This window comes from Ipomoea nil, unplaced genomic scaffold (genome assembly GCF_001879475.1).
Source record: "Ipomoea nil cultivar Tokyo-kokei standard unplaced genomic scaffold, Asagao_1.1 scaffold3130, whole genome shotgun sequence".
In the NCBI taxonomy this organism is placed as follows: Eukaryota; Viridiplantae; Streptophyta; class Magnoliopsida; order Solanales; family Convolvulaceae; genus Ipomoea; species Ipomoea nil.
Genome location: NW_017619558.1, coordinates 817,202 through 889,290, shown reverse-complemented (window position 1 = coordinate 889,290; position 72,089 = coordinate 817,202). Strand labels below are relative to the sequence as shown.

The window sequence follows — 72,089 nt, the reverse complement described above, 5'->3', positions numbered from 1 at the left end:
GGTTTTTACTGTTTTCACCAGGCTTTGGCTTATCAAAGCCAGCATTAGATTCAACAACATTTGCTTTAATAGTACCAGTAGGAGCAACAAACCTGTGAACCAGACGGTTTTCTTCTTTAATGTTGAGGCTATTGATCAGCTGTTGCAAGGTGTAAGTGCGCCGATCGTGCTTCATCTTGTTTTTGAAGTCCACCCATGAATCGGGCAGTTTATCAACCAGCGAATCACACAGTACAACGTCATTAACTTCAACACCTTCTGCCTTCATGTCTGCAACAAGGTTTTCAAACTCGTGTACCTGTTCAATAATTGGTTTGGAGTCTGTCATCATAAAGTGCAGCCATCTCCCTACTGCATATTTCCTTCTTCCTGCATCGTCAGCTCCATACTTTTCCTTGAGTAAGTCCCAGATTACCTTTGCTGACTTATATGATGAAAACATGTCAAACAAAGGATCTGAAACACGTTGGAGTATTGCAGTGCGAGCAGTCTTGTTATCTTTCTCATACTTCGCATGAGCTGCCTGGGATACTAAGGAAGGCTGCGTGTCGTCGACTTGGGATCCTTGGACGCTGTTGACAACTTTGGATCCATAGAGTCGTCCGAAGCCTTTGCTCAAAAATCCTTTTGAGCAGATGACGCGGGTGACTGAGTGTCAGCCACAGCAAATTTGTTAGGGTCTTTGACTATGACATAATCGATATCTTTCGATTCCAGTAGCATCACCAACTTCGCAGACCACCTCCTATAGTTCAGACCACCAGTCAGTGGTTGAATCGTAGCGATATCAGACCCTGGAATTGATCCTTGAGACATTGCTGAATTTGAATAATAAATGCTTTTAATTGTTAGGTATTTCGTAGGAAAACAACAATGTTGTACACATGGTACTTTAATATAGCTGTGTGGTGTGAGTGTAGAAAGGTTTCTGTGTCGTGTTGTAACACTACCTTAAAAGCATTTACAAACAGGGTTTCGCAAGCTTTCGATAGGTAAACACAAAACAACAGAGCTCAGGCAATCTCGTATTACAGTGTTCGAAAAGTATATTCACAACAATGGGGACGAGCGGTTTATATACTGTAAGCTATAACCGCCCGTCCCCTTTCAGCCATAAAGAAAGAGCGAAAAGGGTGGAATGTGGAGAAGACCAACGCCATGTGCGCACACGTTCTTGTGATTAGAATGAAGTGCGGACAAGGTGATCTGAAGACCCACAAAAATAGGGGTAGAAATGTGTAATCAAGCGCAAAACGTTGACCACAACGTGCGTGTGAGCCGAACGGGCGGCAGCGGCGTGCGTGCAAGCCAATCGGGCAGCAGCGACGAGCGTGGTTTCCCCTTATTTCCCTCCATAACACTTCAAGCTTTCTCAAAAGAGTTAGTGAATAAAAGGGAGTAAAAGATGGGTTAGCTTATCAATGTGGGATACTTCGATAAGGACAAAAACCTCCCAAATGCCTTTGCCTTATAAATGTTTCCCAATATTCTTTGCGTTAACTCTAATGAATCGATCATATCGTCCATGTCTTCTATGAATGTCTTGTGGTATGCCAATGGGGATCCAACAATATCATGTGTGGTGAGAGCTTTGCTTCTTTTGTTGATAAAACTTTACGGATAGGAGATCCTGGACCCCTTTCATTGCAATGAACGCAACAAGATTCTATGTTTTATGGTCAGTAAGGACCGACGTGGTCTAGAAGAATAAGCCTTAATTAGCTTGGAATTTGAATGCCATATATCCATGCATGGTCTTTAGCTAGCGGATTGGAGCTCTCTGTTGGGAAAAATAATGCTACAACAAGGATTTAAAGTTGTGGTGTGAAAAAGGTTCATAGGATTTTAGAATAATTTTGATAGTATCTAAGTGCAAGGCATAAAGAATGACGTTGTTCCCCAAGATTACACAACTATTCTGTAGTAACATGCACTCGTTAACCACGGTTGGAATGCACAAAACACTACTCAAGAAATAATAAAGAGGAAGGAAGAAAGGAAATATGATTTTGTTTTTGATGATTTTAGAACTACCATGAGAGTTTTATTTATAGTATGAATAGGTGAATAGTGTTGAGCATATAATATAACATAAACATAAATGTGCAATCCAACTATCAACTTAGGCTTTTAGTTGAGATGGAGCACATGCTTCAATTTGGTATCAGAGCCAGACTAAAGGTCATGGGTTTGAATATAATCTCAGCGCCACCCGATAAAAAAAGAGATTACAGTCCACGTGTTGGTAATCGGCCCACACACGTGAGGGGGCGTGTTGAGCATATAATATAACATAAACATAAATGTGCAATCCAACTATCAGATTAGGCAGGGGGCGTGTTGAGCATATAATATAACATAAACATAAATGTGCTTCAATTATAGGACTCTAAAAACAAATCCTGGTCATGGGAATAATCAAAAAATATTACAAGTTACAAATCTTTTTTTGGCTTTGATCCAAGTTTTCCACCTTGCATTAGAACTTGAACCAACACGTAGTGACATAGGGTGTTTCTTACCTATTGAGTGAACGAATCTTGAACTCTACAGACATAAGAATATGAACCAAATGCCACACATGTCTTCCCAAATTAGTGCATTCCGCAATATCATATACATATGACCTAGAAAACCTTAGGATGCTCATGAGTGTTTTAGAAAAAAGCTTGTTATTCTTTCATAGAAGGTTGCCAACATTCTCATCCACGTAGGTGATCTCACACATTCTGTTTCTTTATAGACTTGAGATCATTAAGAACATTTATGCTTAACCTCTCATTAAATAAAGAATCTGACTTGTACATCACGACAATTGTATACTATTTTTGAATCTTTCCAAGGCTTTGTTGACCACTATAGTGGTATCCACCATGGATTCTTCACTGCACAGACTTTAAGCACATTTCCCTCGATGTATCAAGAACTACCTTCTTGGTGAGCCCTTTAGTTAGAGGTTCTGCAAGATTTTTCTCAAATATTACATATTCCGTTGTTATTACTCCATTCATGAGTAACTGTCTCACAATTCCATGTATCACTCCAATGTGCCTCCTCTTGCCATTATAGACACTATTTTTTGGTAATGTAGATGGCTGACTGTGAGTCACAATGTAAAGGAACTAGTAGAGTTGGCATTTTCCATAATAGAATATATATCGGCTAATAAATTTCTCAACCATTTAGCTTCTATTATTGCTAGATCCAAAGCAATAAACACAGATCCCATACTAGACGTGGCTACGAGACATTTTCTTAGCAGATTTCCATGATATAGCAGCCCCACACATAGTGAATATGTACCCACTTGTAGAACTCACTTCATCATTATCGATTACCCATCCAATTTACATCACAATACCCTTCTTATACAGAAGGATATCCCACAAAATGCAAACCCTAGTTCATAACACCTTTTAGGTACCTTAACAATCACTTAAGAGTATCCCAATGCTCCGTACTAGGGTTATGGGTGTATCGACTAAGTCTACTTACTGCATATGTCATGTCAAGTATGTCATATCAAGTCGAGTGTAGTTCATTAAGAAAATCACGCTAATGATTTTAGCATACTCTCCCTGGGATACAGAGCTCCCGTAATTCTTCCTTAAGTGTATGCAACAATCATAGGGAGTGTTAGCATGTTTCTCATCCAAGCTATTACACTTTCTCAGAACCTTCTCCACATAGTGCGACTGAAACAAAGAAAACATGTTAGTAATTTTGGTGACTTTTACCCCTAACATCACATTTGCTTCACTAAGATATTTCATACCAAATTGATAACAAAGAAACATTTTAGATTCATTAATGGCATCAATGTCTGTACTAAAAATCAATATATCATCAACATACAAATAAATTATTACAAAATTGCCATCAATGACTTTTGAGTACACACACAAATCTGATCCATTCACAATAAAATCAAAACTCAATATGGTTTTATGAAATTTCTCATACCACTATTTTGGGGCTTGTTTTAGGCTATACAGAGATCTTATGAGTTTGCACACTTTATTCTCTTGATCGGAAACTACGCCCCCTAGGGTTGCTGCATATATATTTCGTCATCTAGGTCAGCATTCAAAAATACAGTTTTCACATTCATTTGATATAAGCATATGCTAGAGCAAACAAGGCACGAATGGTAGCAATCTTAGTCACAGGAGATTATGTATTGAAGAAATCGTCTCTGAATTTTTGCGTAAAACCTTTGGCTACTAGTCTTGCCTGGTATCTTTTCACAGATCCATTGCTTTTAATTTTTCCTTTAAAGATCTACTTAAAACTGATGGGTTTACAGCCTTTAGGCAAATCTACTAGTTCCCAAGTATGATTAGACTTGATTGAGTCTAATTCACTATTGATGGATTCTTTCCAGAAGTTTGCATCTATTGACCTCATGGCTTCTTCAAAGGTTTTTTGTTCTTCTTCAAGCATATGTAAATAAACAAATTGTTCATTTAGATCATCAATATCATGTAATTCTGAAGAGAAAGCAGTAATGAAGTCAGAGCCAAAGTTACATTTGTGGCAGTTCTCTACCGCTTGCTCCTTTTAAGGTAGGGGTCGAGAATGAAGAAGCATCGATTAAAGACACATCTTAACTAGTAGAGTTTAATTTCATAGGACAAACATGTTCAAAGAATTTAGCATCTCTAGCTTCACACGGAGAGTAATCAGATATCACTGCTGGAAATTTTAGATTTTTCGACCACTTTTCTGACCACCTAAAAAAATGGACGAAAATGTGATATCTTTTCAATTTTTTTTCAAAGGGAAATAGGTCAGAGTTTCCGACCACCTTTACTTAGTGGTCGGAAATACCGACCACAAAGTAAAGGTGGTCGAAAAAAAATTTGGTAGTTTAAACTTTTTTAACTGAGTTGGGAATTTTCGCCAATCTTTGTAGTAGCCAATTTTTTTGTTCACTTTACAAAATTGGATGTTATTTCCGACCACCTTGTCCGGTGGTCGGAGATAACGACAAAGGTTTTTTTGAATACCAAAAGTGGTCGGAACAAGGGCTTCAGACTTGATTTAAGGCCACTTCCAGGTAGTCAGAAATTCCTTGATTTCCAGCCATGTATACACATTTATCTATATGCAACACTATTTTCAACATAGCCAACAAATAGTGCATCGAATGTCTTTAGACCAATAGAATCATGTTTACTGGAAGGTATCCTAACATTAGTTAAGCACTCCCAACTTTCAAATATATTTAGGTTTGGGGCATAACCTTTCTAGAGTTCATAAGGGGTTATTTATAAAACAACATCTCCCCAACATGTAATTGGGTATAGACTGACTACCCAAGATATTCGTGTTACTTCGTCTACACTGGTTTGTACACGAATGTGTGAGTTATATCGAATACTCGCCCAAAACTACTAAGCATGGCATTCATCATTTCTTTAATTTTTCTATTTTTCCTTTCAGCTATGTTATTTTGTTGCGGGGTACCGGGGGGGGAGGGGGGGGGGGGGCAGATACCTCATGTATCACACCTTCCTTCTCATATAATTTTTTTAGAAAGTTGGTTTCATATTCTCCACCTCTATAAGACCTAACTCTTTTGATCTTACGATCTAACTAATTTTCTATTTCTGCTTTATAAATGAGGAAATATTTTTCAGCTTCATTTTTAGTTCTCAAAAGGTAAATGTTTTACAAAATATTGAAAAGTCATCAACAAAGGTGATATAGTACCTTTTCCCACCTTTGCTTTCAATATTTCTAAAATCATCTAAATCGGTATGAATAAGTTCTAAAATTTGAGTTTTCATTTTAGTTACAGGTTGAAAAGGTTTTCTCACATGCTTAGCTTTAGCACAAACACAACATTTATCAAAATCATTAATTTTTAGGTTAGGCAAAAGCCCAAAGGAATTTAATTAGTTTAAGGACTTAAAGCCAACATGACCTAACCTGTTATGCCAAAGATAAAACGACTCAACAATATAAGTATAAGTAGAGGTCTTATTCATCGAAGTGGAGAGAATAGATAATTCAAGTACAAATAAGCCCCCATTCATGTAGCCCTTCCTCACATATTCCTCACTACGGGTCAGAATAAGCATATCTGCCTCAAAAACTAGCTTAACCCCAGCTTTATTAAGAAATACACTAGAGATCAAGTTCCTACACAGGTAAGGCACATAAAGAACATTATTTAGGGCAAGGGTTTTACTACAGCTAAGCTTGAGTAAGATCTTCCCTTTTCTAAGGACTTCAGAGCTACTCGCATTTCCCATGAATACTTGTTCACCGTTACTTTCTTCAAATTCAGTGAATAAAGCATTGTTAGCGCATAAGTGTCGAGAAGCTCTAGTGTCCACTATCCATTCAGAGTGGTTTTCTATCAGGTTAACTTCTGAGATGACTGTTGCTATAACCTCATCTTTCTCTGTCAGATTAGCTTGAGGTTTGAACTGGTTAGACTTTTGTCCCTCATTAGTTATATTTTTGCGATGGCAACACTAGTATGTTGGGTGTCCTTGCTTATCGCACATGAAGCAGCCTCTTTTGGGTTTCTCAATTTTGCCACTCCTTTTGAAATTCCCGTGGTTTTTATTAGATGTCTTCTGTGCCTTTTTGTTCCTGTCCTTTCTAACACTAGTCTCAACAATATTAGCCTTAACAAAATTAGAAACGGAAGTAGTGTTCTTATCTTTGAGGCAATTATTTTCTTCAATTTGGAGGTCTTGAATCACTTCATCCAAAGTCATATGATTCTTCCCGTGCTTGAGCTTATCATTATAGTCGGACCAAGATGGTGGGAGTTTGTGGATCAGCGCATTAGCTTGAAAACTTCTTAGATTTGTATGCCTTCATTGAGCATTTCACTTACCATGCCTTCGTAATCGTGAACTTGTTCCACAATGGGACGACTGTCATATCTTCATTTCCCAGCATCATCAGCACTGTATTTTTTTGACAGGGTTTCCCAAATGACTTTTGCCAATTCTTGTTTGACATAGAGGACAAATAATTTCTTATTCATTTACCCAAGGAGGTATCCTCGGACCTCAATGCTGTCATTTTCATATTATGTCGGAGTTACATCCTATTCTTATCGAGAAGTGTAGTCGGGTTCAGGGCTGGCCTCTACAGGAGCAAGCAAAGGAAATATAGGTTGAGCGGGTTCAGATGGGTATGAGAATAGCATATAGGCCAACTTTAATTGCAGGAAAAAAGATGAGCATCCTCTATGCCCAACGCTTGTAGTTCTTCCCGTCAAGGGTGGTCATCTTAGAGAGATCGGGTATGATAGAAGGGGCTATAGAGCTGAGAAATTGTTAAAAAGTTTTTGTAAAAAAATAATGTTGCAAAAAGGATTTAAAGTTGTGGCGTGAAAAAGGCTCACTGCCTTTTAGAACAATATATTTTGCGGGTACCTAAGTGCAAGGCATAAAGAACGTGTTGTTCCCTAAAGTTTCACAGCTATTCTGTAGTAATGTGCACTAGTTAACTATAGTTGAAATGCACAAAACACTACTCAAGAAATAATAAATAGGAAGGCAGAAAGGAAAGATGATTTTGTTTTTGATGATTTTATTAAAACTACTAGAAGAGTTCTATTTATAGTATGAATAGATGAAACCACAATCAACCAAATGAACCATGCCCACAAACTCTGAAAACAAATCCTGGCCATGGGAATAAATCAGAAAATATTAGAAGCCCCAAATCTTATTTTGTGTAATCCAGGCATTATCAACACTCTTTTCTTCTTGGCAGCATGGATGCGTATGGTATTGTCCAAGTGCATACATCATAGAGATCCATGCAAACATCTCAATGGTCGACTCTCTCCATAAACATTCATGCTTAAAGGCAATATAATGTCGATGCCTCTATATTTATAGAGTCCTAGTCCACCAGCTTTGGGGCGATCATCAAGGATAGTTCGTGGCAGCTTGTAATGGCCAAACTTTATGTGCGCAGTATCCATACCTTGTTGAGGCTGTTGCGAAGAAGGAAGTCATCTCTTTGCTCAAAAAGACAACCAGCAAGCAATCATATCTTTCAGATACTTATTGCCTGAGTTTCTGCTTAAGTTTTAATTCTTCTCATCTTGATCTTTTTTAATGTTGGATTCATTATTAAGCAATGCCAATTGATTGCTAGTGTTATTGGAAATGTTTTTATTTGTCATGTCAATAGGTCAAAAAATCATGTCGCTCATGTGCTTGCATGAGTTGCTGATTATTAGTCTATTAAAGGCGTTGGGATTCCATCCCTCCTTTAGTATTTCCTTTTTTGTTACTCAGATTTAATAGATTTTTGATTTTTTTTTTATGTATTTCCTTCTTAACACACATGGTATGAAACTCTAGAAAAATAGAAGAACACTTAATTACGATTGTGAGGTGTGTGAAGTATATTGTCTTAAAAGTTTTTTATTTCCCTTACTATAACATATAAATACAAGAACATGTTAAATTTCACAAGTTTCTTTTGAACGGAATTCACCATTATCTTGAGATTTTTTGTCTCAAAGAATCTTTAGTAAATTCATCATTAGACAAAAGAGATTCTAGGCAACCAATGAAAATAACTTTTTCATCATTCTTCATCTCCCATTGAAAAACTTATTTATATTGTTCAGACAATCCAACCATAAACCACTTTAATTACCAAAGTAAAAAATGAAGGTTATAGAAGTTTTTGTAACTTTCATCCATCATTATTCCCATTATAATAGCAATATATAATTTTTTTTATTATTTTAACTAGTATTTTCTATGCGTGATGCGCAAATATGATGAGAACTGTGGAAATTGTATATATTATGAACAGTAATTACAATGTACATGTAAGGGAAATATATATATATATATATATATATATATATATATATATATATATATATATATATATATATATATATATATATATATATATATATATATATATATACCACTTTAATTACCAAAGTAAAAAATGAAGGTTATAGAAGTTTTTGTAACTTTCATCCATCATTATTCCCATTATAATAGCAATATATAATTTTTTTTTTTATTTTAACTAGTATTTTCTATGCGTGATGCGCAAATATGATGAGAACTGTGGAAACTGTATATATTATGAACAGTAATTACAATGTACATGTAAGGGGAATATATATATATATATATATATATATATATATATATATATATATATATATATATATATATATATATATATATATATATATATATATATATATATAAGAGGAAACACAAAGAGATTAGAATAGGGAGTCATACTATGACTCAAATACAAGAATCCTAATACAGCACATGGTATATTTGTAACTTGTAGCTTGTCTCTGAGAAAATAAAATCTAGGACCAGGCAATGCTTTGGTAAATATGTCTGCAAGTTGATCTTTTGTTGAGATTAAGTTAACCTGAATTTCTTTAACAGCAACTCTATCGCGCACAAAGTGATAACCCATTTCTACATGTTTGGCGCAAGCATGAAAGATGAGATTGGGACACATATATGTAGCTCCGAGATTATCACACCATAATTTAGGGACTGAAATACCTGGAACATGAATTTCGCATAGAAGGGACATGATCCAAATTACCTCAGTACAAACATCTGCTAGAGCTTTATATTCAGCCTAAATAGAAGATCTAGCAACAGTTCTTTGCTTCTTGCACACCCATGATATGAGATTAGACCCAAGAAAAACAGCAAAGCCACTTGTGGATTTTCTATCCTCTGGACAGCCAGCCCAGTCAGAATTAGAGAATGGGCATGAATTTCTCTTGAGGATGACTGTCTGACACGTAAACCAAAATTAACAGTTCCTTTCACATACCTTAAAACTCTCTTCAGTTGTTCCCAGTGAGCAATCGTAGGGGCATGTATATGTTGACACAACTTATTGACTGCAAAGGAGAGGTCAGGACGAGTGATAGTTAAATATTGTAATGCACTAGCTAAACTCATGTACTGTGTTGGATCATCATGCAACACTGTACTGGAAGTCACGAGTTTTGACGTGGGAATGGGGGTAGACAATGGTTTGCATTATGACATTCCAGCACGTTTTAGAATATCATATACGTATCTTGTTGGTCCCAAAAGAGGTAAGGTGAAAGTCTAGAGGGGGGGGGGGGTGGAATAGACTTTCAAACTTTTTCGCACAGCACAACAATTGCTAAGCCAGAGATAAACCAAAACTCTTAACTAGATTGTTAGAGTATGGTGCACAGCGGAGTTAAATAAAGATAAAGTGTGTGAGAGATTGTGTGAGCAGTATATCTCGTGTAGAGCAAGTAAGTAAAGAAAGCAGTAAAGAACACAAGACAATTATAGTGGTTCGCGAGGTGGTGTAATCCTCCTACTCCACTTGCTCTTCTCTCCAAGAGCAATTCACTATATCTACCACTTCTTGGTTCCAAGATACAATGAATTTCTGTGATCTAGTGCTTTGATCACAAAGCCCACACTAATCACGCCCAGTGACACCACACTGATGCTTCGGGTTTCACGTCTCCGTGCTACTATCCCAGGATTTCACGACTCCGCGTTACTTTCCCCCCGTCTTCCACACTCCGGTAGAAACGTATCCCGTGATCTAGTGCTTTGATCAGAAAGCCCGCACTAATCACGCCCAGTGCCTCCGACACTGCTGCTTCGGATCTCACAGCTCCGTGTGACAATCCAGGATTTCACAGCTCCGTGCTACTTTCCTCCCTTCTCTTGTTTTGCTCCAAAACAAGTGTTGTCTTGCTTCCAACTTCTGAGACTCTGTAGATGATCTTCAATGATGCGTAGGTCTCTTTGATGAAGATTAAAACACTCTGGAATGATTTCTCTTGATAGCTCTGAGTGTTTTCTCTCTTTGAGTGTATCAAGTAAAGCACTTGATATGTATGCTCTGTTTTGCTCTGTTTAAGAACTCTCAGAATATTTTTCTCTTGAAGCTCTCTGAGTTCTTTTTCTTTTCTCACTTCTCACTTGAAGATTTTTGGTATGCTCTGTACCAAATGAGATTTTTGCTCAATTGCTCTATTCGTTCCCCTTTGCTCTCTGCTGAGTTCTCTCTTCTTCAAGTCTTCATATCTTCATCATTTTGTAGCTGGTAATGAGAATCTGTCCGTTGGAAAGAGACGATCTCATTTTTGAAATATTGTATCTTTTGTTAGAGATCTTATCTTATCTTCTGCAAAGATGTCAGAAAGGATAAGCTAGCCTTTTGAGAGCTTGAACTTCATGCGAATGGTTTCCCAAACTTCATCTGATATTCCTCTGGTTTTACGTTGAGTGGGAATATCTGGGTGTAGAACGACTTCTCTGATTAGCTCTGAAGTGGTCCTTGTATCTTTGGGATTTAAAAATATTCTTCAATTTAATCCCATACTAGTTAAACTAGTATTTTTCCTTGTGAGAATATTTTTACTGTAAGTTCATCTTCATCTTCTTCATTCTCACGTCTGGGTGTTCTCAGACTTCAAACTGGCTTCCCAATTTGAATTTGTCATCCCATATTACAATCTCAATTGGCTCCCAACTTGAATTGATTCCCTTCAAACTGGCTTCCCAATTTGAATTTCTCCTTTGTAATTGACACCCAAACTGCTCCTGGTGCTTCAATTACATCCAATTTTGCATCCCATACTACAATCTCAATTGGCTCCCAACTTGAATTGATTCCCTTCAAACTGGCTTCCCAATTTGAATTTCTCCTTTGTAATTGACACCCAATTTGGCTCCCAAACTGCTCCTGGTGCTCCAATTTTGCATCCCATACTACAATTTCAATTGGCTCCCAACTTGAATTGATTCCCTTGTGAAACTTGCTCCCAATTTCAATTCTTATGAAATCGGCTCCCAAGTGCAATTGCTTCTCAATTGCCACCCAATTCCTTTGAATTGGCCAATTTTCACTTGCAATTGGCGCCCAACGCGCCCAATGCCATTTCCACTTGCAATTGGCGGATGGTGAGATTTGAACTTGAGCCATTTCGCATAACATATCAAGCATCATCCACTTCATCCGTACAAGTATTGATTAAATCTCCAATCTTCTTTGATGTAATCCTTTCTTTCCATAGATGCTTGATCTCCAAGTCAATTTCATGCAATCTTCCAATCTTAATTTTCTTCACGAAAATTTTTCTGGGATATTTCTTTGAGTAGCATTGACGTGAATATTATATCATTCATCTTCTTTTTTAATTTATCATTTTCTCCAGACAAATTCTTGATTTTAGGCTTTATATCTTCTTCTTCTATTTTCATGCATCTTTCTCTTGTGTTTTTCTCTTTTGCAATTTAAATAATTTCCCGATCATGGTCTAAGACTCTACTAGACCTATAAAATAAAATTGGGGGATCTACAAATACATATTTGGCATATCAAAACCATTACACTTTATTCCTAACATATCTCTATTGGGAAAGCAAAATCCCATCACTACATTTGACTGCCTCAATTCCAAGAAAAAATCCTAGCTCACCAAGATCTCTAATTTTAAAAGCAGTAGAGAGTTTCGGAACTAGGTGTGTAACTAGATTCGTATTGCTATCCATCATAAGTATATCATCCACATAAGCCAATAGATATACGCAATCAGATCCTTGAGAATAGTAAAATAAAGATACGTCCGTTTTTTATGCCTGAAAACCAATAGATCGTAAAAATGTGTGCAAACGGTTAAACCAGGGTCTAGGTGCCTGTTTTAATCCATAAAGTGACATTTTCAATAAGCAAACATGATCCGGATAATAAGCATCGATATACCCAGGTGGTTGCTTCATATACACAATTTCAGAGATATTTCCATTCAAGAAAGCATTATGAACATTTAATTGCTTAATAGACCATCCAGATGATAAAGCCAGAGAAAGAAGCAACCTGACTGTGGTTGGTTTAACCACTGGACTGAACGTGTCAAAGAAGTCCTGACCGGGCACCTGATTAAATCATTTTGCTACAAGTCTTTCCTTATGTCTCTCAATGGAGCTATCAGCTTTTCGTTTCGTACGAAAACCCCACTTACACCTAATAGTGTTCATGTCTGGCTGAGATGACACAAGCTGCCATGTCTGATTTTGTAGGAGGGCATTAAATTCTTGATCCAGAGCCTCACGCCATTCTGAATATTTAACGGCTTGAGTATAACAAGTAGGATCTGAAGGACAAACCTGAACCGTTAAAGTTGATGGTGGAGCCTGAGACTGGCTCCAAGTGTGCATCTCATGAGTCTGAACTATGGACTTAACCGTCTTCCCGCGAGGGCGTTTCATGGGCTGGTCCACCTAGTCATGTGGCTCATGCTCGGGCGAGCCCGAGTGATCGGCTGTGGTAGCATGCGGAGGCGGAGGCTGTACGGGGTCGTCATCGATGAGCTGGGTCGGACGGCAGCCGTGCCGAGAGACGTGGAAATGGCAGCCGCGGGACGAAGAACCGACTTAGCCCACAGATGATGCTGCGCTGGTTGAGATGTCTACATAGTATTTTTTAGTAGCAAAAGGATAATTGTTTCATCAAACCGTACATGCCTGCGCACATAAACCTTGTTAGTCTGTAAGTCCATGAGGATCGAAATGAGAGTTTGTGACGATTGTATGGCCTGAGATATGGATAACATAGACACCCAAAGACACGAAGGAAAGAGTATGAAGGATTGGAATTATGCACTTTAAAATGGGGACTAAGATTATTTAATACAATAGATGGCATTTTGTTAATTAAATAAACTGCAGTTTCAAAGGCAAAATCCCAGAACTTATACGGAACGGAGGCGCGGGCTAGAAGAGCCAGACCAGTTTCAACTATGTGTCTATGCTTTCTTTCGACACGACCATTTTGTTCATGAGTGTAGGCAAGATGCCTAATTGAGTGAAGGAATGATGTAATTTTTTGTATTCGACTCCTAGATCAGACTGAATGGCTTTAATTTTTCTGTTCAAAAGTCATTCGACCATTGTGCGAAACTAATAGCAAGTGTCTTACCATCATGTCCCACACGACTAATAGGAAGTGTCTTACCAAGACCCGCGCGCAATGTGTCATTACCCTTGTACTCTTCTAATGTAGATAGGGCCGCAATATCTGGAGTCACATGGTTGGTTGCTCCAGCATCCGGAATCCAAGCCTGAGAGCCATCTAAGTGATCATTCTGATATGTCAAATTTGTTTGTGGAGGAGGATCATAACAATTGTAACAAGCCAAAGCTGAGTGCCCGTACGACCACAGATCTGACAAACCAGCGGTCCGCCATTACCGCCGTTACCGCTGCTTCCACGCTGACCGCCACGGCTAGCTTGTGACCTGCCGCCGCCACCTCCATGCTAGCCACCGCGGCTGTTGTTCTGTCCGCCGCGGTTATTGTCGCGGCCTCCATGGCGGGTCTGCCCGCCTCACTGAACGACGAAGATCGCCAGCGGGGCTCCAAGAGCAGTACCATGGATGAACTCCAAAGCGCCAAGAAAGTCGGCCAGTTCACCTTGGGTTACGGTACCGCAGACGGAGAGAGTTGCGGTTAGGTTTTGAAACTCTGGCCGTAAACCCCGAAACACATAAAGGTTCATCTCGTTTAACCCAACCGACTACCGGCCAAAGCAAGATCCTCCAAATTAACACAGGCACCACTAATACAATCAGCAACCGTGGAATCTCTCTGGCTCAGAGATTGGAGTTGGCCAAGGAGATTAAACGAGCGGGCACGAGATGCGAAAGCCAAAGACTGTTCAATTGACTCCCAAACCTTCCGTGACGTACGGCGTCCAACGGTGAGGTGGATAACTTCTTCACTGAGAGAAGAGATCAACATAGACATAAGAGCCCGATCATGCCGAAACCACGCGGCATGCTCGGGATTTGGGGCTGGCGAGCTACCGTCGACGGCGGGGAAGAAGGGCGCCAGACTGGGATGAGATCCATCAACGAACAACATGAGACCATGCCCGTCAAGAAACTGAACGGCTTGAGTCCTCCAAAACATATAATTTTTATGGGCAAGCTTAATACTGATAAAGTGATGAGCAGTAGAAAGCGAACTAACAGCAGAGCTAGCGGAAGACGTGATAGCTGCATTGGAAACGGTCCGTTCGGAGGAGTTAGCAGATTCGTCAGCCATTGGGATAGAGGAAAAAACCCTAGCTTAACTGATACTAGATGAGAACTGTAGGAAACTGTATATATATTATGAACAGTAATTACAATGTACATGTAAGGGGAATATATATACAAGAGGAAACACAAAGAGACTAGAATAGGGAGTCAAACTATGACTCAAATACAAGAATCCTAATACTAGTCCTAATAGATACAACCAGTCCTCACTTTTTATAGGAGAACTCATTTAAACCGATTAGTACGATAGCTCTTTATACCATAGTACTATTCCAAAGTGTTAGCAATTTGAGTCTCATATTAGTAAGTGAGACTCAAGAAATTAAAATAAAAGAACAGTTAATCATGTTGGTCAGGTGTGTGAAGACATATTATCGTAAAAAAAGTTATTTCCCTTAATAAAATTTATGATATGCAAGAAAATGTCAAATTTCACAAGTTACTTTTGAATGAAATTCACCATTAACTTGAAATATTTTTGTCTCAAAGAATTTTTGATAAACTCATCGGAAACTAAGAGAATCAAGACAATCAATAAAAATAACTTTTTCGTCATTCTTCATCTCTCATTAAAAAAATTTATTTATATTAATCAGACAATCTATCTATAAACCACTTTAGTTACCAAAGTAAATATGAAGGTTATAGAAATTTTTCTAACTTTCATATATCATTATTTCCATAATAATGGCATTAATTTAAATTTATTATTAGATTATTCACATAAATAATCTGCATAACTTATCAAATAACATTATTATATTAAATAAATCTAATAAATTAATTATATATTCACTAGTTTATCAAAATCTTTCTTGGTCAACTAAGAGACAAATGTCTTTAATCTCTTTGTTAAATATCAACCGAATAAAACACAAAAGATTAACTCTTCTTACTTAGGCATTTCCAATGGTTAAAAAATGGGAAGAAAGAAAGGGAGAAAGAGGGAAAATAGAGTTGGAGGGAGAAAGAAGGGAGAAGGAAGACATTCTACCGTGAAAGAGTTTGCTCTGAAGAATGTCTCCCAAAACGCATGGCGTGTGAATAACATGCGCCAATCGCGTGGCACATGTCACTCGTGTGCCAGAATGATGCGCTGCATATGAGTTAGACATATTTTTATTTAATTTCGAGTTTAATTGCTTGAATTAGATTTATGTTATAAAATTAAAATATATTTTATTTCTTTATTTAAATTTACTTTTATATAAAATTAAATTATAAATTTTATAAATTATAATTAAAAAGCGAATAAAATAATAGAATATGTGTATTATACAGTTGTGTGGATCACGGTCCAAAAACAAATAAAGTACATTATTCTAACTCATAAAATACATTATCTTACCCATAAATTTCATTATTCTAACACATAAAATACATTATACATTATTCTAACTCATAAAATACATAATTCTAACACATAAAGTACATTATTCTAACTCATAAAATACATTATCTTACCCTAGAAATTTTATTATTTAACACGTATAAAGTACATTATTCTAACTCATAAAATACATTATCCTACCCCTAAAATGTTCATTATTATAACACGTGCGCAGAACAATAATTTTTTTAAAATATCAAAACGAAGTCGTTTTCGACCGTGGTCCACACAGCTATGTGGATCATGGTCCTCACAATAATTTGCTGAGTGTGAAGATGTAGGGCCCACAAAAAAAAAGAGAGAGAATGGAAAAAAATGATTGGAGAGAAAATAGGAGAGGAGATTATATGGTAACGTAGAAGTGTTGGACGCACAAGGAGATAAGGGGGAGAACCATTATGAATGTTTTTACAAGCAAAGAATAAATTTAACTCTTCTATATCTGAAACCATAAAATTAACATAACTCTTATGTATTTTCAACTAAGGGTGCGTTTAAAAACCCGTAAAATGACTTCCGAAAAATGTTTTCTGATTTTTCAGTGTTTGGCAAGAGGGGAAAAATGAGGTCAATGGAAAATGACTCATTAGTCAATGGAAAATATGTATGTTTTGGAGGAAAATGACTTCCCATTTTTTTTTTGGAGAAGTCATTTTCCAACGCTTCCTCCTCTAGTCTCTTCCTCCTCACATCACTTCCTCTACTTCTCCTTTCACAGTCTATGGATAGATACTGTATGTATATATGTGTGTGTGTGTATATATATATATATATAATCGCACTCAGGTGCGAATGCTTCGCCCAGGCGCGAAATAGGAATGGATTCTGTCCGTCCACGTGTCCAGATCTAATGGATGAGAAACACTAATTTTTTAAAAAAAGTGCGGTGGTATTTTCGTAAATAATTGAACATCGAAGTGCAAGTAAAATGTATTACAACTGCATGTAAAATGTATTATAAGTGCAAGTAAAAATTTACTCTGAGCATCAATACTAAGTGAATCTATAGTTATAAGTAGTTGCACCTATAGTTCTAAGTAGTTGCACACATAGTTATAAGTAGTTGCACCTAAGTGCATGAATGTTTGCGGGTGGTTTTTAGGGGTATTACTACCCGCTAAACTCAGATCAATGAATGTTAACAAGACAAAATTACATGCACTTATAGGTGAAAGTAGGTGCACCTATAGTTATAAGTAGTTACACCTATAGTTATAAATAGATGCACCTATAGTTATAAGCACACCCAGGTGCATGAATGTTTGCGGGAAGTGAATGCTAACAAGGCAAAATTGCATGCACTTTACGTGAAAGTAGGTGCACTTGTAAGTGATTTTACTTGCACTTCGATGTTCAATTATTTACGAAAATGCTACCGCATTTTTTTAAGTTATTAGATATGGACACGTGTCGCGCGCTGATTTGTTCGAATATATTCCTTCCTGGACACTTATTCGCACCTAAGTGCATCCCTATATATATATATATATATATATATATATATATATATATATATATATATATATATATATATATATATATATATATATATATATGTGTGTGTGTGTGTGTGTGTGTGTATGTGTGTGTGTGTATGTGTGTGTGTGTGTGTGGATTATCTACACACACACACACACACACACACACACACACACATATATATATATATATATATATATATATTCGTTGCGCAGCCAAACACCAAAAAGGAAAATATTTTCTGAAAAATAACTTATTTTCCAAAAAATATTTTCCAGAAGTTATTTTCCGAGTTTCCAAACGAACCCTAAAGAGTAAACTTTATTTTTTTATCAAATGAATAACAAAATCCCTACCAAGTTTAAAATAATGGGGGTGTTTTGGTAAATATATAGTTGTTAGCTGATTGAGTTAGTAAGTTTGACTAATTGATAGCATTAGTTGATTGTAGAAAGGTGTTGGTAAATTAGCGGATAGTTGATGATGGACAATTTTAAATAGTTCTCGCAAGTGCACGAATCACTGTAATAATAGTGTGGAAAGGGAAGGGTTGAACTCACAGGGAATTTATACTAATCAATTTAATAACTTGAAATTAAAATAACTTAAAACGAAAATGCTCAGAATAAACGAAGGCTAATTTAAATGCCAAAATAACGATCAATTAAACTAAGGAAGTTAAATAATAGAATTAAACCAGCAAGTAGAATAACAAGTAGATTAAATTAAACGATAATCAACATGGATTAAACAAAATGGATCCGCAGTAAAAAACAAGACATGAAAAATAATAAAATAACCACGAAACGATATAACAAGGGAATAAAGATTAGAAAATTAATATAGCTAAATGACAAATGACAAATGAAAACAATGTTTAAATCTGCTTCAGAACTTGGCAAAAAACAATGTCCACACTACTAGCTAAGCATCAAAAATTAACATTATACTTAACTTTAGCATGGTAATTAGCAAAATGCTTAAGCGTTAAATCAAACTTTGTAATTAAGTCTGCACTCTCCACGTAAAAATCATTTCACAAGTCACAAACATGAAATTGAGAAATTACTAACAATTAAACAAAGTGCACTGTACTGTGAATAAAAGAGGAAAAGAACCAGAAAGATCAGATTATGTTGCTGCCGACCACGGACGTTGCTGCTGCTAACGGAGATTGTTGCTGCGTCGATCGAAGTCGTCGAATTACACGCCAGAAACAAACTGCTGTGCACCGTCGGAAATTCAAATTTGCTAAAAATTAATTCTCCGCCTCCGGGGCCAATTGATCGATGAGATGATGATTCCTTCTTGCATCAAACTTGTATTTATATCGATCGACTCCCACAGCTTTGCTTAATTCCAACATGAAAATAGCTCTACTCTTGGCGGTAGCTGCACAACACGACAGCTTCTTCCGAGACTTAATTCATCGCCGGCTTATTCTTTGTTCGCTTCTTACGGAAAACAATAATAATAATAATAATAATAATAATAATAATAATAATAATAATAAGGGAAAAGGGTCAAATAGGCCCTCGAACTTTAACTTAAAAGTCAATTAGCCCCTTAAACTTTTTAAAGGTGCAATTACACCCCTCAACAATTCATTTAAGTGCAATGAAGCCCAAAAACAAATTAATGACCTGCTATCACATGTCATTAGGGTTCAGGCCACCTTCCGGCGAATTTTTCGGTAAAAAAACAAAAGTGACCAGCGAAATTTTTGACAAAAAAGTGACCGGCGAAATTTTTGGCAAATCTGGGTCGGTTGCTGGTCACTTTTTTTTTTGCCGGAAAATTCGCCGGAAGGTGGCATGAATCCTAATTACCTATGATAGCAGGTCATTAACTTGTTTTTGGGCTTCATTGCACCTAAATGAATTATTGATGAGTGTAATTGCACCTTTAAAAAGTTTAGGGGCCTAATTGACTTTTAAGCTAAAGTTCGAGGGCCTCTTTGACCCTTTTCCCTAATAATAATAACAATAACAATAACAATAACAATAACAATAACAACAACAATAACAATAACAATAAGAATAACAATAATAATAATAATAATAATAATAATAATAATAATAATAATAATAATAATAATAATAATAATAATAATAATAATAATAATAATAATAAACAACTTATTAGAGATTATATATAACTAATCTACACTTATTATTATTATTAATTGAAAAATTCTCTCTCTAGAAGTCTAGGGTTTCTCTCCACTACTAGGATTTTTCCTAGGTTTTCCCTAACTTCTCTTCGATATTCTACGGCAGTTTGCTCGCTTGGTTTACGACGAAGCACGGGAACGGTGAACGGACGGCGCTGAATGCATGGCGTCATCGACGGAGGGAGGCAGCGTGGAGGGTGTGACGAGGCAGTGGGCGGATCTGGTCATCGCGGCGGAGGAGGAGCGTTTTGAACCAGTGCTGGATGATGCGGGTGAAGCGCCGGTGGATGCAACGCCGGTGTGGTCATTGGTTGGCCGTTTCTTGACACGCAAGTTAGTTAAGTTGGAATTCATGCGGGAGGTCCTTGCCTCGGTGTGGCAACCGGTTCAGGGTGTCCAGGTAACAGAAATCCAACCACGACTATTCCTGTTTGTTTTCTTCCATAAAACGGACATGGAACGTGTTTTGAATGATGGGCCGTGGACGTATGAGAATGCAACCCTAGTTTGTAGACAAGTGGTTGATGGTATGATGCTGGAGGATGTGGTATTGGATACAGTTGATATGTGGGTGCAGGTGCATGGGTTGCCTATGGGACATACATCAGAAAAAATTCTTGAGCAGATTGGTAACTATCTTGGCGGTTTTGTTAAGTTTGATAACCGATTCCTGAATGTGCCATGGAAAGCTTTCTATCGCATTCGGGTGGCTATTCTTGTGGACAAACCGATTAAGAGACGCATGAATTTTGTGAAACGAGATAAGTCTACATGCTGGGTCACGTTTAAATATGAGCGTTTGCACAACTTTTGCTTCTATTGTGGGCTCTTGGGACATCTATACAAATTCTGTATTCATGCACGGAATGCTACTATTCCTGTGGAGCAATATCCGTTTTCAGCATATTTGAGGGCAGGGTTGATGAGAGGGCCGAGGGGTGTTGGTGAGGGGTGGTTGGTGCCGGTGGAGGGGAAGGGGACGGAAGGGGAGGGCGGTATAAGGGAGGTTGGCCGAGGGGTGAGGGTGCTGGATCGGGAGATGGTGGGTACGGTCACGGCAGTGGCCAAACGTCGCAGGGAGGGGGAGGGAAGTGGGTTGAGAAGGGAGGGTAGTGATGTATTGAAGACTGATCTCTCAAAAAACTTGAATATGGCGGGTGCTGGTTCCTAGACCCGCCCAGCATCATGAGTACGTTAAGTTGGAACTGTCGTGGCTTGGGTAATCCACGAACAGTTCGGGAGATTGTGGATATGGTATCCAGTAAGAAACCCGACTTTGTATTTCTTATGGAAACCATGGTTGGCCAGGATCATGTAGAGCGGCTCCGGGTGAAACTTGGTTTCGATGGTGTGTTTAAAGTTGATAGTGTAGGAACGAAAGGAGGTTTGGCATTATTGTGGAGAACGAATGGTACGGCAAGCCTGTTGAGTTACTCAAAGAATCATGTGGATATTGAGGTAACTATGCCGGGGTTTGATAAGTGGAGGATGACAGGATATTACGGTTATGCGCAGAGGGAGAGACGGAATGACTCTTGGGAATTCATTAAGTCCTTATCGCATCGTTCTGAGTTGCCATGGGTCATTATAGGAGATTTTAATGATCTTATATCAGTATGAGAAGCGAGGGGGAAATCCCCATCCAGGGACACTATTACGGGGCTTCGGGGAAACTATTGATGAGTGTGGACTAGCACAATTACCTATGCAGGGATACCCGTTTACCTGGGAAAGAGGAGAGGGGACTGTAGACTGGATCGAGGAAAGATTGGACAAGGTGCTGGTCACGCAAGAATGGCGAGATGTGGTGAGGGAGGCAAGTGTTTTGAACATTCTAACCCGACGCTCAGATCATTCTGCACTTTTCCTTGGGATTCTGAATCTTCGGGAAAGGACAGGTGATGGGAGGAGGGGGTTCCGTTTTGAGATGGCTTGGCTGCATGATGAGGGCTGTAGGGGAGTGGTTGAGACGACGTGGACTGAAGGAAGAGATAGGGGTTTGCAAGCCTGCATCGAATTGTGTGGCAATAAATTGTCACGATGGGGAGGTGATAAGTTTCACAAGTTTGATGAGCAGATGAGGTGCCTGCGCAAAGAGCAGTTGCGGCTACGGGGGTGCACTGATCAATCTTCTTTAGCTGAGTATCAGCGGTTAGAAGAACGTCTGGCTCGATTAGAGGCTCAAGAGGATGCTTTTTGGAAACAGAGAGCGAAACAGCACTCGCTGAAGGGGGCAGACGCGAATACTAAATTCTATCACAGGTATGCCTCTCACCGTAAAAAGAAAAACACACTCTCTAAAATTATGAATGATGATGGGGATTGGGTGGAGGGAGATGCCATGAAAACGACTATTTTTTATTATTATCGGAATATTTTTGAGTCAAACCAGTCTCAGATGGATGAAAATTTTTATGCCAATGTCTTGCCTCGAGTGTCACCCGCACAGAACGAAGCCCTACTGCGCCCCTTTGAGAAGGATGAGGTAAAAACGGCCCTGTTTGCTATGTTCCCAAATAAGGCACCTGGTCCGGATGGAATGAATCCGGGTTTTTATCAGCAGTTCTGGGATGTGGTGGGAGGAGATGTGACGGACTTTATTGTGAACTGTTTGAATACACGGACCTTTCCAGCCAACTTGAATGATACTAATGTGGTTCTAATACCGAAGAAGAAAAATCCAGAACGGGTCTCGGATCTCAGACCCATAGCGTTGAGTAATGTGATATACAGGGTCATGGCCAAGATGATTACAGCCAGGATGAAACCACTCATGGATGGGATTATTTCTGATACACAGAGTGCATTCATATCTGACAGATTGATTACAGATAACATCTTAATTGCTGCAGAAGTTGGCCACTTTTTGAATAGGAAACAGTGTGGGAAGGTGGGATGGGGTCCTTTAAAGTTGGATATGGCAAAAGCGTATGACCGTATGGAATGGCCCTTTCTGCGAAATATGTTAACAGCCTTGGGTTTTAATAGTGTATTGGTGGATCTTATCATGTTATGCGTGACTACTGTGTCGTATAATGTCAAGTTGAATGGAACCCGAGGTTTGCCTATCGTCCCGTTTCGCGGACTCAGGCAAGGAGACCCGCTGTCCCCATATCTATTTATAATCTGTGCGGAGGGACTCTCTTTGCTGTTACAACAGGCACAGGTACGGGGAGCAATTCACGGGTGCAGAGTTGCAAGGGGTGCACCCTCTATTTCACACCTATTTTTTGCTGATGACAGCTTATTATTCTTTAAAGCAAATGTGCAGGAGGCAAATGCAGTAAAGCAATGTTTGACACGATATGAAAATTTATCTGGCCAGGTGGTAAATTATCATAAGTCCAGCATATGCTACAGTAAGAATACACAGTACAAGGATAGGGATGAGGTGGCACAGATTCTTGGGGTTGCTCAGGCACCAAACTTTGGAAAATATTTGGGGCTACCCTCATTTGTAGGAAGAAATAAGAAGGCAGCATTTTCATATATCGAAGATAAGATAAGGCAGAGGATCCTTTCTTGGAATAAGAAATTGTTATCGCAAGCTGGTAAGGAAGTCTTGTTGAAAAGTGTAGCCCAGGCAATGCCTACTTTCTCAATGAGTGTTTTCTTATTACCTATGGGGATTTGTACAGCTATTGAGCGAACCATGAACCGGTATTGGTGGGGATCTGGGAATGAACGTGGAATCCATTGGAAGGCATGGGACAAGTTATGTATACCAAAGAAGTATGGTGGTCTGGGTTTCAAAGAACTGCATGCTTTTAATATAGCAATGCTGGGTAAACAGGCATGGCGATTACTAACAAAACCTGACTCTTTGGTCTCACGAGTTTACAGAGCCAGATATTACCCAAGAGGGACCTTTTATGATGCCAAAATAGGGAATAATCCCAGTTTCTGTTGGCGCAGTATAATGGCAGCTCAGGACATGTTTGTGGTGGAATCAGACGCAGAATTGGAAATGGAAAAACAACCCTCATCTGGGATCACCCATGGTTACAGGATGAACATGACCCAATGATTCATACAAATAAGCCCCCATATTTAAATAATGCAGCAGTGGAAGGATTAATTGATCATGAGACACAGACCTGGGATCCGGATATACTGGCAGATATTTTTAATCCTGCGGATGTGGATAGGATAAGAAAAATACCAGTATCACCGGATTATGAAGATATGTGGTATTGGCATGATGATCAGGGAGGGAACTATACTGTTAAGAGTGGCTACAAAACAATTGTGGGTAACCTCAATGATAATACTGGCACTCATAATTGGTTACGCCTATGGAAGTTAAAAATCGCCCCCAAATGGAAAACATTCTTATGGAAAGCTTTGAGTGGTATTCTCCTTACTACAACAAATTTGATTATAAAGAGAGTGGAAATACAACCAACATGTGCTATGTGTGGGATAATGGATGAAGACACAATGCATGCTTTAGTAACATGTGGTTATGCAAGTTCCATTTGGGCACAATCTCACCTTCCAATCCCCATGATAACAACAAATATTTTTCATACTTGGTTTAGTGATCTATTAAATATTTTAGACACTAACCAAATTGTTCACGCAGCTGCACTTTTATATTATATTTGGAGGACCAGAAACGGAGCGGTATGGGATGCATGTCTACCGCGACCACGGAAAGTGATAGCCTTGGCCGAAGCCACCACACTTGCATGGCAACGTATCCACCCGACCCATCGCCAAGCAAACCACCAAGCTGCCGCACAGGGTCCTATTACCGCCACTGCCGCGACACGGCAGCAGCAGCAACGAACCGCTGTCGACGACCTTGTGGCTGCCGAGGAGGGCGTACGGCTGGAGGCAACCGAGCTAATACGGAGATGTTATGTCGATGCCGGGTTTATGCCGGCTACAGGAAGAGCTACGGTTGGCGCGATTTTGTTGAACGAGGAAGGGGAATATGTATCGGCATTCAGTGCACCCCTATCAGATTGTCTCTCCCCGCTTATGGCTGAGGCAATAGCATGTAAGGAAGCCTTGTCTTGGTTATGGAATCGTGGGGAACGCTCTGTACGCTTACTCACAGATTGTTTGACCCTACAACAGTATTTGACGAATCAAGCTGTCACGATTCGGACTTATGTTGGCTACGCTATTAGTGCTTGTAGAGCGCGCATTACCTCTTTTGATTACTGCTCAGTTAATTTTATTCCTAGATCAGAGAACTATTTAGCTCATAGTTTAGCGGCTTCTGCTTTTAATTATTCTACGATTATGTATTCGGACGATGTCCCCCCAGACTCTATTTCTGAGTACTTTTAATATATGCCATATTGGCCCCCTTTCAAAAAAAAAATCTACACTTATTAAACTCCTACTGATCATGTACTACTAAAACTAATTAATATTATTATTATTAAATTAGAATTAATGAATTATTGGACTCACGGAATTTAAATAATAAAACAAAATTAATAAGTAAAACAACCTAAAAATAAACAATATTAATAAGAATTACTTATAGAAAAAATTAAAAAAAAATAGATATAAATTAATCAATTATTTCAAATTAACTATGAAAAGATTATTTAAAATAATACTAAAAATAATGTTTATCAGTTGATTACATGCAAAATGACTTTATTAAAAACTTTATCGAAAAAAAGATACTTTGAGCAGTTTTTTGAATTTTAGTATTTTGGCTCAATAAGTTGTTACAAAAAGATAATTAATCAAACACTCACATTGATTGTTTAACAACAGCTAATAGTTATCAAATAAGTCAGAATTGGTTGATAAGCTAACTATGTTATCAAACAGGACCAATATATGAAACCCTACAACACGAATATATTATTTACGCTTTTAGTAGTTATCTCTGAACTCATAAAATTTAGGAATAAGGTTCAAATTAGCCACTGAACGTAACCTGAAAATCATGGTTGCAATAGGCGCTAGGCGCTAGTCGGACGGTAGAGTAGCGCCTAGCGCCTAGACGGCCTAGGCGGTCGCCTAGGCGGCTAACTAAAAAAAATGGAAAATAGTGCACGTGTGTAGGTGCATATATGTCATATTACACACACACACACACACACACACACACACACACACACACACACACACACACACACACACACACACACATATATATATATATATATATATATATATATATATATATATATATCGGCTAACTCGACAGAAATTGACGAGTTAACTCGGCATAATCGGCCGAGTTAGGCGCTACGCGGCCGGTCTCCTAGGCGGGAGCCTAGGGGGGAAATCGCCATGGCCTAGGGGCGCCTAGCGCCTAGGCGCCGATAACTCGGTGCCTAGGCGGGATTTTTGCAACCCTGCTGAAAATGCAATTAGGCCACTGAACAAAAAAAAAAAAAAAAAAAACAAAAGTGCAATTAGGCCACTGGACACTCCAAATGTATGCAATTTCACCGGATAGCAGGTTACAATCAATTTTAGCAAGTTACTTGCTTACGTGACAGCTGAATTGGCAGTTTTAATAATTTTTAAATTGATGGTAACCTGCTATCAGGTGAAATTGCATATATTTGGAGTGTTCAGTGACCTAATTACACCTTTTTTTCGTTCAGTGGCCTAATTACATTTTCAGGTTACATTCAGTGGCCAATTTGAACCTTATTCTTAAAATTTAATCATTTACTATATAAATTTTTAACACAAAGTGAATATTAGTAATAAAGAAATTGAGTTTGTACCCAGTATAAACTCTATCTTTCTAAAACTTTAAAGTTTTATACCGGATACAAAACGCACAGTGCTAATATGCCCGACCGCCTTTCCCTTCTATGATATACATATTTCACCGCATAACCAACATAGTAAATAGTAGGAGTTGCAATCTGGACACATATAACTCATATTGCATTCCCTCCCTAGATAAATAGTCGGGGTCGGATTTTGAACTGTGTAAGTTGTGCAACGGTACAGGTCTCAAATTTTGGAGGGCTTAATATTTAATTTTTACCTAGCTAATTAAGATATTAAAAAAAAATTGCAATTAATCTTAAAAGGTTTCATGGAGGAGTGGTAAAAATGTGTTTGTATAGTGTTTCATTTTGGAGGTCACAAGTTTGAATCCTGTTTGCTGCTCTAATTTTGCGCACACTTTCCCTTTTTTTAATCCTTTTACCTTTTTTTTTTATTCTTTGCACACAATAGCATTTTACCACCTCCTTATTATTATTATTATTATTATTATTATTATTATTATTATTATTATTATTATTATTATTATATTATTATTATTATTATTATTATTATTATTATTAGAAATATTACGCTATTGATTTTAAAGATTGCCTTTTTGGTATGACCTCATTTATTTACAAGAATGGAGTCACAAAAATCTAAAAACTGATCCTGTAAATAGTGGACGCATGCATGTAAGCAATGATTTCCGGCCATGATGCATGTATGGAATTAATTATTATTAAAAGAATTAATTAATTATTGTTTAACTCATTCAGTGGTGCAATACTGCCATATATCCGGCCAGCATCAAGAAAGACGATAGGATGTTGAAGAAACAGAGAAAGAGTACGTAGTGTTTGTTGCCTCGATCAGATCAGATCATTGCATAACCGGCTAGCAAGCAGCCAAGCAACTGAGTATAGCACCACAACGTACAACTACATTTAATTTGTCCTCACAACTTTATTCAATAATAATAATAATAATAATAATAATAATAATAATAATAATAATAATAATAATAATAATAATAATAATAATAATAATAATAATAATAATAATAATAATGTTCTTATTTTATTAAACAACTTGAAAATTTTTTTTTAAAAAAATATCCAATAAATATTACAGTGTATGTCAAAACTTAACTGAGGCAAAAACCCAAATCACAAGTTAGAGTCTATCTTTAATTTAAGATTGTTATCATGTGGTTAGCATTTAGGTAACCTTTGTTGATTGTCTAATGTCATTTTTACTATTGTTAATAAATCCATTTGTGTGGATGTTGCCATGTTGGTTGGGTAGGGTAGACTCGGCCAAAACATTAACCAATACAAATATAGACACAATTTTATTTCTTTGAATAACAATCAATATATCATGTTCTTAATGGGTGAAATTAGTAGGATCAAGCTAGTATTTTCCACTATATCAAAAGTTATAACTATTAATAGCAAATGCACAACATTATTTCATTATACGTATGTAACAGTTAGTGTGTGTCGCCTTTAATCAGTAAGATACTGAACTTGCCTTTCCAAGTTAATGTCTAACAATCAACAATATAAGTTGTTTAATTTGACTATACTAGTAAAAAGAAAGCAAAAGCTTTATTTACAACAAATGTAACTGAGATAAGTCATAGAAATAAGTAGTAGACAAAGAAGAAATGGGTCAATATGATAATTTATCAACAATGAGTGAGTTTACTTTAATTAGGGACTAAAATTCAAATTAAAAAAAAAAAAAAAAAAAAAAAAAAAAAAAAAAAAAAAAAAAACTTGTGCCACACAAATCAGAATCTATAATCTATATTGTTGTGTCGCTAGCATGTAGGTGGCCTTTATGGATTGGCTCACATCATTAGCATTCTATTCAATGAACTTAAACGTACTATATACACATCAATTTTAACATCATTTCCACATTATTAGATTATATATTTGAACATTATTACGCCAATAACATAAAACATTAAAACTCCAAATGCTAATTAACAATCTCATATATATATCCGTCATGTCCATGGCCCCCAGCACCACATGTGCCCTGCCCATCACCCCTCCCACGCACAAGAGTACCTCATTGTTGCAGCTGATGATGTTCCCACAAACCATCTTTCAGACCGTCACGTTGAGCTATATGCCTCTCTCTCTCTCTCTCTCTCTCTCTCTCTCTCTCTATATATATATATATATATATATATATATATATATATATATATATATATATATATATATATATATATATATATGGAAGGGATCAGGTGCATTTGTTGCTTCCCGTACGGATGTGCGGTGAATTAATGTGCGTGAAGTTTATACTTAATGTGCGTGAGATTTGTACTCAATGTGCCTGAGATTTGTACTTAATGTGCGTCATGTTAATATGCGTGAGTTTTGTACTTAATGTGCCTGAGTATTGTGTTTAATGTGCATGAGATTTGTGCTTAATGTGCGTGCGTATTTCAGAATTACGAGCTCAAAAGGAAGCAGAACAGAAACTCACGTACATTAACGCCCAAGCTTCTTGTTACTTCTTCCTTCAATTTGGCCATGGATTCTAGATTATCAGCTACCTTCAGTGCAGTTGGATGTTTATATAAATGACGCACGCACAGTAAAATTTGCACAGCAGCTAAGTGTGGACTTCTGTTGTATTATTCCCATAATTTTTAACCACCATAGCTCGCCTCCGCATCATCATCATCAGGGAGGGGCCAAATGGCTACTAGGGATGGGGAAGAAGCTGACATCAATATTTTCTGCTGCATTTTACACATTCACGCACATTAAGTACAAATCTCAGGCACATTAAGCACAACACTCACGCACATTGAGTACAAATATATATATATATATATATATATATATATATATATATATGGAAGAGATCAGGTGCGGGGGCTTCTCGTGCGGTTGTACGGTTAGACTCACATTAAGCATTAAACTAACGTACTTTAAGTACACAACACACGCACATTAAACACACAAACAAAATACCTTCAGAACACAAACTCACGCACCTTAAGCAAAAAACTCACGCATCTTAAGCACAACCCTCACGCACCTTAAGCACAAAACTCACGCATCTTAAGCACAACCCCCACGCACCTTAAGAACAAAAACACGCGCATCTTAAATTTCTACAACTACTCGCATTAAGCACAAACTTACACACCTTAAGCACAAAACCCACGCACCTTAAGCACAAAACTCGTGCAACAGCTACTCAAATTAAGTACACACCCACACACCTTAAGTACAAAACTCGTGCAACAATTACTCACATTAAGTACACACCCACGCACCTTAAGTACAAAACTCACGACCTTAAGCACAAGCCTCATGCACCTTAAGTACAAAACTCACGCACATTACTCACCGCACAACCGTACGGGAAACATGCACCAGAACTGGAACTTAATTAGAACTGGAACTTAATTATATATATATATATATATATATATATATATATATATATATATATATATATATATATATGTGAAATGGATATTATTCTTCACCGACTTCAATTTTGGCTTCGTTTTTCGATTCTCTTCTCCACCAATGGTTTCAATCCCTTTCTTCAATTCCGCACGAATATTTTTGGGTGTGCAATGGGGCATGGATGTTAGGTGTACCCATGCAAATAATTGTTCCGACTTTATTATTATTATTATTATTGGTTTTCAAAGCTTCAAATCAGTTGTACTGCGTTGTCGACTAAAGATATCGCCCAACCAAACCAAAAAAAGGATGGAAATTAATCAAATTATATATATTTGTATCAATAATTAGCCAGCCCAGCTTTTCTTGTTTTTCCTAGCTTTGGTCTTTTGGTTTGATTGAGCAGAAAATGACAATTTTATTGACCAACTCCATTGCATATTTTAAAGTGCGTTTGGGCAGGCGCCAGAGGAGACGAGACGTCCTTTTAACTGTGCCCAGCCCAGGATTCAAATCATGTCTTCAATACTTTTCCAAGAATTTTACTAATTAAATGAACTCTTAAATTTTACTCTTTAATAAATTTTATTTTTCGTTGTGGCAAACACTGATAAAGTTACAACTTTTTTCATGTGAGTCTTAATGCAAATGTCTACATCAAGATTTTGTGTAATGAAATAAAAATTGAGAGTATAAAATAGAAGTACATATAGTATTTTTCCTTCTCTAACGCGCGGGGCATTTTACTTCCCTTTTTATGTGGATCGGTGGGTGTCAAACTCCTTCCGTTAAACCATCTTGTTAGCCTTCAACAAATGTAAGTTGATGAGTCTGTTAACTTGATAATCATAAGGTTACAAGTTCAAGTTATGAGTAGTCTAAACTGATTTTTTTTTATATCATATTTATCCTGTGTATACCCATCAAGTAATGACGGCGAATTTTTTTCCCCACACAAAAATTATTCTTTAGTTCTTATTATGTGATAAAAATCACACATTATCTTATAAGTACTTTATTTGGTTCCAAAAATGTGAACCAAATAAAAAATGTATTTTATGTTTAAATAAAAAATGTTATTGGGATGCTAGTTATCCATAGGTACAAATGTAGGATAATGTCCACATCCTTTCAAACCTTGTAATCAACAATTATTATTAAATTGTATCAATCAATTACTCGTAATTGATAATTGGTAGAGGCAAGATGCAAAAGGCTAACAACTAGCTACCTTTGTTGCTTTGACAATGGTGGTTATTGACTTATTATTATTATTATTATTATTAAATCACATAATATAATATTTGTCAATTATTATGTAGTGTGATAATATCGTTGTTACCATATAGAACAAATACTACGTATATTGTAAAGAATTTAAATATATATATATAGTAGTGTCAAAATTAAAAACCTAATATAAAACAACAAAAATAAAAAGTAAATATAGAGAGAAATGTTTTGGATAGAATCAACAGAATTATAATAATGTATGAAAAACGCGATATAATATTGACATGGCCCCCTATCTATCATAGCAAAACCCATAATTTGGATTTTGACTGTTGTTTTATGGCATTCCAATTTCGACAGCTATATCACACAGCGACGGGGTTGTCTTCTTCCACAACCTAAAATTCTCTCCCAAATTAATTACCGTAAACTGCTGCACTGTAATAATTAGTGTTACGCAGTAAATTTATCCCATGGGAATGAGAAAATTTGAAAATATGTAACAGCTATGGGCTAGGTGTAGTAATAATTAAATCCTTAGTGATAAACAGATGTGGGAATTTGAATAATTTAATAAATTTATATTTCAATTAGCTTATAAAGTGTTCAATTTAGAACTACTAATTATTTTAAACCTACTAGTTTTGACCTGTAAATTTAAATGTGAAAAAATATCACACATTATTTATTTTACAATATTCAAACCTTAATATGTTTATTAATAATCAAATGTTAATATAAATTATTTGCATTTTAGAGAGAGAGAGAAACTCGCTCCTATGAGAATCAGCCCCTATGTGAGAACTGAGAACTGAGAACCATGGACTTATCAAGATCATAGATTTTAAATGATCAAAATTTAAAAGAAAAAAGACAGTCAATTCACATTAATTGATGAATGCATGCACATCAAAACCAACCAATAATGTTAAATCAATAAATGATGCGCTCACGCATAGAAACCCATGCAACTTGTCATTTGCAACCCGTCATCTCCAAAATTCAAACCTAGAATAAACCACTACTAACACCCAAACTCAAAGTTTTGATCAAATACAGTGTCACCGGAAATCATAGACGGGCAAATAAATGAAATCAAAATACATTACACAACTCACAACAACGGGTTGCACAACCAAACCACCCAAAATGCACGCTCAAATACAAGGGCTTAAATACTTACACAAGAACATATGGAATCGAAATACATTGCATAACCCACAAACAACATGGAATAAATAAAATCGAAATACGTTGCACAATTCGCAACAACAGATTTTACAACCAACACAACCGAATAAATGCACAGTTGTACCACCAAGAATGCATACATATACAGTGACATCCAAATACAAATAATGTTATACTAAAAAAAACTCATCACTCTCTATAGACAAACAAGCAATTGGCAATGACAAAATAGCACCTCCAATTTTGCAATAGAAATCAACCGATAAAATAGGAAATACACCTCCAATCATGCATGCAACATACATATACTCTAACATGCAGTTACAATAATACACAAAACGACCCTAATACCCCCGCTTTAAAAAAAAAATAAAAAAATTGAGCCACATATCACATATGCAAGAAATCACAGCGATCAAATATAAAAAAACGAATGGCCAAAATCAGTCCACAATTATCACATGGAAGATGGTTCTCATTTAATCCTAATTTTATACATATCCAACTGTTGCGAGACTAATTCAAATTTGACCCGATTTATATCCGTAAAATTCAAATCTACAAGAGTCAATCTTCTTCCGATCTTACAGCTAGATTGACAACCTAAGCAATCGTTATGCCATGGAACCGTATTCACCACCATCCATGGTGAACACGATCCCAACGGTAACGGTGCAACATTATCTTCTTCTTTTTTTTTTTTTTCTTCTTCTTCTTAATTAACCGCATGACTTTTTTTCTTCATTTTCACATTTCGCAGTTTCACTTCATCTTCGCGCAAACTTCTTCAACATTTATAAATTATGAATGTGAAGATATGGATTTATGAATGTGCAGTTATGAGATTATAAATTTTCTGTTATGAGATTATGAATTTAGAAAATTCATAATTTAATAAATGTTTTTCTTTTATGCGATTATGAATTTTCTGTTATGGAATTATGAATTTTCTTTTATGCGATTATGAATTTGTTGTTATGAGATTATGAATTTACAGTAAATTCATAATCTCATAACAGAACATTCATAATTTAATAAATGTAAATTCATAATTTGAACAACGGCACCGTTAACAGCACATTAACTAAAAAAAAAAAAAAATTCGTAAAATTAATGCTGTTTGGGTCCATGTTCACCATTCATGGTGAACACATTTCCAGGGCATAATTTGCGCAACCTAAGTTGTTGGGCTGCCTGACTTACTTTTCACTTCAACCTATCCAACAAATGCTCAATTATTATGCCGTAGAACCATGTCCATAATTACTAAATTCTATATTCATAATTATAAAATTCTATGTTCATAATTTTTTTATTTCATATTCATAATTATTGAACTCTATATTCACAATTACAGAACTCTATATTCATAATTACTGATCTCTATGTTCATAATTATAAAACTCTATGTTCATAATTTTTTAACTTCATATTCACAATTATTGAACTCTATATATTCACAATTACAGAATTCTATGTTCATAATTATAGAACTCTATGTTCATAATTCTATATTCATAATTATAGAACTCTATGTTCTCTATATTCACAATTATGACAATTTTGGAACGGTGTCCACCTTTCGGTTCCCCAGCATAATTTGCCAGAAACGCTATTTGTTACCTCTTGCGAGAGGTAGATGTAGTCATTAGCCCGACTTAGACTTTGATTACCCTACACTGAACATATCGAAACCAGCTCGAATAAACCTGATATCGACCTTGATTCTGAGACTAGTGGTCCAAGAATGGCCATTATCTATCCCTAGCGAGGGAGTTGGAGAAGGTGAGGAGTCATGTAAGACCACAGTCAACAAATACTACCTTGATTCAAGACAAACATTGACTTCACGAGACTGGCAAAAAACAGGCAACTTATCAGCTGGTAGAGATCAGAGAAGAAATTTTTAGATAAAGACGAACATTCATTCACAGCAGATTACAAAACTGTACGGAAGGGCCATGAACTTTTTTGCAGAAATGGCAGACCAAATTTAGACTGATTACAAAACTCCAACTTGACTACGAAACAAATACACACACTTAAGTGTAAATCACCCCTAAGGTCTAATCTCCATCTGCACTTTTGTTCTTTCCCTTTTTGCCAGGCAACCATGATTATCAGCATTAAATTCAGTCAAAATGCAAATGCAAAAATGAGATTTTGACCAAACACAGGAGGATGTCAGGCAAGAAAATACAACAGTGCTTCAATAAAATGTCCCTATTACTATACTAGGACAAGTCAAGCCTGAGTGTTGTGGTTGTTCATGTTATAATTAGTGCATTTAATCGGTCACGAGTGCCAACCCAATCTCTATATAATGTGCAGGACCACAAACAACAACCGTGTAGAAAACTACCAACACTAGTACTGAGGCTGCTACGATGCTGGATTCAGCATGTATATATATATATGGGGGTGTGACTCATCAAAATCAAACTGTCGTACGCCTTGACCAACAACACACCAACAGATAACTCAACATCAACTGGCTCTAAATGTACAGTGTATATGTACTTCACCATGTTCTTAATAAAAAAAATCCAGTTTTTAATTGGTTGGTTATCAAACGCTACCAAAATTTTTATTTTTTTTTTATTTTTTTTTGGTTGGTGGGTGGGGAAGGTGTTAAAACCGAAATGAAATGCAGACATGTAATGTACACATCAAACCCAGACTGCTGGAGCTTTCAAACCTTAATAGTCATCATAAGCAAAGAAGAGACATCATCCTGTATGGCATCTAGCTTCTTGTATTCCTCCAAGGCGAGAAGAAAGCGTCTTTAAGCTGGAGGGAATCTTTAACAATGATGTTGCTCAACCAGCAGCTGTAGAATTCAAAAGAAAACAAAAATTGATAACAATAATAATTATTACAGAAGGCAAAGGACTATGAAGCAAAGTAGACTCAAATCCATAAAACCATGTGAAGTAAAGTCTCATGCATCATAATAGGTGGGGTAAGTCAGAGTCAGACAGAAGCCCTACTGGTGGATATTTCTTCCTTACGTTTCTCTCTTGAGTTGTTCAATTTTCTTCAAGACAAAAACTCCTCAATGATGTCAGTGCACTAATATTTCTGCCACAGACTGCTGCTCATGATAAAATTTCTGGAAAAGAAGAAGCAGTGGGTAAATATAGAGAGACAAGTAAATCCATTTCAACTCATGACACAATATTCATGTCCTATTTTTCTTTAAACAGAAAGTACTGCAGAGTAATTGTTAACCTCAATATCAGAATACCCAAAGGCTCATGTAAAAACTGGCTTAGCAAATAGCAATTGGCAGTGAACAATAGAAGTGGACATGCATACATTTTTGTACTAGCTAGTATAGTCCTGCTTGCATCAAATTGATGAAGCACGTACATCTATTATAAAGGCATGCGATCAGATTCAGTGTTATTATTTCTCCGTTGTCTGAAAACTAAGGGTCATAATCACAAAAGCCCCAAGATTTGACACAAGCTCATAAACCCATTTTGAGCAGCCTGAATGCAGGAGTTTGGTACCATCTATGTTGCTATGGATGGTTAGTTGGTTACTCAGCTCTTACATAGATGTGTATCTAAGATTGCAGTTAGAAAAGAATATTTTTTTTATATCCATCCTGACATGGTGCCCACAGGCGGCTTAGTGCTTCCGTTCCACTATAAGGAAAAAGCTATTCTATTCGAGGTGTTAATGTCCACGAAAGGACATTCTGTATAGTATGGTTTCTGCAGTTCTTATTTTGCTGTTTCCAATCCAGTATCAAATAGCTCAGCAACAAGAAAAACAGGCCCAATGAAGCCAATATAACCTTTTGAAAGTTTTTGGCAGACCATCAGAGAAATAAAGATGAAAGGCATCATAATGAAAAGGCCAACTAACTGAAAACAGTACCACACTTTCATTGAAGGCTGACAACTACAATTATTGAAAATACATCAACCCATCTAAGTAAAAACCAGGAGAGTGGTCAGAAAAACAGCATGAACAAGATTAAGAAAGACCACACATCTAATGCTTAGTGTCCTGGGTGACAATTACTACAGATCTCCGGTTTAGCAATAATATTATTATCGGGAAATAGGGATGGGGGGTAACACTAGCCAAGATGGCTAAGGATACAAACTTGTAACCACAAGGTCACGAGTTCAAAGCCCTACCTTCTTGGTTTGAGCCGGTCAGCTATGGGCAACCTAGGCTAGTTTACCTCCTTGTGGTCCTTTGCCGACTAGGGTCACAAGGCAGGGCTTACCCGGATAGTGGCTACGGGTTTCCCTCGTCACCCCAAAAATAGGAAATAGGGACGTCACCCCAAAAACAGGAAATAGGGACAGGACCACCTGCTCTTCTGCAAAAACAATGTGATAGCAACAAAACTGCATGTTAAAGAAATACGAAATTCAAATTAGACAGAAACACTTATTTATACTTCATTCTAGGATGTCTAGATGACAGCAAGTTGCAGGATTCATTTAATATGACAACTATGGCCACGTAGAATAGCTCATTTTGTTCCCTTTGAGACCTTAAATGTCATTTCAACTGACAAAATGGAGACCACTCTCCTCCATTTGTGTGTTCCATATTCTACCGTTCTCTAGCCTAAAGGGCCAAAAGAACACAGTAAACATTTAAAATCACACACCAACCAATCAGTCATCAAAATATCAACTAATTGCAAAAGTTCTTTAGTAAGACTGTAGTAATCCTAGGGTCATCGAAGAACTTAGGCTGCTTTATTCTGCACTCCGGCATATACATTAATCTTTCCTCTAGGACATTTCAACCAATATCCACTGCAAACATAGTTTTATAAGATGGCTGAGGAGCACACTGTATATCTACATGAAATATAGAACAATAGTTAGAGAACCTTGGAATATCAAGCATTTGTTATAGAACCATGAAATATTCCTAGAGCAGGGTATATCTTTGCCTGAAAGTGCTACAACTGTACCTTTTTTGGCATTTTTGTTATCATTAAGCCCCACAGTTATAATTCAGTAACTTTGGTTTCTTTTAACATGACTGTCTTATAACAGTTCAAACCACCCCCACCCCTCAGATAAAGGAAAAGGAAAAAGAGCACAAAAAGCACCTTTATTCTGTCATTGACACCATTATGGATATTACAGAAGCTGCAACTCATTAGCCTGCACTGAAATGGCTTGTTGCTATTATCAGAACAAACAAGCCATATACAACTTTGGAGAAAATCTTAAAACCATTCAATTGAAATTTCAAATCATGTTTATTAGTTTACCTCTTCATCATATTCTTTTTTTTTTTTTTTTGGAAATTCTTCGTCATATTCTTCTTTATGCCTCTGTAAACCATTATTAGATCAAAAGCAAAAAGAACATGGACAACCAATTGATTGTTTCTTCTGGTTGGATGATTCAATCATGTGAATAATCATATTTTCCTTTTTGTCAATTGTAAGTATTATTGAAAACAGACATGTAAACATACACTCACACAAAATCTCCTTGGTATTGCCCTTCACACTGAAACTACAGCTGAACTTCATCCGGTGAAGAAGCCAACACTATTAACACTAAAAACCATACTTAATTTAGTTACTGGTCGATTGCGAATCTAGAGTTAGAAAAGAAAAGAATTTAGTCTTTGATATTCTCAAAATCGCTTAGAAAAGAAAACTAACAGGAATGCTAAATCCTGAAATTTCTTATAATTAATCATTGGGATATTATCAAGTTTCCAGAGTTATCCATGATTATACAACAGGAAACTATCAAAGAACTAAAAAAATTCTCATTACAATGAGAAGAAAATAAAGCTTACAGGTATTAAAATGGTAATCTCAAGAGTCAATAATGGGCGTAAACTCTCATAATTGAAAACTCGAAAAACGAAAATGTCTTCCAGAATGCCCAAGCAAGCACCCTAACTACATCGGACTCGAAATGGAGACAAGGAGAACTCTAAAAACCGAGGTAAATCATGTGATCATCTCCCAAGCAGCGACAGTGAAAACGAAGCAATCCGCAAATAAGATGCATTTCGGCTCAATTAGAAATTTCACAGCACGATCGAACGAGAAGCAGAATGAAAAAAATGCCAACGGCAAACGAGAGAGGTTAGCAGGGAAGAAAAGTTGGTAATCGCCTGGTTGTAGAGACGGCGGGAGATCTCGGCGTCGAATTCAATTACACGGCGGAGCAGCGACTGCTACGCCGGCGGTGGTTGTGAGTCCATCGTTCTTTACACCGGCGGTGGTTGTGAGTCCATCGTTCTTTACACCGGCAGTGGATTAACAAAAAAAAAAAAAAAAAAACAGCAGGTTTAGGCCCAATTATAAAACTTCGGCCCAATTTGAAACACGTTAAATTGTTCTAAATCCATATATTGGAAAATGGAAAATGGAAATGGGCTAGAACGCCTAAAACGCAATAGTTATGTCATGGAGCCGGGTCCACTTTGCAAGGTGAACCCAAATTTAAAATACATATGTTAATAATTTACATACTGAGTACTCACGGTAGTGAATGACGGAAAGGTCAAGCCCGCCAAACATTACCGTGATATTTACGATAGTGAGTGGCAGGCACTGTGGTCCCGCCATTCACTCTCATTGAACTTTCTGTCTCGTATATTCCAGTATGTTTTGACCCTTTGACATCGATAATTCATCTTTGGTGCAAGTTAAGTCTATTTTGATGTCTGGTAAATCTTTGACTTTGGTTATTGAGTAATAACCATTCACGAGACCCTATTCTCGAAATACTCATATATTCCATATATTGGAACCTATATATGCCTTGAAATTTATATTCATTCCTATGATCGTTTGACAACCCGTTATATATTTTTATAATTCCTGTTGAAGTGTTGAACCCAGAATCATTTATTGGAAACTTTTACCTTGACTTGAGCTTGAGCTGTTTTAATTTGAACTGTGAATATTTAGTTTGTAAAATTGTAAACATTCAGTATGTAAATTGTGAATTTTTAGACCCGAATCTAATGCACGGTGGCCCTGGGTTCACAGAATAATTTGCCTTAGTAAAAGAGGTAAATGAATCAAAAAAAAATTTTTATTTATGAAGTGTTTTTTGAATAGATTTATTAAGAGTATATAATTTATGTTTTTGATAATTTTTTCCCCAAACAATCTTTGTTTTCTGCTAGGTTTGGTTCATCTTAAAATACCTTAACTACGTATATACATTGATTCTTCTTTTTAACACTCTAATTAATTTAGTTGGAAGTAAAGAGTAACTGGTTCTATGGTGTAGTGGTTAGCACTCTGGACTTTGAATCCAGCGACCTGGGTTCGACTCCCGGTAGGACCTTCTCTTTTTGCCATGACACTACGCAATTTGCAATGCTACTGGGGAAACTAATGGTATTAAAATACGTTGAATGGAAAAATAAGGCATAACCGGTTCTATGGTGTAGTGGTTAGCACTCTGGACTTTGAATCCAGCGACCTGGGTTCGACTCCCGGTAGGACCTCTTCCTTTTGCCATGACATTACTGCAATTTCGAATGGTATTGGGGAAATTGACAGAAATAGAAAACGTTGAATGGACAAAAATAGGTACTCCGTAATTGACCACTCATTATTTTTAAATTTTAACAATGATGTTACGAGGGTTTTGGGCCTGATGACACATAATTTTTTGGAAGGGTAATGTAATTGGCAATTTATATCCAACACCACGGTGCGCGTTGCACTATGCGTCCAGATGCAAAACGACGTCGTTTTAATTATTTTTTTTTTGAAATTTTCCCGCCCCAGTGAATGGCAGTAGTTTTTTCTTTAAAAAAATCCGCTGTTCAAGAATATACATAATGTTATACTAGAATACACATAATGTTATACATGAATGTACATAATTATATAACAAAATATACATACTCTTTTTAAAAGATAATACACATAATCTAACATAATACATAATAAACATAAACTTTTAACATAATACACATCAACTCTTAACATAATACACACAAATTTTCTGATTCGGATGTACATAATTGTATAAAAAGAATGTACATAATTGTATAAAAAATACACATAACTGTATGAACCAATACACATAACGTTGTGAACAAATACACATAACGTTGTGAACAAATACACATAATCTCAGCAACTTCCTACCGCGCCTCCCAACACTACCCCAAAACGACGTCGTTTTGGGAGGCGCGCGGCGCACAGTGCTATGTGCGCCGTGGTGTAGGATATAACGATTGAATGTAATTAGTAATCATTATTACATGGATCATGGTGTACACAATTTGTGTAGACTAAATAAAAAGTATATTTTTAATAGGTACATTTTTTAAATGTATATTTTTAATATACTAAGGGTACAAATAAGTTATTGTTCTTCGACCGGGTTGAGCTCGAGAGAAAATAAATCGGGTGCGGGATCCTCCGAGTTTTTCCAAGAAGTTAAAAGATGTTTCTGCTTTATGACATTGTTGTACAAAACCTTGCCGCAGGGCAGTTATGTAAGCGCCGGATTATCGACGCTCTGCCAAAGCGGCGTTTTTTAACTCGACCCATCACTCAAAATCAAATTACTATTTTTTTTAAAAAAAAAGATAAATAATTATTTTTAAATAATAATTTTTAAAAAATATTTTAAATTTGGAGTGACTTGTTAGTAACTGAAAAACCTGCAAATTGGACTAATTGCATCAAATTGGTTAGTTTAGAGATTCAATATTAATTTTTCTTTCAAATTTAGTGACCTAATTGCATTATCATATATAATCCGATGACCTATTTGACCATTATTTCTAATTTTTTAAACACAATGGCATTTTTTTTCCCACAATTTTAAAATTGCTTATGCTAAATACTACTCGTATACAATTTCTTGAATAACTATTTGCCCTACTACACGTGCTTCATGTTTATCGATCATATGTTATGAATGTCAAATGTCAATTATTTTTCTTTATCTGCAAAAATAATAATAACTGTTCTGTTATAATTCATCATCATTATGGACATTATTATTGTAACGTATGTAACTGTTATACATTTATTGCATCAATTTAATACCTTTGTATTATGTATATATACTCTATACTTAGCTTGTTGTAGATGAAGATGATAATGAAGAGACTATCATCCTTTCTCCCTCATTTCTCCATTCACTATTCTATTTTTTTTTCCTTTTAACACGTTATCAGTACTTTGCTCTACATCCTAAATAAACTGAGAAGCAGGTGTTTAACATGTTCAATTGTGTTAGAAAAGAGGACATTGATGAAGGCGAATGGAGGTTGAAGCTTTGGCTTTTCTGTTTCTTTGGCTGCCTCGAGGTAAAAGGATACAACAGCGCAGCATTCTTGAGGTCAGATTCTATTTTGCTTAGCTTGTGCAATATTGTTGATAATCTAGTAAATGCAAAGTTGAGTATATGATGTGAATAATGGATCTGTTTTGAATGCTGCCACAAATTTTGAGTAAAAATGTAAAATATTGTGGATGCAAATTATGTGAGGTGCCGTGCTGTGCATGCTATAATCTTAGATATCATGTGAATGCTGTAGGTAATATAATTGTGAATTATATTCTTGTTGAAAGGATCTTGCACACAGCTTCTATTTACACTTTGATATCAGAAGTAAAAATGCAGCTTCATTATACAGAACATGTTCTTTGTAGAACTGATATTGCTTCTTGATGAGCATGCATATTATTGAGCTTATATTTTGCATTTTTGAAATTAGAATCCAATGTGGCTGCAAAGTTGAATTTGTCTTGATATGTTCTCTCTCGACATTATATATATATAGTTAACTATACTTTGCATCAGACCTTGCTACCAAGGCTACATATATTTGCCAAGAAACTATAGGGTTTTATTGGTGGCAAACTTATTTCAGTGGCTTTTTCACACCGATTCAATTGCATTATGGCATATTTGTTTTTCTTTTGTCCTGCCTATATTTTCATAAGTATAGATGTGGATTTGGGAGTATGTAATTTCCATAATGCCAAATCATCTGTAATTTCTATAAGATGTGCTAATTGATATGAATGGATTTATTTAGTGTTTTAGGCATAACAATATTTAATGCCTTACGCTGCATGTCCACAAAGTTTTTTTTGAGTATTTGGTTAAAATGCACATCTGCGAAATAGCTAACTCATTCCAAGCAATATGAGGCCCTCATATCATAAAGGATCTGGGGAAGGAAATATGCAGGTATTACAACCTTACCTTTAAGTGAGGTAAATGTTAAATACTTGGTTTGTTTTTTTTCTAATGCTATGCTACTCTCTAAAAGTCAAAATTGACTCACATCATGTTGGTTTGCCTGAAGCAAACAACTTGTGAATATTTTTTTTACACATGGTAATCACTGCCTGAAAATTCTGATCGGCGCAGTTTGAAAATTAAATTCGTGAAAAATACTTTTTGAACTCCTTTTGGCATGAAATTTTTTCTGGAGAACCTAGACTCTTGTTATTTGATGTCTGTAAAAAGATTTTGTTAAAAATATGCTTTGGTGATTCCAGAAAAATTAAAGTTTTGGCAGTGTGCTGTCAATTATTTTTCTGCCTGGAGCAATGTTGGGAAAACTTTTTGAAAAAATACTTCTAGACCTTGGATTGACATGAAAATTCTTATGTACGTTCTAGACTTGCTAAACTACATATCTGAAAAATCTTGTGTCAAAATGTGTTACCATTTTTTCACAGAAAATCCAGCAATCCAGGTCAAATTTCTGAAAATTTCTGCCGTTTTCAGCTTGTATATCTTGTTGTTTTGTGATATATTTTCATACTTGTATGAAACTATGAAATAAAGTGAGAGCTTGCTTGGAAAAGTATTGTCATTGACTCCCTGAAATAAGAATGAATGGGCCCAGCAGCAAATATGTGCTCATTATTCTTCGGCGAACGGTACTTCTCTCATTTTATTTTCTAATTTATGAATTAATAGAATCTTTTTTTTTCATGTCATGCATTATGTGTACCACACATGATACTTTTTATTAAAATGAATGTGCATGACTCAATTGAGATTTTGGTGTCCAAGACATAAGGGACAATTATATCACATATTGAATATGCTTATCTTTAATTGATAATATTTAGCCTATAATCTTTTGATTAGGCTTATATAAGAGAATTTGTTATTTCTCTTGTTGGCAATTAATTATTTGCTATAGGCCATAGCTATTGTGATTTATCACGTAACATATAAGTGAGACAATAGCATGAATTCTCAATATGGTTTTCATTGTTAGGTTGCACCTGTCGTTGCTAAACCTTAATTTGATCTTGTGATATCGATTAGATGATATGAGTCTAAACATTGTGATATATAGCATAAATATTGGATATAGCTTTGCCCAGAAGGCGAATTTGCTGCACTAATTATATGATAACAGCACCAGGACAAATTCCCCAAATGTAAAATTGACTTGTTACTGATTTAAAAGTCAATTGTTATTTGTCCAAATTCAAGTTTATTGGTTGCGCTAATTTATTATAGCATTAATGTTTCACATGAGTCTTTGACATTAAAATAAATACCAAATTTGAGTATTTATACAAAAAGATAGTACCTAATTTTTTAATATAGTTTTGCCCAGAAGGCAAACTAAGAACATTAATTTATCTGTCACTCGTTATCTTGCATGACATTTACGATAGTTACATTGTACTCCAGTAGTAGTACATGACAAATTACACTAAGGGGTCGTTTGGTTCACGGAATGTCAGATTACCTTAGGGAATGTTAGATTGCTGGGAATGTTAGATTACTGGGAATCTTAGATTCCTGTGTTTGGTTAAAATTGGTGTATGTTATATAATCATGTTTGGTTTAGGTTTATCTTTTATACACACACTATAATATCTCTAACATAACCAAGGTTATCTTACATAACCTAAGAAATTGAAGGGAATCACATTCCCTTCAAAATCCTATGTGGAGGGAATGTGACATTCCTTGGGAATGTTAGATTCCCTCAGATAATATGAACCAAACATAGGAATCTGAGTTTTGGAATGTTACATTCCCTTGGTTATGTTATATAACCTGAACCAAACGCCCCCTAAGTGTTTTGAATATCATTGATTTTTTGTTGAAAGATATCAAAAACTTAGTTTCCTTTTGCAAGAACATACTCTCTGAGTTTTGAATCTTCCCTACTTGACAATGTGTTTGGTCATTGGGCTTTTAAAAAAAAAAAGGTCTGAAAGATTCTGAATATGAATTGATCTTTGAGTGACTAATGACTCACGACTCGTGAATGAAGTCTGCGACTTCTATTTTTAATGCAATGCTACTATGCAAAAATGTTATGTGCTTAACAGCTAAAAGTGAGTCACACTATGTTGGTTTGCCTGAAGCAAATAAATTGCTAATATTTGGCGTTTAATCTCCCTAAGATTGTCGAATGTTTCAATCATTTTGTTCAATGTGTATGCTTGCCCTATCTGATTTTATATGCCACTTGTGGTAAATTTCATATACATTTGACAACTTATTATGTTGTGATAATCTTTACATTTTTAGAGACTCATTTTTTTAATTATGGCATGACCAATTGGGTCTCTTAGGGCAAACATAATGAGTTAGATATTACAATTTCTTATCCACATGAGTACTTTATAGAGCATGTGTGAAGGAAAAATTACTGAATTATATGTTTTGGGGATATATTTTTTTTACCCAAATCTAACTCGATGCATATCACAAATCAATCCCTCAAGGATTGCTATACCCCCCCCCCTTTTTTTTTCACCTAGTACGTGGTTTCAGAAGTAACATTTCCCTATCTGCGTTATTTTATTTGCGCAGTCTATTTTATATCACCACCACAACGTACCTCTAAAAGGGCTATCAAAGAAATCTCAGTCTATTGATTCAATACCGAAAGCCCATGATAGGGGATCAATACATATAATTGGGTACGTTGACTGCATTCCTAATGAAGATTGTTTCTCGGCATTAGGGGGAGATAATATACTACTCCGTAGCTTTTTGGAATGCCAAGAAATTTCATAAGAATAAAAACATCTTCATTATTTAAATCCATGTACTAGTTAGATTGAACTGGAAGTTCAAAAGATAATCTATTTGCGATTTAGCAAATAATCTGCCAAATATATCTATTGATCATAATGATCATAAAAGAAGTGACTAGGTCCTATATCATTGGACCAAACATATCTATCGATACTCCTTGACACTAGAAGTGTAGGAGATCTATCGGTGAAAGAGATATGGATCATAATACTAGATCTAGTAAAGAAATATTGTCACTCTTGAAATAGCTTGAATAATTATGTCCTGCAGACATTCGTCCAGATGACGAAAAAAAAAAAACCCTGGTAAGACTTATGGGTGCACCAAACAAACGTAAAACTAGGGATGCGGAACGACCAGATCAAAATATCTTTGGGAAATGTTTAGAATCTGGTTGTTTTATAAATTGCCATTACATTTACAAATATGGAATTTTTACAAAAAAGTTATAGTTGTCGACAACACAATTGCCATTACAAATTGCTCGTTATATGATAATCTGGATCCAGAGTTAGGCACCAGAAGTGCCATGACTATTTAATATATAAAGGAGCAATTAAGGCATAGCTCGACTCGCTAATATGAATAAATTCTCTTTATAACAACACACCATTAAGTGTTAACCCTGAAGGTTACAAATGGGTGTGTGCATGAAAGAGAAGTAAGAATAACAAGGTGATATGATATGTAGCGAGTTTGTAGCCTATGGGTCCATGCAGAGACCCTTAATTGATTTTAATCAAATATATTCTCCCATGGTAAATGGCATTAAGTTCCGCTACATAATACAATTGGCAGAATAATAAATTTAGATATGCAGTTAAACTTATCTTGAGAAATCCCTGATGGATTCATAATTCTCGAAATGAGGATTTATTTAAGTATTATTATGTGTCATTATTTACTCTTTAAAGGGTTGCGAATGAAGTTAATATCCTCATTGAAGGAATAATATGTATCATTGTGTGCTCGATAAAGGGTTGATAATGAACTTATTTATTATTTATTATCTCAGTCAAGATTGATGGTGTAAACATCAATGAAATATATAAAGAGCTTGATAATGTCAGTTCATGTTTAAAGATTGAGACTTTTGAAATAAAAAGCTTGTGAAAGCTATAAGTATTATCTCGACTTGAAGATCGAGTTTTTCTTTGAAATTTTTTTGTATACACCAGTCAGCCAACATCTAAGATTGCTTTTTCACATGTCTATATATGCATATAAGTGTCATGTTTTTATCAAACTAAAGGTTGCCTAATAATCTCTTAAAGCAGATAAGGAACCTTTTTGGACTCGAAGTCCCTTACTTCATTATCGTTGGAGCACCATTATAGAACCAGAAGTTCTATAATCGCAACATATTTGCGATGAAATTGCTAGCAAAATCTAGTGCTCCCCCCTACAAATGAAGTACTTGAATAATGATTAACATATCCTCCGGTATCTTCGAGATACAAAGACATGACATTTATGTAAGAAACCATGATACGGTTTTAATAGGCTACTTGGGTACTGGCTGTTTTGTTTGATCCCCGCAATGCGAAACCCAAACTGGTTATACAATGAATTTTCCTAAATGTTCAAAATGAGGACAATAACACTTGTGTTGCACAAATGTTATATGAGCTCTAGAAGAGCCATAAGATTATTGTACACTATAGTGACAATCCAGAAGATTTGTCCAATCCATCTCTTCGAATTTTGAAATATATGTAGAACTTGAAGATTGTTATCTTCAGGGGGAGACGGGAAGTACATTTACTCGAATCAATTCGGAAGATTGGACGTAAAATCCTGAAGATTAAGTCATAAAAGACTAACAATTGCGCACTATTTGCAACGCATAAATACATAAATATCATGTACTCTTTTCCTCACTAGTTTTTCTCCCATTGGGTTTTCTAGTGTGGTTTTTAACGAGGCATGAGTATGATATAGTAATGACAATGAGGAAAAGTTGCAAAATAATTGCTTAAATGGACAAACCCCAAAATCCTGAAGATTATGCGGTTTGCGCCCTGAAGGCTTATGGTTGTACTCTTTTTCCCTTAACTAAGTTTTTCCCACAGGGTTTTCTTAAGTTAAGGTTTTTAATGAGGCGACCAAATACAATATATGTTTTTACATATATCATGTACTCTTTTCTTCAACTAGGTTTTTCCCACGTGGTTTTCCTAGTGAAGTTTTTAATGAGACATGAATATATTTTCTATTGTACTCTTTTCTTGTCTAGGTTTTTCCCACCGGGTTTTCCTAGCAAGTTTTTTTTTTACGAGACGAAATCGTGGTCAAATAATGTCCAAGGGGGAGTGTTATAATTCATCATCATTATGGACATTATTATTGTAACGTATGTAACTGTTATACATTTATTGCATCAATTTAATACCTTTGTATTATGTATATATACTCTATACTTAGCTTGTTGTAGATGAAGATGATAATGAAGTTTTTTTTTCCTTTTAACATGTTCGAATTTGTAACACCCCTGTTTCCAAAAATAAAAATCCAAGATAACTTTTCAAAAATAAGAAATAATAATAATAGTAATAATAATAATAATAATAATAATAATAATAATCTTTTCAAGAATCAATTTCAATGAATATGGAGGAATACCAAATCAATAATGGGACATGGTCTTATTTAATTAAGCCCTAGTGAACAATAATTAATCTACTGAATACTACACAAATTTCTCATTCAAATGGAACTGGTCTAAAACCTTAATGGCATGTTTGGTTCGTTGGAAAATTTTTCCTTGAATTTGAAGAAAATTGGTTTTCCCTTTGTTTAGTTCATGGAAAACATTTTCTTCAAGAACGAGGAAAACATTTTCCATAACCCACCTTGGTATTTTGTTTTCCATACAAAACAAGTATGACAATAATGTCCTCACCAACTTTTCTTAATTACCATTATTATTGTGTTTATACTCACTAGTAACTTACTCGTGCAATGCACGGTCATTAAATATGGCCTATTAGTAATTCAAGATTATCGTCGTATAATAGTAATAAAAAAAAATGAAAGCAAATTATAAGTTATAAATTATTCAATAACAAATAGATAAATAAATTACAAATTGTTGAAAATTTCTTTATGTACGCCATTTTTTGTCGTACAGACAAACTCTCCATTCTCCCCACAAATCAATACTTTTAACCCCCTTGGACTACTTACTCTTGAAATTGCAACATACATTTGACCATGGTTAAACACGGACTTTTTCAAAAACAAACCGACGTGTGCTAATGTTTGCCCCTGGCTTTTATTGATTGTCATTGCATAAGAAAGCATCAAAGAGAATTGTTTCCTCTAAAATTTGAATGGTAGTCTTGGATCTGAAGGTGTTAGTGACATTCGAGGAACTAAAACTTTTGTTCCTACATGAGCTCCGCACATAATCTTCGCTTCTATAACCCAATCAGCCAATTTGGTAATAATCAACCGAGTACCATTACAAAGGCCTAATGAATGGTCAATGTTTCTTAACAACATCACTGGAGAGCCTACCTTTAGCGTAAAACAATGGTTTGGAATACCCAAGCATTTGATTCCATTCAAGAATTCAGGTGTGTGCAAATCTGACAACATATCCACATTTGAATCGGACTTGCACACTGAATCACAACTCAAATATGTTCTACCTTTGGATTCATCCATTCCATTCATATACTCATTAATGCTGTGAACCACATCCAATGTTGGAGCTAAAATAGCACGGTTTTCAAGAACATATCGATCATAGTTTGCACTACGGTAATTAGGGAACGTAGATTCAACTATTGTAGTAATCAGATCATCCCCACAGTGCAATATATTCTGTTGCGGTATAGATATATCGCAATCCATATCATTTGCTATCCCTACAACACCGTCACCAATCTCAGCTATCCACTTGGCGAAATCTTCTACTTCGTGATAGTCCACATAATCTTGGATGTTACGCAACCGATGATTTTTTGTTAACCTCAATACTCTACAATTTTTCCATAAGTACGATGAATTGATTGTTGCTCCGACAATATCTTGCATTGTCCCCTTTGGAATAACTGGAAGTATTTGCCTAAAGTCTCCACCAAGTACAAGTGTCTTCCCACCGAAGGTCATTTCCAAACTACCAGGATTTTGAAACCTTAGCAAATCTCTCATTGTCTTGTCCAATGCTTTGAAGCAATGTTTGTGCATCATAGGAGCTTCATCCCAAATGATAAGACTGCAACGCACGATTAATGCTGCCAATGGACTACCTTGTTTAATGTTGCAAGTAGAGTCCTCATTTATATTGATAGGTATGGCAAACCTCGAGTGGGCTGTACGTTCACTAGGTAGCAGTAATGATGCTATACCGCTAGATGCAACATTTAGAACAATTTCACCTCTTGACCTTATGCATGAAGAAAGTGCTCGCCATAGAAAAGTCTTGCCAGTTCCTCCATAACCATACACAAAAAACAACCCTCCTGCCTTTGCATCAACATCTGCCATAATTGCGTTGTAGGTATGTCGCTGCTCGTCTGTTAATTGGCCAACTAATTGTTCATTCTCAAGCCTTTGCGCTTCACGATCATATGAAAGTTCTTCATATATAAGTCTATTAGATGTAAGTCTGGATGCACCATAATCCGGAACAGGCATGTATGGGAAGTCCTTTAGGGTCCTGCCCCACACGGCTAGCAATTGTTCAATCTCATTCAATGCATAGTTCTTTCGTTCTTGTTTGGTCAATATTAGTTCTGAAAAATACAACGGTATAGTAGTTAAACGGATTACATTATAAAAAAACACAATCACACATTATACAATGTATGCTATTGTATTAGATTGATAAAAAAATAGAACCTAGATCTTTTGTTAGATGTCTAGTATTAAATTGCACGTCATCAGCTAAATGATGCCACTGATGCCGCACCGCTTCCCATACAGTCTCTGGTTTTGCAATTGAGTTGGAAGTCAGGAGTGTAATAAACAATTTTCTCAGAGCATGAGCTGATGCCCATTGACTTGCTTCGTTTACCGCGTCAACATACTCTTTGTCGTCATCTAACAACCCTCTAGCATAACACGCTTCTCTAAAAGAAACATGCGTTTGACCGGCTACAGTTTTTAGATCTTCAATAAACATCGAAGATAATAGATTTCTCCAGTGCCCGGTGGTACGTAGAAGATTTGCCCTATTGCAAAACCCTTTTTCCGTGGATGCCATTGCCTTACGTCTTTCTTCCAAACAAATTTTGTGGGCATCTCAGCATAAGTCAATGATCTTGCCTCTTGGTACTTTTTATTTGTTTCAAACCATTCTAGAAACATGTTGTGCGCTACAGACGGGCGGTTTAAAACGTCGTCCATTGCATCATCATCTTCAAACACAACCGTCTGCTGTTCTGGCAAATGGAAGCTCAAACACTCTACCGCTGGATTCTTATGTTGTATCTCAAATCCAAACAGACGCCACGATGCCTCACACGGTGAAATGTATCTACAGTCGCAATACATATTTATTTCATCCACAACGGTACCATGTTGTTCATCAGCATTCGTCTTGTAGAATTCAGCGGTAACCCTATCATGCCCCTTGTTAACGTATTTGAACAAATATTTGATTGAGCGGGATTGATTACACCACTCAACATTAATATGAGCCTTGTACTTTAAGAGAATGTGCCGATTGTGGGGAACCACGTATCTATTATCAAGTTCAATTCCATTCCTATTTACTGTACGTGTAACAGCCCGTGTTACGGCCTCTAAACCAATAAATTATTTAATCATTTACCCAAAAGAAAGAATTAAATTCCATTAATTAATTAGGAAGAGTCCACCATAAGCACATGGACCGTTATCCCTAAAACCAACCCCTTAGTCCTATAAGAAATAGAATTAGCGAACCCATACCATTTAGACCCTAATTGGGACTCTTAGATATATAAATAGGGACATAGGAGGCACCTAGAACTCACACCACAATAACTTACACCACACAAGAATTCCCAAGAAATCCCATAAGAGAAATCAAGAAAGAAGAAATCTTAAAGAAAGACCCTTCATAGCCAAAGAATTTAATTAAGGCGAAGAGGTAACCCATGTCTCAACAAAACCTATTTTCTTTGCTATAATCTTCTTCTTTGGCTCCCTCTATATGCTTGTGTCTTGATGAAATCTTCTATGATAATTATGAAATGATCTTGATGAATGATGTGATGATTTTATGTGAGATCTTGATAATCTTGATGGTGATAAGAGGATCTTGATGATCATGTGATATTCTTGATAAATCTTAATGTTTCGTGATATTAAAGATGAACTATGATTTGATGATTTAAATATGATTAGAGCCCTAGGATGAATCGTGAAATTCGTATTGTGATATTCTTGGTATATTTAGGTGGGAATTCGCATGTTCGGGTGTTGATTATGTTTAGAAGTCATGATAGGATGTGTTCTATGTGATTCTTGCTTTTGATCCGTTAATTGTTTACGTGGTGTCATCAATTGCGTTTAAAAGTGTCTAAGCATGGTTTCGGGTTCCACGAAAGATCCCGGGACGTATACTTTGGAAAAGAGTCAGTGGGGGATAGGTGGGGGTAGGGGGACCTGCTACCTACCCGCTGCCGAAGTAACGGCACCGGCAGCGGGCAGACGTCTGCCCGCCGGGCACCCGCTGCCCGGAGGTCTGTCGCCGGCGGGTGGCCCTCCACCCGTCGGCAACCCGCTGGAAATTTGCCCACTTTGGGACTTCGGCTTCCCCGTTTGATGTTCCCCTACCCCCGTGGTGTCCCAACGGAATCCGTTTGTCGTGCATGAGTCTAGTTGATGTTTCGGGTACCGTTCGTAGGATAAAAGAGTCTCGTATATTGCATGCTAGTTGAATCGGTAACCCGTTGGCCTAGGAGGAAGACGTATGAACCCCTTAGGACTAATCTTAGTATGTGGATAAACACGCATAAGTTTATTTATACGCTTTCCCACTTCCCTATGTGCTAATATGTGTTGCTATGTGTTATGTGAGCATGATACCCCAATTTGGTTGCGATCAAATTGGTTATACACGAGCTGCGGTTCGTTATCTTGGCTGCGGTCAAACTGGTTACTCATGAGCTGTGGTTCATTCTCCTGGCTGCGGTCAGTGACTCACTTCTTGGGCTGCGGTCCACATGGGCCTAGTGTGCTATGGTCCACCGACTGGACGCGCCAGACGGTGTGTAGGGCCACTAGCCCGAGGAAGGCCATAGTCAACCAAATGAGTGATCAGGCGGTGTGTAGGGCTATGGTCAGCTGCGATCCACCGAGTGTATGTGCCAGCGGTGTGTAGGGTCGTAGTCCCCAAAGATCATTGCCCACCGAATGAGTCCCTCAGGCAGTGTGTAGGGCTTTGACTAGCTACGACCCACCGACTGAGCTCGTCAAGCGTTGTGTAGGGTCGTAGTCCCCAAAAGAGGATCACAGTCCACCGACTGAGCGCGTCAGCGGTGTGTATGGCTGTGATTCGCCGTTGAAACTATTGACGGTCTATACAATTGGCTGCGGTCAATTCCTTCATGCTGCGGTATGAGGTAGGGTGCAGCGGGGCCGTGTTAGTGCTATATGCACTAACCCTCATGTTTGGTGCATGCGATTGGTCCCGTGGCGCCACCAAAGTGTGCTTGTGTGACAAGGATGTTGATTGAATGATGATGTGAATGATTTGAAAGTGAACTGTGACCTTAGATACTTGTTCTTTATGATATTGTCTCTATATAACTGATTATCATTGTTTAATGTGCTTATCCCTACCTGTCGAGTCTGTTCCTGGTTTTAAAGCTAGAGTCTCCTAAGTATATATCTTCCTGCTTCAAAATGGTTTATATATATATATATATATATATATATATATATATATATATATATATATATATATATATATATATATATATATATATATATATATATATATATATATATATATATATACCTATATTGTATTTCAACGCGTTGGAGTGGGTTACCAGCATCATTCGCTGAACAGATATATTTGGCTTTCAGGCACAGATGATTAACTTCCGGAGCGCGCTAGAAGAACTTGGATTAGATAGATAGTTTTCCTTTCGGCCTGCGTGCCATGATGATGTATTGAGGATATTTAGTTAGTTTAGCCTGTGCATCTGAGTTCTCCAGCTCAGATGTGGCATAGCACCCCGCACTCTTTTGTTTAGTACTACTATGTTTTGGGATTTAATGAGAATTTACCTTTATTATATAAGTTCTAAAAGTTTCGAAATTTTGGGGTGTTACAGATGGTATCAGAGCCTAAGTTTGACCCTAAGACAAGACTCTTAAGACCAGACTTTAGGACATTAGGCTTGAACTCTAGGTGTTCAGGAACATAGGATTTAGGAATCATAGGACGCGCGGTGAGATTGTGAGCCCCCTAAAACTTCCCCTCACTCTAAATCACGCTTAATTTAAAGAACTTCCCCCTACACTCATAGCATCAAGGTAAGGATGCAAAATAATATCGACCTGTAAACCCCAGGATGGCACCAACAAAGAAACAGGCAAAAGCACCAGGACTCCCCACACATGAATCCTTGATTCAGAATCTGCAGCACCTGGCCCAAGTTGCCCAGACACTAAGCAACACAGTCCTTCAACCACCACCACCAAACAGAAACTTGGAAATCCACCGCCAAGTCTCGGAACATCGATCGCCTACCTTCTTAGGGGATGAAGACCCCACAATTCTCGACGAATGGATCGCAACCTTTGACAAAATATTCGGAACAATAGAATGCCCGGAAAATCACCAAATAGAAACAACCTCCTTCTACTTCAGGCACGAAGCCGACCTCTAGTGGGCCCACGAGAAACCCAGTTGCGAACAAAGCCCGGGATTCAACTGGGAGGCCCTAAAAGCACAATTACGGGAAAAATTCTACCCTAGTCACATAAAAACAGCCATACACGAAGAATTCCTCCATCTAAAACAAGGAGCAACCCCAATCACAGAATACTACCGGCAGTTCCTCAAGTTGGCTCGCCTCGCACCCTAGCTGGTACCTATAGAGTCAATCAAAATCGAGAAATTTATGACAGGCCTCAACCTCGAAAGCCAGAAGGCCCAAACCATACGCAAACCAAGAACTCTTGAAGAAGCCTATGCCAAGGTATCCCAACTACAACAAATACCGAGCAGGCCACAGGAAACACGCCTGGGACACGTGATAACCAAAGAGGGGATTAGGGTGGACCCAACCAAAATCCACGCCGTCAAGGAATGGCCCACACCGAAATCACTTTCAGAGGTCAGAAGCTTCCTAGGCTTAGCAGGCTATTATCGAAGGTTCGTACCCGATTTTACCAAGATAGCCCAACCCCTCACCAAGCTCATGAAGAAGGAAACCCCATTTCGATGGGACGATAGCTGCACCTCAGCCTTTCAAGAATTGAAAGAAAAAGTGACCACAGCACCCGTCCTAGCCCTTCCCTCTGGAGTGGAAGGATTCGAAGTTTTCAGCGACGCCTCCAAAAAGGGACTAGGATGCGTACTAATGCAAAGGGGCAAAGTAATAACATACGCATCCAGGAAACTCAAAACCCACGAAGAAAACTACCCCACACACGACCTCGAGCTAGCTGCCATCGTGTTCGCCCTGAAAATTTGGAGGCATTACCTATACGGAGTGCAATGCAAAATTTATACAGACCATAAAAGCCTGAAGTATATCTTCACCCAGAAGGATCTAAACATGCGACAACGAAGATGGTTAGAACTTATAAAGGATTATGACCTAGATATTCAGTACCACGAGGGGAAGGCTAACGTCGTGGCAGACGCCCTAAGCCGAAAGACTAACCACTCCCTCAACACCACCTGGATTCTGTCAGACGAGCTATGCAAGGACTTCCAAAGGTTGAATTTGGAGGTAGTAGAGCAAGGACAAACAAATTCTGAAATCCACCTATTCAATGTCAGAATCATACCCACACTACTTGAGGAAATCAAAGCCAGGCAGCAACAAGACCCAGAACTAGATAAAATACGACTCGACCTGATTCAGGGAAAAGACGGACCATTCAAAATATGTGAACATGGTAGCCTCCGCTATCAAGGAAGATGGTTCGTACCCACGACACGCCCCCACATGAAACAACAAATCTTGGAAGAAGGGCACAACTCACCATACTCGGTGCACCCCAGAGGGGACAAATTATACCAAGACGTGAAAAAGATGTTTTGGTGGCCCAACATGAAAAAGGAAATCGCAGACTTCGTGAGCAAAAGTCTAAACTGCCAAAGGGTAAAAGCCGAACGATGCAAGCCCAAGGGACTCGTACAACCCCTAGAGATACCGCTAGGAAAATGGGACTCCATATCCATGGATTTCGTTGGAGGATTACCCACGACACCAACATGTAAGGATAAAATCTGGGTAATAGTGGACCGGCTAACCAAGACAGCACGGTTCATTGCCATGAAAGAGACATGGACAATGACACAACTAGCTAAGGCCTACCTAAACCGAATAGTGAAGTACCACGGAGTCCCCCGAAATATTGTGTCCAATAGAGATCCCAGGTTCCTCTCACAATTCTGGGAGTCTCTACAAACAGCCATGGGGACACGGCTGAACCTGAGCACTGCCTTCCACCCCACTACCGACGGTCAAACTGAGAGAACCATTCAAACTCTCAAAGACATGCTAAGAGCCTGCATGTTAGACTTCCAGGGGACATGGGAAGAACACCTAGACCTCATCGAATTCTCTTACAACAACAGCTATCACGCAAGCATCCGCATAGCTCCCTACGAAGCACTGTACGATAAAAAATGCAGAACACCCTTATGTTGGGAAGACATGGTCAGTCCAGTGGCACTGGGATCCCAATACCTACAAGACACCATAACTAAAGTCAAACACATACAAGAAAGAATGAAGGCGGCCCAAGACCGCCAAAAATCTTACGCCGACCTGGGGAAGAAGCAAGCCGAGTTCTCCATAGGGGAAAAGGTCTGGCTAAGAATCTCACCCACACGAGGGGTGATGAGGTTCGGAAGAAAAGGGAAACTCAGCCCCCGGTTCATCGGTCCCTACGAAATCATAGAAAAAGTCGAGGACCTGGCCTACCGCCTCGCCCTACCCATCGAACTGGAGCGAGTACACAACGTATTCCACATATCCCAACTAAAGAAATATATACACGATCCAAGTCACGTGCTACAACCCGAGGCCATGGGCCTGGACAACACACTAACTTACGAAAAGAAACCCGTAAGGATCCTGGACACCAAGACAAGAACCACTCGGCAGCGAACCATAGAAATGGTAAAAATCCTCTGGACCAACCACGGGGCCGAAGAGGCAACATGGGAACTCAAAGACACAATGAAGGAACGCTACCCTGAACTCTTCACACAAGGTAACCAATGCGAAAGCGTAGGATAAGGGAAGAGGTCAACTCAGCAAAACCAAAGCTTCGGGGACGAAGCTTCCCGTTAAGGGAGGGAGAGTGTAACACCCCGTGTTACGGCCTCTAAACCAATTAATTATTTAATCATTTACCCAAAAGAAAGAATTAAATTCCATTAATTAATTAGGAAGAGTCCACCATAAGCCCATGGACCCTTATCCCTAAAACCAACTCCTTAGTCCTATAAGAAATAGAATTAGCGAACTCATACCATTTAGACCCTAATTGGGACTCTTAGATATATAAATAGGGACATAGGAGGCACCTAGAACTCACACCACAATAACTTACACCACACAAGAATTCCCAAGAAATCCCATAAGAGAAATCAAGAAAGAAGAAATCTTAAAGAAAGACCCTTCATAGCCAAGGAATTTAATTAAGGCTAAGAGGTAACCCATGTCTCAACAAAACCTATTTTATTTGCTATAATCTTCTACTTAGGCTCCCTCTATATGTTTGTGTCTTGATGAAATCTTCTATGATAATTATGATATGATCTTGATGAATGATGTGATGATTTTATGTGTATCCACCGAGTGTATGTGCCAGTGGTGTGTAGGGTCGTAGTCCCCAAAGATCATTGCCCACCGAATGAGTCCCTCAGGCGGTATGTAGGGCTTTGATCAGCTACGACCCACCGACTGAGCTCGTCAAGCGGTGTGTAGGGTCGTAGTCCCCAAAAGAGGATCACAGTCCACCGACTGAGCGCGTCAGCGGTGTGTAGGGTTGTGATCTGCCGTTGAAACTATTGACGGTCTATACAATTAGCTGCGGTCAATTCCTTCATGCTGCGGTATGAGGTAGGGTGCTGCGGGGCCGTGTTAGTGCTATATGCACTAACCCTCATGTTTGGGGCATGCGATTGGTCCCGTGGCGCCACCAAAGTGTGCTTGTGTGACAAGGATGTTGATTGAATGATGATGTGAATGATTTGAAAGTGAACTGTCACCTTAGATACATGTTCTTTATGATATTGTCTCTATATAACTGATTATCATTGTTTAATGTGCTTATCCCTACCTGTCGAGTATGTTCCTGGTTTTAAAGCTAGAGTCTCCTAAGTATATATCTTCCTGCTTCAAAATGGTATTCATATATATATATATATATATATATATATATATATATATATATATATATATATATATATATATATATATATATATATTTACCTATATTGTATTTCAACGCGTTGGAGTGGGTTACCAGCATCATTCGCTGAACAGATATATTTGGCTTTCAGGCACAGATGATTAGCTTCCGGAGCGCGCTAGAAGAACTTGGATTAGATAGATAGTTTTCCTTTCGGCCTGCGTGCCATGATGATGTATTGAGGATATTTAGTTAGTTTAGCCTGTGCATCTGAGTTCTCCAGCTCAGATGTGGCATAGCACCCCGCACTCTTATGTTTAGTAATACTCTGCTTTGGGATTTAATGAGAATTTACCTTTATTATATAAGTTCTAAAAGTTTTGAAATTTTGGGGTGTTACAGCACGGCCACCATCCCGCCATCGATATACTGGGTAGCCATCTTCATCAAAACTGGAGCTGTTAACAAATTTCTTAGGGAAATACTTGGAACACTTCCCAGCAACCATGCATGGTGAGTTTTTCCTATTTGGTCCATAGGGGCCTTGAATCATAAATTCTCCTACAGCATTGTTATATTTTGGACCTAGATTTTGATTTGGAATCTCTGTCGATATTATGTTGTCAAGGTCATCCACCACATTTGTAGAGTTTTTCTTCTCTAGGAACAACAGGATATGAGCATGTGGTAACCCTCTCTTCTGGAACTCAATTGTATATATCACTATATTAGAGAAACAAATGTATTGTGTTAAAACATTTGGTTTGCAACGTACGTGAAATTAGAAGGAATAGATTAACAATTAGTTACGTACCTGCTCTCACTGGTCCAAATAGATTGTGTTTTTTACAATCGGTCAACAACGCGTCCAACTTTAGCTTGAATAAGCGGCTTATGATATCGGGCCGATCTTCAGGTCTCAAATTATGTTTCTAAAGGTACCGTTCAATCTCTGCCCACTTGGGATTGCATGTGAATGTAATGAAAAGATTTGGATATCCAATCCACCTTCAGATTGCCATTGCATCCTGGTAATTCTGTATCATGTAACGTGCACCACCAGTAAAACTTGATGGTAGAATTACCCAACAACCTTGTGCAGCGGGGTTTACTTCACCACATGTCAGGGCATCAGTTAAACAACTATAAGACTCACACCTTAGTCTTTTCTGGTGCGTCCTGATATAAAGTAGCCTCCCCGACTCTACCATAGTGTAACCATCCACAAGGAATTGCTGGAACAACCTCCGCGAATACAACAAAGTAAACATTTCCAATGCTCGTTCATGGAGCCTAAAAGCAAAATACTCCCTTGGACTAATTCTTTGTCTACATTTTGAACCAAACCCTCTTAGTACACTAAAAGGGATATCATCCATATACTCGTCCTCACCGTATGGGAATAGTAATGGGTATTGCAACGGTAAGTACGGTGGGTTTAGCGTGCTGATTCTCTTTAGTTGGCCGCTATTAGTTTCTACCAGAATGTCCCTTTCTCCCATATTTGGCTCAAGATCGCCAACTATCAAAGCTGCTACTTCTGATACAGCCGGTAAATTGTATGTTCTCGTATCTTTAGTCCACTTTCCTAGCAATTTCATCCTCACTTCAGCCGTGGATTATTTTCTAATTCAGCCCTTGCCATCCGAAATAATTTCACCAACACATTGTGCTTGTCCAAATCACCTTGTATGTCTTTAACTATTTCAGTGTGTATGTTATTATCTTCACCATCGGGCCTAAAAGATGTTTTGAACTTATATTAAAAAAAATGAAAATCGCAACTTAAACTTTAAAAATGAATCCTTTAGTGTAGTGAATAAACCATAAAAATAGTCGTACCTTACAGCTTGTATTCGATTAGCTATCTCATTTTGTGTGTCGTAGATGTACAACTGTGCAAAATGTGGACGATGTCCTTCTTGCGGTAGAAGACTACCAATTAAATGGTAATTTTGGCCAGATAACCTGAATATAGGTGGGCCGTTTCCAGTATTCACCTTTTTATCAACACGGCTGCCCATTGATGTAAAGCAAAACATGTTGTTATAGAAACGTATGTGCCGGAGAAAATGCTTGCTTTTTTCGTCAGCGCCGAAAAACAATTGTTGTATACCATTTGGATGGGTTGAAGGCTGTGGCAAACTAATCTTTCCTTGGGTACAACACCGTGAATACTTTGGAGTCCCTCTAACAACAGCCTTGTTCATCCTTTCTTCAAACCAAAAAAGAGCCCCACAATGTTCACAATTGTAACTTGGATCTCCAATATCCATATATTCAACTAATGTGCAAGAGGAATTCTTGTAAGTGCAAAGGATAACTATGACACACACTATTATAATTGTAGTTGAAGGTAACTTACCAGGTTGTTGTATCAGTCTATTTTCGTCATTACTAGTAGTGTCGACATTTTCGAAATCACATAATAAGTCCCTTACAGTTGTATTATGATGATTTAAGACTCCTTCATATTCCATTTGCAAGTTACTACTATAGCCGCTATGCGATATAACGTACGTAGGGGCTATTTAAATAACAAAAAATATTCATATTAGCGACAACATCATAGCAAATGAACAATATTAAAATTCTTAATATTTGTAATAATATTTAAAATACTCTGTACATATGATTAATAAAATACTTACTTACCATTAGTAAGATTCTCGAAAGTTGTATTTCATTTCATATTAGTGTAATACATGACATCCATTGATGAGTTACATTACCTTGAGTTACGACACCTATTGGTGTATGCTTTGTTTGAGTGGCAGCATTGGATGAGTATAGTGCTCTCCTTTTACTATTACTCAGGGCCGGCCCTAGAGCAAGGGCAGGCTGGGCCCCTGCCCAGGGCCCATCTCTAGAGGGGGGCCCATAGACCCTATGATATATTAATATATTATATATTATATATTATATATATAATATATATTATTTAGGATACATTAAAAAAATTATTTAATTACTATTGACTGGATGACTTCTGATCGAAGTCCAAAAGACGTAAGATTTGGGAAGAATCGAAGAAAAGAGAAGTCGCAACCATTCATTCAATTCTTCTCCGGTAGCATCTACGGTACAGCAATCAATGGAGTTATTAGAAGCTCAGAAGTCAAATAAGAATGGGCAATGAACAATCTATTTTCATAATCCACAAATAACAAATCTTCTCTGCAAATCTACCTATTATACCCATATCACCAAGACTCATCGACAATCGCGGGTCACTCCAGTCAGCCGGTCCTGTTTGTTGGGAATTGTCGCGCCTTTACCACTCTGGTCTACAATTTTAATTTGCAAAGCCAAATGTATTTTATGATTTGAGATTTTTTTATTTTTGAAAACTATGATTTGAGAATTAGGCCGTATTGTTGAAAAGTCTATGATTTGGAAATTGGGATTTGGGATTTGAATAATTGTAGAATGCCAACATGTATAATGTATTGTCTGTATTACTGTATTAGGAATTTAGAAATTTGTAGAATTGAAAAGTGAAAACTACAAGTTATTTGGTTTTCAGAATTGGAAATATTGCAGAAGAATTTACAGAATTGGGATTTGAAAAATTGAAAACCACAAGTTATTACTTATTAGGATTCGAATTCCTAGTTTTCTACTTATTTTCTATTTCATTGTAATATCTGTTCATATACTTTCTCAACCTACTGAAACACAAAGAGCTAATAACGCCTCCACTAAGGCTTGAACTCACAACCTTCCTAATGGAAGTCCAATCCGGGTACCATTGGACCACATAGTCCTGGTAATTAGTAAGTTTAACTATTTAAGCCAAACTATATATATTCCATAATTATTCTCAAAGTGAAATGGTGTCAGGATGTCATATGCAGGGTCGGCCCTGGAGCAAGTGCAGGCTGGCCCCTGCCCAGGACCCATCTCTAGAGGGGGGCCCATAGACCCTATGATATATTAATATATTATATATTATATATTATATATATAATATATATTATTTAGGATACATTAAAAAAATTATTTAATTACTATTGACTGGATGACTTCTGATCGAAGTCCAAAAGATGTAAGATTTGGGAAGAATCGAAGAAAAGAGAAGTCGTAACCATTCATTCAATTCTTCTCCGGTTGCATCTACGCTACATCAATCGATGGAGTTATTAGAAGCTCAGAAGTCAAATAAGAATGGGCAATCAACAATCTATTTTCATAATCCACAAATAACAAATCTTCTCTGCAAATCTACGTATTCTACCCATATCACCAACACTCATCGACAATCGCGAGTCTCTCCAGTCAGCCGGTCCTATTCGTTGGGAATTGTCGCGCCTTTACCACTCTGGTCTACAATTGTAATTTGCAAAGCCAAATGTATTTTATGATTTGAGATTTTTTTTATTTTTGAAAACTATGATTTTAGAATTAGGCCGTATTGTTGAAAAGTCTATGATTTGGAAATTGGGATTTTGGATTTGAATAATTGTAGAATGCCAGCATGTATAATGTATTGTCTGTATTACTGTATTAGGAATTTAGAAATTTGTAGAATTGAAAAGTGAAAATTACAAGTTATTTGGTTTTCAGAATTGGAAATATTGAAGAAGAATTTGCAGAATTGGGATTTGAAAAATTGAAAACCACAAGTTATTACTTATTAGGATTCGAATTCCTAGTTTTCTACTTACAATGTAATTGTAATTAGTAAGTTTAACTATTTAAGCCAAACTATATCTATTCCTTAATTATTCTCAAAGTAAAATGATGTCAGAATGTCATATGCAAAATTAATTGTAGATTGCTCCTGTTGATGTTTAAAAATTATTGGTATTTACTCAGAATTAATTGGCCATTGGCCTATAATAATTCTTTTTATATAATGTTGCCTAATAAACATTTATCTGGAAGTGAAAAGAGAAAAAAAAGTTGAGCAGTTAATAGATTCACAAAGAGAAGCTATGAATAAATTTATTAAAATAGTAGGATCCTCTAATGAAAATTTAGAGATACCAAACGTGGATAGTCTTGATCAATCTAATGAAAATTTGAGTAATCAAGATCATATTGGTGAGGATATTAGTAATTTGAGTGGACATGATAATGTAATTAGTAATAGTCCTTTTGTTGAAAATGATAATGAAGAGGAAATTCAATCACCTGAGGAGTCCTTTAGAGTCAATTATTTTTTAACTGTTGTGGATATGGCAATTATGTCATTGAATAATAGATTTGAGCAACTAAAGATATTTGAAAATATTTTTGGATTTTTATACAATTCAAAAATATTGAAGTCATTGGATAATAATAAACTAAAAGAATGTTGCAATAGTTTTGCAATTACATACTTTTTCTCATAATGATATGTTTGATGTTGATTCTGATGATCTTTTCTTTGAATTAAAAGTTTTACAAATGACTTTGCCAGAAACTTTAATGTCAGCGATTGAGATTCTTGAGTTTGTCAAAGTTGTGGATTGCTACCCAATGGTTTCTATTGCTTATCGAATATTATTGACGATACCCATGACTGTAGCATCAGCAGAGAGAAGTTTTTCCAAATTGAAGTTATTGAAAACCTACTTGAGATCTTCAATGTCACAAGAAAGATTGAATGGTTTAGCGATTTTTTGTATTGAGAAGGATATGCTAGAGAATATTAATCTTGATGCAATTACTGATGATTTTGCATCGAGTAAAACACGTAGAAATTTTTTGTCATGAATATTTTTGTATTTAAAAAATTGTTGAATTTTTCTAATCTTATTTCATGTCATTTGATATTATCATTTTTTATTATTATTAAATTTTAATTTTAATTTTTCATATAAGGGCCTTTTTTTGTAATTTCGCCTCGTGCCTATAAAATGTTTGGACCGGCCTGTAGTATTACTGCTTGATTCTATCTGGTCTATCTCATTGTTCTCATCTTGGGCACAATAATATTCATTTCCAAAAGAAGGGTACACAAAAAAAATAAAAATCTGTATAAATAAAAGTTTTTAAAGTAACATGTAGATATTTGTATAATTAGTAGTTTGACATGTACAAATATAAATTCAACACAAATACAATATCAATCATTACATTTAACTTTAGAAAATATATGTATTTGTGACATTTAACTATAAATATTGCAGTCTTATTCACTCATTCAGTAGCAAATAAGACGAATAATAAAAATTTAGTAGCAAATAACATAGTGTTCAAATTAATAGGAAGGGAATACCGTGGTGAGAGTACTCATATACGTAAGATTAGGTCCAGTACTACCCCTCATGATATTACGCATTGAGCTGATCTTATGGGCCTGATCATTTGATTTGTGTGCACCACTTCCGCCAAGTGGAAATATTTGTTGAGTAGTTGCTACTATTAAGTGTTTTGAGCATACATAATGAACAATATAAAAATTGTTAAGTTTTTTTTTTTTTAAAAAAAATTCAATAATAATTTGTTACGATTAATAAACTATTTACTTACCGTTAGTAAGATTCGCGAACGGTTGACGGGTAGATGTATTCCATTCTTTCATTCCAACTGTGTGTGTGTATATATATATATATATATATATATATATATATATATATATATATATTTAAAAAGAATGTGTCACCAAATCATTTTAACTACTGATAGACGTAACATAACGTCTTATTTCATTTCATATATCACTTAAATACATTACATCTATTGATTATCAGTGTGTTAAACAATTTAATTTTAGATAGACATAAATTGACATAACTTGTATTTAACAAATACTCTAAATATATAATAATTTAAAATATATTATTGTTACATTACCTTGAGTTGCGCCAGTGATTGGTGTATGCATTGAATGTGTATCTGGATTGGATGAGTACAATGTTCGCTTTGATTTAGCATTACTGCTTGATTCAATCTGATCTAGCTCAGTGTTCTCATCTATAGTACAATAACAATCATTTACAAAATAAGAATAAATAAAAAAATCTATCAGTTTATAAAATTTTTAAGTAAGCTGTCGATACGTATCACTCAAAAAAATTCATACACAAATACAATATCAATCATCAATCATCAATCATGAATCATGAATCATGAATCATGAATCATTACATTTAATAGTAAAATAACGTCTTATTTCACTTCATATATCAATTAAATACATTACATCCATTGATTATTAGTGTGTTAAATAATTTAATATTAAACAGACATAAATTGACATAACTTTTAGTTAACAAATACTCTAAATATATAATAATTTAATATATATATATATATATATATATATATATATATATATATATATATATATATATATATATTTATATATATATATATTTATATTTATATATATATTACAAAATATTTATTATGTTAGATAAATATATATACGTTGGCGTTTTGTCTTCTCCCATCTCCATCGCATCTTCGACATCTCTAAACAATCTCGGCGATGAAATCCTTTATTAACAGTTGTCTTCTCCGATCCGACACATTTATGAGTCGGAGATGTCCGATTTGAAGCTATATCGCGCACCAATCTGTAATCCATTTCCCGAATTTTGAAGATCGATTGTTGTTCATTTCATTTTTTAGTTCTGCGCTTGCGTGATCCTATCTGTTTGAAGCCACGTTTTTTGTTTCTTTATTTTGACTGCAATTTCGCGATACACACATCTACAATTCCTAAAGTGTATGTATCTATAAGTTAGAAGACATGTATGTCAGATCTGAGTACAAATCTGGGTGTTTGGAGTGCTATGTTCTCCTTAGAACGCATACGGAGTGAAGTGTGGAAGATCTACGAAAAGGTAAGTGTGGTTTTGGTTTTTTTTTTTTTATTTGGTTTTTTATAAGTTATTTGCAAGTTAAGTGTTGGTCTTGGTCTTGAAAGTTAATATTTCTATTGTTGATGAAATAATTTCTTAATCCTTTTAGATGTATTAAGCGTTATGATTTTCAAGGAAATAGACAAAGAAGCGATGAAGGTTAAGGTCATTTAGCAGGGTGGTCAAAAAAGCAGGTATTGTTGAATAAAAAACTCTAACAAATAATGTGTTAATACCTGGTAATGGTCTGGTTTGTTTACGTTTGCCCCCGATAATTGTTGATGCCAAAATTTTCCTCATTTTGCTGTTAGGATATTTGTAGATCCATATATCTGTTCTAGATGGTGATTAGTTTTTAATAGTCCATGTTGTATATATAACCTTGATTATAGCATTAATTACTTAGATATGCACTGTCTTTTCAGTTTAATACACATGAACTCTCTGTTCAACTTATTTTAGGGTAAACAAAATGTGTCCCTGAGTTTAATTTCTCGTATCTGTATATTTCCACTGTAGTTTTTTTATAGATTTTGACTAAAAATCATTTTAAAGGTTCATGCAGATGATGATAGTTGAATTCTGATGCGCTTTGATTTTTAAATAGTCAGTAAGACATGTTGTAATTGTGTTATGAATGCATTTACAATATAGATTTCTCTAAATTAGTTTTCTTATAATTTGAGTACATTTTTAGTGTTTTTAATTTTTCTGAGTGTTTTTTTTTTTTACACTTAAAAGTGTGCTGGTCAATTCTACATATAATATGAAAAACTTTTATGGTCAGAGTTAGTTTAGAGTGTTATTTCAATATATTGCGCGTTATGTTGGGCATTCTATATATATTAATTTTCATCTCAAGTAGTTTATATGCATTTGGACATTCAAATTGTGTATCCTGCAAATTTGTGTATTTATATTTTTTAGAAAAGACTGTAGTAAAAATTCTTGAAACATAGTATAACACTTGTCTAAAAGTAATAAAGAACATATATAGGACATTGTCCCAAAACTTCAATGATTTCTTAACATGCTGCATTTGGTACTTGTTAATCTGTCATTTCTTGCTTTATGTCTGCTAACTTGTGCATTGTCCTAGTTGAAGCACCTGCAATTGTTAGTAAAAAAATAGCAAAACAGTAGTTGAACAGTGGTAGAAACAACATACATAACACATGCATACCACATTACTCAAAAACACCACTAATTTGTTAACAGGCTGCATATAATATTTGTAAACGTAGTCTGGAAATAAAAACAATGTTCGTACACGCATTCACCAAGGTCCAAAATTCAAGTTCAAATATGCTTAAATGATTGTTTTTCTTGTCTGGTTAGAAACAATTTGAATCTATTGTAGTTTCTCCTTCTTAATACTGGCGACTCTTCCCTTTTTCACCGGCTAAGTTGAAGAAAATTGGTCCAGTAGACTTATTTTGGTTAAAGAACTGATTTCCTGCTCTCCTTTTATGTTTGCTGGCAGTAAGGGTGCATTAGGAGAGTTAACTTCATCATTTGCCGATGCATCCTGATAGGATATTAAAAAAAAGGAAGTTTAGGAATAGTAGTAGCTCATCTAGGTGTTAAATTGTAATTGTATAAGATTACATTATCTGAGTCGGAATCTGCATAGTCTTCAATCATTTTTGAAATAAGGTCTGTCTCTTGATCTGCACCTAATTTTGAGCAGTATGTAGCCACAATATTCTCATCATTGTAAATTTTCATGACAGAAAAACCAAAGCCATAATTCTGCTTCTTTTCCTTCTTGATTGTAATCTTGAAAACCGTTGTCTTTCCAATCATTCCTTCCACTTCTGTAGGAACACCAATACCTTCCTAAAGAACAGAAAAAATGTAGAAAAATTAGTAGTATGTTAGGTCTAAGTATCAATAGAAAAAAATGTAGAAAAATATTTATATTCTTTACATGTTTGTAATTTGACAGCAAACTATCTGTTGTGATGTCAATAAGTTCTGAACACTCCCTATCCCATAGCAGGAAGGAAGCGTCAATTGTTGCATCTACGACTCTAACAACGACCCTGTATCTGACCGCTCCATTTTGCCATGTCCGGTGGCACGTACTACAGTATAGTTGTCCATTGGATGTAGTTAGCTTCCTATTACATCCACTGTCTTTACATGAAATGTAGTACCATTCACCACGACCTTCAATTCCAGAAATCATGGCAAGAACAAAGAAATCTCCACCCTGCTATTATATTTGCATAGTGCACAATAAGGTTACTTATAATTAATAATTAATAATATGATTAGAAGTAAATAAATAAATATGTAAATAGTAAAAAAAAATGTACCTCTATCTACTTATACAAATATGAAATTGTAGTCATGACAACAGAGCCAGATATAAAGTCTTGTAGATCAGTTGTTTGTGAAACAATAGAGGTAGTACTTATACTCCTAACAGGAGTGCGTTCCTTTTGTAACCTATTAGTGAATAACGTGTTTTTTACAACATTTTTTTTTGAAAACAACCGAACCGATTGTATTAATTAATCATCGAAGCAATAGAGTCAGGAGGGATAGCATCCCAGTACATAGATTTATCCTGAGTAAAAGCTAACGAAGCTAAAGTATGCGCATGTAAATTAAGCTATCTAGAAATAAAACTGATAGAACAATAAGTAAATAAAGCCATAGATAGCCTACAATGGTCTATCATGACTCCAGCATAGGATAATATAGCCGACGAGGTGTGGTGTAAAATGTTGCGCAACTCCGAACAATCTGTGAGAAGATCAACCATCATAACATTCCTCTCCTTTAACCAAGACAAAGCTTCCTTACAAGCTGCAGCCTCCGCCATAAGTGGTGAAAACCAAACTGGCAAACTGCCATTTGTTGCTGCAATGAAAGTTTCGTCCGCTGCTAATAAGACTGCTCTGTATGTGGCTTCGCCAGTCGTTGGCCTGAAACCGGCGTCGATGTAGCAATGTGGGCGTGCATGTGACGGTGTGGGTGGTGCAGCCGTAAGATTTCGGCCGGGGGCTGTCGGATGGCTTTGGCCGTAGGCATGCAAAGCTGCCACGGCATGTCGTCGGACGGTTGTTGGGTGCAGGAGCGAATGTTCCCATACCGCCGTATTCCGGGTCTTCTAAAGATGATATAGCATGGCCAACACCAAACAAAACTGCTCTTCCGTTAAAACTGTCAATACACCCATAATCCATGAGGGAAAAGAATCCGTTACAACATTCATAATGGGTAAGCATGTAACATCCCATACAAGTCTAGAATAATTGCAAAGAATTAATGCATGCATAATATTCTCATGAGCCAATCCACACATATTGCATGTTGGTTCTACTTCTACCCTCTTTAAAATCAAATTATTCGTGGTAGGGAGGATATCACAAATTGCCCTCCACAAAAAAGTTTTCCACTTGGGTGGAACCCTTAACTTCCATATAGTTACCCATTTATCAAAACCACATGGGGCATATGCATAATCACCTACCAGCTTCCTGTAGGCATTCTTTACTGAATACACACCCCTAGGGTCACCCAGCCAATACCATGAGTCTTCATAATCTGGGCTCACAGGGATCTTCAATATTCTGCTCACATCTTCTGGGATAAATATATCTGATAGGATATGTGGATCCCATCTATTAGTTTGTTGATCAATCAGTCCAGCAACGGGTGCATCTCTTAGCTGTATAGGCATTTTTGTCTGAACCAAAGGGCTTGGGTCATCAGGTAACCAGGGATGTCTCCATATCAAAGTTGATTTTCCATTACCCACCCTTCGCCTTACACCAGACACAATAATATCATGTGCTGCCATAATACTTCTCCAGCAATAACTAGGGCAATTTCCAATGGTTGCATCCGCAAAATAAGTATTCGGATAATACCGTGCCTTATAAACTTTTGCTACCAAAGTGTTTGGATTAGTTAGGAACCGCCAGCCCTGTTTTCCTAACATTGCCAAATTAAATTTCCGCATATCCTTAAAACCCAGACCACCATAATTCTTGGGAACACACAGCTTATCCCAAGCTTTCCAGTGGATTTTCCTGTCCGTTCCACTGCCCCACCAATATCTATTCATAGTTCTTTCAATGGACAAAGTGACTGAGTCTGGCAAGAGAAATATGCCCATTGTAAAAGTAGGCATTGCCTCTGCCACACTTTTTAACACTACTTCTTTACCAGCCTATGATAGCAGTTTTTTATTCCATGACCCTATCCTTACAACATATATGGGCATAACTGATAGTATTGACTTGTATATAAATAATACATACTTTTCATACTTAGCCTTAAATTCTGTAATTTCTGGACAACTGTGATTAAACCACAGTTTAGTTGCATCGTAGGAGCTTGTAATTATCACCTCGCCTTAAATGAACATAGATTTGTATTAGAATTTAAATTAAAATAAAATAACAACAGTTTATGTGAACAAACTTACCATTGACAATTTTAGAACTACACAGTTGTATCAAGACAATTAGGGGCTCTTCTTGGGTTGTATTAAAATATGGGATCATTGCTTCCACATGATCGTCCCAGATTGTGCACTTTAGTTGCCTGTCCCTAATAGGTCGAGATTGAACATTAATTACAGAATAATAATACTTTAATAGAGAAATTATAATTGAATTAGGAATTTGTATTAGTCAATAGCAGTGGTATGATTTTAGGTTAGTACTTACTCTGTGTCCTCTATTAAAAAATCCATAAGACGGGATTGTTTACCGGCAATTAGCTTCTCCACCGGTGAATGAATCTCAACAACACGGCCTATTATGTCTAGTTTAACATAGAAAAACATTGAATTAAAGTATGAAACCAAACATTGAATAATAAAAAATTTAAAATTAACAAAAAAAAAAATGATAACACAAAAGAGGGATATACCAAATAATTCCTTGTCATTTAGATCTGTTGCATCCATCAATGACTCAAAAAACTTTAATCGAAACATGAAATAAGGAAAGTTGTTGCTTTTACATTCCTTAAATGTGGTAGAGTAATTGAACTTTATAAGGTATTTGTGGGTGGATGTTTTGTAGGTGTAGTAGTTGGTCACTACTAAAAAGTTCTTGATGGAATATACTTTTCCCTCAATGAACACAGTGCGATACTTAGCAACATCTTCTCTGGAAATAGTTCCATGGATGTAGGTCCCCTATATAACACCAATAAAAATGCAAAAATTAAAAAACAGGTTGAATATTTTAATATAACATACCGTATTAAACTTACCTCTTGATCATAAAAGAGTAATGCCTTGCTCTTGCTGGCCGCTGCTCTCCCATGTAATTGAGGGACTTCATAGGTTCTCACCAAGTGCACCCAGATAGCTCTCCGGGTGTGCATAGGACTAACTTGAGATGCAAGAATGTATTGAGAAGCCATTTTCGCAGATTTTTTTTTTTTTTTTTTGCAGAGTTTGTTTCCTCAGAAAGTTACGTTGGTGAAGAACACTACTGGATTAGTGCATATTTATACTAATTTTTTTAGTAGCAAGTATGCCTCTCTAGTCTCTATTAATGCAACGTTATTAATTTCATTAGAGTAATAATTAAAAAATTAGTAATATAATGGAAAGACCTAACATGCTGCTAATAATCAAAAAATTAATAATACACATATGGAAAGACGCAATATTAGTAATCTAATGGCAATCAAAAAATTAGTAATACACATATGGAAAGACGCAATTTTAGTAATCTAATGGCTATCAAAAAAATTAGTAATACACATATGGAAAGATGCAATATTAGTAATCTAATGGCTTTATAACACAGATTCCTAAAACAGCTGAAACGGTGGAAACAATCACGCTGATACAAAATAACTGCGGCAGTGCGGATTCCAAGGAGTATAATCAAAAATAAGAAATTCAAAGAAATATTTTAACAATTAATACACATATGGAAAGACGCAATATTAGTAATCTAATGGCTTTATAACTCAGATTCAAAAAACAGCCGAAACGACGCTGTAATATTTAGGCGGGAAAA

General features: G+C 36.5%; 2 protein-coding genes and 2 non-coding genes across 4 annotated transcripts; 2 read left to right on the top strand and 2 right to left on the bottom strand.

Annotated features, from left to right (window-relative positions):
• The first annotated feature begins 39,952 nt into the window (after positions 1-39,952).
• Positions 39,953-40,024, top strand: TRNAQ-UUG. Its single transcript has one exon. It is a non-coding gene; the product is annotated as a tRNA-Gln (tRNA).
• Positions 40,025-40,115: 91 nt separating this feature from the next.
• Positions 40,116-40,187, top strand: TRNAQ-UUG. The gene has a single exon. It is a non-coding gene; the product is annotated as a tRNA-Gln (tRNA).
• Positions 40,188-49,063: 8,876 nt separating this feature from the next.
• Positions 49,064-50,954, bottom strand: LOC109166926. Its single transcript, XM_019315824.1, has 2 exons — positions 50,591-50,954; positions 49,064-50,484 (listed from the first exon to the last, which is right to left on the bottom strand). The coding sequence occupies exons 1-2, from the start codon at positions 50,952-50,954 to the stop codon at positions 49,064-49,066; spliced, it is 1,785 nt and encodes a 594-aa protein (XP_019171369.1).
• Positions 50,955-59,301: 8,347 nt separating this feature from the next.
• Positions 59,302-59,892, bottom strand: LOC109166925. The gene has a single exon (XM_019315823.1). The coding sequence runs from the start codon at positions 59,890-59,892 to the stop codon at positions 59,302-59,304; it is 591 nt and encodes a 196-aa protein (XP_019171368.1).
• Positions 59,893-72,089: the final 12,197 nt, after the last annotated feature.

Coding starts and splice junctions, on each gene's coding strand:
- LOC109166925 (XM_019315823.1), bottom strand. CDS start 59,892: ATGAAATTGCTAGGAAAGTGGACTAAAGATACGAGAACATACAATTTA.
- LOC109166926 (XM_019315824.1), bottom strand. CDS start 50,954: ATGGCATCCACGGAAAAAGGGTTTTGCAATAGGGCAAATCTTCTACGT. Junction 50,485..50,590: donor ACATCTAACAAAAGATCTAG/GTTCTATTTTTT, acceptor TGTATTTTTCAG/AACTAATATTGACCAAACAA.